General features: G+C 37.7%; 9 protein-coding genes across 11 annotated transcripts in view; 5 read left to right on the forward strand and 4 right to left on the reverse strand.

The window, feature by feature from the left end:
• The first annotated feature begins 215 nt into the window (after positions 1-215).
• Positions 216-2,000, forward strand: LOC149386788 (shikimate O-hydroxycinnamoyltransferase-like). 2 transcript variants are annotated; one of them, XM_089625953.1, is made up of 3 exons: positions 216-269; positions 371-809; positions 1,045-2,000. In XM_089625953.1, the coding sequence occupies exons 2-3, from the start codon at positions 399-401 to the stop codon at positions 1,927-1,929; spliced, it is 1,296 nt and encodes a 431-aa protein (XP_089482079.1). In that variant the 5' UTR covers positions 216-269; positions 371-398; the 3' UTR covers positions 1,930-2,000. The 2 variants fall into 2 exon arrangements, with proteins under 2 accessions (XP_089482079.1, XP_089482080.1); XM_089625954.1 differs by lacking the exon at positions 216-269 and having other exon boundaries at positions 286-809.
• Positions 2,001-6,418: 4,418 nt separating this feature from the next.
• Positions 6,419-8,223, forward strand: LOC149386789 (shikimate O-hydroxycinnamoyltransferase-like). The gene is made up of 2 exons (XM_089626780.1): positions 6,419-6,920; positions 7,229-8,223. Exons 1-2 carry the CDS (start codon positions 6,513-6,515, stop codon positions 8,114-8,116), a joined length of 1,296 nt encoding a protein of 431 aa, XP_089482906.1. The 5' UTR covers positions 6,419-6,512; the 3' UTR covers positions 8,117-8,223.
• A 3,147-nt stretch (positions 8,224-11,370) lies between these two features.
• LOC149386790 (shikimate O-hydroxycinnamoyltransferase-like) lies at positions 11,371-13,090 on the forward strand. The gene is made up of 2 exons (XM_089626908.1): positions 11,371-11,870; positions 12,161-13,090. The coding sequence occupies exons 1-2, from the start codon at positions 11,463-11,465 to the stop codon at positions 13,046-13,048; spliced, it is 1,296 nt and encodes a 431-aa protein (XP_089483034.1). The 5' UTR covers positions 11,371-11,462; the 3' UTR covers positions 13,049-13,090.
• A 295-nt stretch (positions 13,091-13,385) lies between these two features.
• Positions 13,386-14,427, reverse strand: LOC149386791 (uncharacterized). Its single transcript, XM_089627034.1, has 3 exons — positions 14,265-14,427; positions 13,984-14,168; positions 13,386-13,687 (listed from the first exon to the last, which is right to left on the reverse strand). Exons 1-3 carry the CDS (start codon positions 14,398-14,400, stop codon positions 13,682-13,684), a joined length of 327 nt encoding a protein of 108 aa, XP_089483160.1. The 5' UTR covers positions 14,401-14,427; the 3' UTR covers positions 13,386-13,681.
• A 5,632-nt stretch (positions 14,428-20,059) lies between these two features.
• On the reverse strand, positions 20,060-23,941 carry LOC149386792 (putative leucine-rich repeat receptor-like serine/threonine-protein kinase At2g24130). Its single transcript, XM_089625837.1, has 2 exons — positions 21,233-23,941; positions 20,060-20,573 (listed from the first exon to the last, which is right to left on the reverse strand). Exons 1-2 carry the CDS (start codon positions 23,790-23,792, stop codon positions 20,164-20,166), a joined length of 2,970 nt encoding a protein of 989 aa, XP_089481963.1. The 5' UTR covers positions 23,793-23,941; the 3' UTR covers positions 20,060-20,163.
• A 12,875-nt stretch (positions 23,942-36,816) lies between these two features.
• Positions 36,817-41,593, reverse strand: LOC149386793 (tRNA (guanine(26)-N(2))-dimethyltransferase 2-like). Its single transcript, XM_089626722.1, has 13 exons — positions 41,386-41,593; positions 41,022-41,125; positions 39,957-40,250; positions 39,764-39,851; positions 39,490-39,611; positions 39,251-39,390; positions 39,063-39,135; positions 38,819-38,907; positions 38,623-38,728; positions 38,312-38,524; positions 37,764-37,958; positions 37,308-37,385; positions 36,817-37,210 (listed from the first exon to the last, which is right to left on the reverse strand). The coding sequence occupies exons 2-13, from the start codon at positions 41,115-41,117 to the stop codon at positions 36,971-36,973; spliced, it is 1,734 nt and encodes a 577-aa protein (XP_089482848.1). The 5' UTR covers positions 41,118-41,125; positions 41,386-41,593; the 3' UTR covers positions 36,817-36,970.
• A 1,398-nt stretch (positions 41,594-42,991) lies between these two features.
• LOC149386794 (Snf1 kinase interactor-like protein) lies at positions 42,992-45,155 on the forward strand. 2 transcript variants are annotated; one of them, XM_089625278.1, is made up of 3 exons: positions 42,992-43,322; positions 44,407-44,731; positions 44,807-45,155. In XM_089625278.1, exons 2-3 carry the CDS (start codon positions 44,408-44,410, stop codon positions 45,005-45,007), a joined length of 525 nt encoding a protein of 174 aa, XP_089481404.1. In that variant the 5' UTR covers positions 42,992-43,322; position 44,407; the 3' UTR covers positions 45,008-45,155. The 2 variants fall into 2 exon arrangements, with proteins under 2 accessions (XP_089481404.1, XP_089481403.1); XM_089625277.1 differs by having other exon boundaries at positions 42,994-43,322; positions 44,430-44,731.
• Positions 45,156-45,257: 102 nt separating this feature from the next.
• On the reverse strand, positions 45,258-48,043 carry LOC149386795 (uncharacterized). Its single transcript, XM_089625276.1, has 6 exons — positions 47,789-48,043; positions 47,089-47,316; positions 46,824-46,997; positions 46,641-46,747; positions 46,095-46,408; positions 45,258-45,893 (listed from the first exon to the last, which is right to left on the reverse strand). The coding sequence occupies exons 1-6, from the start codon at positions 47,930-47,932 to the stop codon at positions 45,430-45,432; spliced, it is 1,431 nt and encodes a 476-aa protein (XP_089481402.1). The 5' UTR covers positions 47,933-48,043; the 3' UTR covers positions 45,258-45,429.
• Positions 48,044-57,451: 9,408 nt separating this feature from the next.
• The window catches only part of LOC149386796 (Eukaryotic aspartyl protease family protein), a 3,585-nt gene continuing 2,348 nt past the window's right edge, over positions 57,452-58,688 (forward strand). The window contains exons 1-2 of the mRNA XM_089624874.1: positions 57,452-57,757; positions 58,158-58,608. Coding sequence (XP_089481000.1) covers positions 57,544-57,757; positions 58,158-58,608 — 665 coding nt within the window. The 5' untranslated portion in view covers positions 57,452-57,543. The remainder of the gene's footprint in view (positions 57,758-58,157; positions 58,609-58,688) is intronic.

Consider the following 58,688-nt stretch of genomic DNA (forward strand, 5'->3'; position numbering starts at 1 on the left):
TGGACCACCCCTTCCAAGTTGATGAAAATGAAATGAATTATTTACTTACATTACATCTTTTTTTTTTTTTTTTTGTACCACCGACACGCACTTCTACGTAAATTCATACGTAGTTAATTAACCTTTACATTAAAAACAAAACAAAAAAAAAAAGACCGACGCCTGGCTACGATTGCTGTATCTATATAAATGGACAATTTTCCAACGTATCACATATCCTCCTCAGCGCCACGTTAATTTCCGTTTCGTATACTCATCATCCTCTGCCGGTAATATACATTTAACTTTTACTCAGAGATGTCTAGTACAGCGATCACACTATTAATTAAGTGTACACCGTCACTCTATTAATTACTAAATTATTGTCCAGGTGGGACCCATATATTATACAGCATAGGATGGTTGTTATCAGCGTGAAATCGTCGACGCTGGTTCGGCCCTCGGCGGAGACGCCAAATGAGCCGATTTGGAACTCGAACCTCGACCTTGTGGTCCCGAAGATGCACACTCCGTCGGTCTACTTTTACCGTCCCAACGGAGCCGAGAGATTCTTCGACGCTGACGTCATGAGGGCCGCGCTCGGGAAGGCTCTGGTGCCGTTTTATCCGATGGCGGGGCGGCTGCGCTGCGACTCCGACGGCAGAATCGAGATCGACTGCAACGCCGAGGGCGTCCTCTTCGTTGAAGCTCACACCGATTCCATAGTCGACGATTTCGGTGACTTCCGACCTACGCCGGAGCTCCGAAGCCTCATCCCCGCCGTTGACTACTCTGCCGGAATCTCTACTTATCCACTCTTGCTCTTGCAGGTGCTTTTATTCATTCACTTTCTGTTTATTTAAATATAATAATACATATTTAGCTTTGAGCAATATGATTGTCATGAAGACGTCGGTGATACTATATGTATGTAAGTATAGATCGTCTGGGTAATCCAAAAAAAAAAAAAAAAAAAACACCTACGTACAATGCATCTTCTGTTCACAAATATTTTTCTACGTCCAAACATTCCGATAATGATGATTTCTCAACAATGCATCGTAGGTGACCTATTTCAAATGCGGCGGAGTATCGCTGGGGGTGGGGATGGAACACCACGCCGCCGATGGCTTCTCCGGCCTCCACTTTATCAACACGTGGTCTGACATGGCACGTGGCCTCGACCTCTCTCTCCCTCCCTTCATAGACCGGACGCTGCTCAAGGCACGTGTCCCTCCCCGCCCGGAATTCGAGCACGTGGAGTACAACCCCGCGCCGCCGATGAAGAATCCGCCGGCAATAACCTCGGACGGCCACGCCGTGGGACTGTACAAGATGACGAAGGAGCAGATCGGAAAGCTGAAAGCCAAGTCCAGAGAGAACGGGAACACCGTTGCTTACAGCTCGTACGAGATGCTCTCCGGCCACGTGTGGCGGTGCGCGTGCATCGCGCGTGACCTCCCGGACGACCAGGACACGAAGCTCTACATCGCCACCGACGGGCGCGCGAGGCTGGAGCCGCGGCTCCCGGCGGGGTACTTCGGGAACGTGATATTCACGGCGACGCCGACGGCGGCGGCCGGAGACGTCCGGTCGCGGCCGACGTGGTACGCGGCGAGTCGGATCCACGAGGCGGTGGCGAGGATGGACAAGGACTACCTGAGGTCGGCGATCGACTACTTGGAGGTTCAGCCGGATGTGTCGGCGCTGGTGCGCGGGGCCCACACGTTCCGGTGCCCGAATTTGGGGATCACGAGCTGGGCGAGGCTGCCGATCTACGAGGCGGACTTCGGGTGGGGCCGGCCGGTGTTCATGGGGCCGGGAGGGATCATGTTCGAGGGGCTGGCCTTCACGCTGCCGAGCCCCACCGCAGACGGCAGCTTGTTCATCGCCATTGGGCTTCAGCCACACCACCTCCAAGCGTTTGAGAAGTTGTTGTACCACATATGATCTCATCTCTCTACAATGTATTTGTCATCAATTGCAAGGACTCTTCTCTTATGGGGTCAAATTAAGTCAAACTATGTGAATCCCTTGTTAAATTTTTTTTTTTTCTTCGAGGACATGTACACGCGATAAAAGAAAGAGCATTGGATGCACCGGCCGACGGGCAGCGGTGAGCCAGGGCCGGTTTAACACATTCCGAAGCCTAAAGCGAAAGTTTAAAATACAAAAAATTGGAAAAATAGTCAACTTAAATATTTGACATTGCGAAATATCCAACGTTTGATAAATTTTAGATAAATAACCGTAAATAATGTGGCCTGATATATGGAGGTGGTTAATTATCTAAGATTTACGTCTGTAAGTACATGAAAAATGACTATTTACTTAAGATTTACTAAACGTTGACTATTTAGTTATGTCAAGCGTTTATGTTGACTATTTTTATAATGAACTCTTTAAAATAAGGGTTTTTTTTTCTACACATGATAAATTTAAATATGATAATAATAAAAATAATGAAATAAGATACGAGTTTTTCTCTTTATCAATTATGTTTGCATCTTATTAATAAATTCAAACGTGATAATAAATAAAAATAATTGATCAAACAATCATTCAAAATTGTTTCTCTTTTTGCGATTATGTTTTGAGCATGTTTTGTCGGTTACTTTACTTTTGACCAACTTCAATTCCAAATTGAACGGATCTACATTAGTGATTCAGTAATCACTTGGTATTGAATAAATTTTTCTTCTTTTCTTTGTAATTTTATCATACCCCAGTTAGATATTTTTTTACTAGATACATGATTACTCTTTGTTTATATTTTAAAATTAAACTAAACCAAAAAAAAGTTGACAATACACATTAATCACAAACAATAAAAAAAACTCTCACACAATAATAATAAAAAAGAAGTAAAAAAAAAAAAGATAGAACCTTGAAATTATGAGGGAGGATGAGAAAATGAACATTTGATTTTTATTTTAATTGTAAAAAATTGAGCAGATGAATAGCTATGGGTAAGCAAAAATAAGGAGAAAAAAAACGTTTAAATGACTAAATATGGTAATCAAGAGTTCAAGACAACTTTTCTAGTTTCAAGAAAGAAAAAAAACAAAGAATAAACTAATAACTCATTCTTTAATGGGCCGTACAAGTTTGTGGGCTTTCTCAATGTATTGGACTAAAGTACAAGTTTGTGGGCTTTCTTTTGTGGTGAGGCCTAAAGCAAAAAGAAATTGCCATAACTAACTAAGAGTAAATTATGGTGTTTGGACACATTACTATCTTTTTTGAAAAATGGCACATCTAGGAGTAGTCATTTGAATATGAAGTGTATATTTACAAATATGCTATTGCCCCTAATTATTTCCCTCTTTTCATATAAACGTTCCTTATATAAAACCATTTTCTCCCGCGACAGTTCATTTCCTTCTCCACAGCTTCATTCTACCTCTTCAACGTAACCAACGTCTACTGAAATCGCCGCCGATTCCTTGACAGTCATCCTCTCTTTCCTTCACCTTTATCTTCACCTTTATCTCTGGTTTCCTGTTTCTCCCACGATCTCTTCTTTTGTGGGTGCGTTGATACCTAACCCTAAATAATTTACCCCCAAATCGCAAACCCCAAATCCCAAATCGCTAACCCTAAAGCAAATGATTTACTTGCATAGAGGCTGGACCAAGCCTGCAGTGAGGTACTTAAAAAGACGACAAAAATACTCGGCAAACTACCTATATGGGGATTGTCGATGACTGTTGCTCAATTTACTCGTATACTTTGAAAGAGAATTTGACCGAGTTTTTTTTTAGTCTAAAATATATTTAGATCGTCCTTGGGGTCAAATATTTATAGAAGAGATGGACGTGGAACTTACACATCCTAACATTCAGATACACGAGAATACGTAGGTCAATGGACCGAAGAACATGCAACTCAAGGGACCGAGGAAGTTCATAGACCAAGAGACCACATCGGTCAAGCATGGATCTAAAGCCGCATCTTGCGTGGATTGAAGCACCCATTGGACAATTGAGGCATGATCTTTTAGAGCAAAAACTGATGAGCTTTGAGATGCTCTTGTGTCGATGTGTAGAATCTTTGAAACAAAAATTTGAGGATCATATAGGTGATCGAGACACGAGGATTCGGTAGTCTTAGGTGCGAGATTTATAGGATCTTGGGTGCAAGGATCTTAGGTGCGATGATTCGAGGCACAATGAATTGATGATCTTATGTGCGAGAGTTCACGAATTTTAGGATATATTAGGTGCAACGAAGATCTTCGACGTAATGATTCTAGTAAAATAGTTTCGACGAATTTTATTCTACTTCATAAAAAGTAAACATTTTTTTTAGAATTTTATTAATTAAGTTTATACTACTTTTGCGACATACGGAGAATTCGCAACAATATGTATAATGTACAAATTTTGAAACCCGTAAAAATGTTGCTTGCTTCAATATGTGTTTTGATATTTTGTTCTAAAAAAATAGAATAAAGGTATTATTATTTAAAGAGGAAAATCTATTTGTTTACTCACCAGTGTCGCGTCCGATATCGTGTCGCTAAAAAAGATGTGAATTATTTAATTCATTATTTTTTGAGCGGTGTAAACGACACATTTTGTAGTAGTCACATTTTGGTTATTAGCTTCTTCAAAATGGTTGGTTGCGAAAAAAAACGCGTGATTATCTACTTAAATTCTAGAAGCTATTTAAGCTAGAATGAAGAAAGACAGCTTCAATGTGAGATCGATGCCCAATAATCGTGTCGTGTCTCTCGGATTTTGGAATGTAGATTTCCCAGAAACTCGAACATCCGAAGATCCGGACACTCGAACATCCGAAGAACATGAACACGAGCACATGAAAAACAAAGAGAACATGGAATATTCAAAGGGTTGAAGACTCAAGAACTCAACGAAGAACGCGATGAATACTAAAGATCACACGACCCGAATACTCAAAGACCCGGAGATCCGAAAATTTGAATAACACGAACACAATTAGAAGAGAAGGACTTCACCAAACCCAACTTACGTGAGGTCATAAGGTCCGGTCCTAGATCGAATCACAGACGATTCTTAGTGCTAATCCAAAAACGCGATTAACAGCGTGTATAAGTTTTTTGGAAGGAAATAATTTTTTTAATCCACTAAAGTACCGAATGCTTGCTGAGTTGGTATATATATTTACTTTCTTTCAGTGCTTCAAACACTGTGTTTGGTTAGCATTATTAAAAAGGGTTGGTGATGAAGAACAACACGTGATTATTTTGGAGGAGGACAAGAGTGTCAATCTAAATGTATTAATTACTTACTGCGTATATCTATGTACTAAAATATTTAGTGAAAAGTAATATTGTTTTTATTTATTTTTTATTTTTTATGTGGTACTAAAAACCTAGGAGACTTTTTTTTTTTCATTATAAAAGGGAACATAAAAAGGAGGACAAGACATCACATGTAATTTAGACTTAGACTTTAGAGTCTTCCATGTAATAATACAAAACCATAAAAATAACTGTATTTCCCTTCAAAATAATTTGTTTCCAAAAAGAAACATACGTATCTGGTTCAGGATGGATTAGAATATTATATTTGCGATCTCAACCCCAATTTATATAATTCAAATTAATACACTAAAGTTAATATGTAAAATAAAAATAATAAATAATTACAAAATTGTTTGCGATTTCAATTTTTGAAAAAAATCAGCCTAAATTAGATTAGGAAAACCCATTGATCCAGTCCTATATAGATATGATCTTTCCATTTTTTTCACCCTAACTGCTACTGTGTTCGGAAACTTGACGAAAGTTTGAGTGACAAAAATATAAATAGAGAGATTAATGCACTAGACATAATATTCACGAGCATGCTAAAACACAACTATTAATTGAATAACTATCGTATTATTCATGACAATTTTTTTAACTAATTTCTAGAGATAAGTGTAAAAGTAAGAATGTGGCTAGGAAAAATCAGTCCTTGGACGTAGACTACTCCATTGAATTATCAAACCTAAACCTGCTGTCTTAATCACATCTCTATCGATCCAACGTACTGTTAGCTTTAATCTAGATTATTATGATATTTTATTAAAAGAAAGAAAAAGAAAAAAAAAATAACCCGTTGCATCAGTTGAGAACGTGGAGTAGTTTTAGGAGCTTTTTAGTAGTTGATGTTTACGTTGTTTGTTTTCCTTTTTAATAGCTAATAGAACGTGGAGAAGTTATTATGAATTAATTAGTCTTCATATACCCTAAGTTAGTGGATGTAGTGGGGATGTGTTTAGGTTGTACGTGTCTAGTATTTTACTCTATAAATAGATTGCTTGTAATTCATTTAAGAGTAGCTTTTGTAATCAGTTTGCTTTCAATCAAAACACAGAACCACCGTGTGTATTGTTTCCCAACTTTATTTGCTTCCATGTTTTTAATATATAAGTATATTTTATGATCCTGGTTTAAAACCCAACACGTACGTCCCGGAATTTATTGCTCTCTAACTATATAAGTACTCGCTATAAGCCGATAAGTTGTGGTAGCATTTGATTTCACAGTAACAGCAATAATAATGAAAATAAGCGTGAGGGCGTGGGAGATGGTGAAGCCGGCGGGGGAGACGCCGCAGGAGGCGGTGTGGAACTCGAACGTGGACCTCGTGGTGTCGCGCATGCACACTCCCTCCGTCTACTTTTACCGCCGCACCGGAGCCGATGACTTCTTCGACGCTGACGTCATGAAGGCCGCCCTTCGGAAGGTTCTGGTGCCGTTCTACCCGGTGGCGGGCCGCCTGCGCTGTGGCGGCGCCGGACGCATCGAGATCGACTGCAACGCCGAGGGCGTCCTCTTCGTCGAAGCCCAATCCGATTCTCTCCTCGACGATTTCGGCGACTTCCGCCCCTCCCCGGAGCTCCGCCGCCTCATCCCCGCCGTCGACTACTCCGGAGGGCTCTCCACTTACCCACTCTTGGTCTTGCAGGTGTTTTTATATGTTATAACTAATCAGCTTTAGGCTCAATGATATTAAGCTATGGATTTCTATTTATTTTTAGTGGAAGAGAAAAATTAAATTAATAAAGCACTTTTTTTCCCCTAAATTTCTTGTACTAAAATTCAAATCTAACATTTTTATTGTTGAATTGATTTGATTGTAAGAATTAACAAATATAGATATAGAAAAGAGAAAAATGCTAGCTAGTTACCAACAACATATATAATTGTTTTGTAATTGATGAATAATAAAAAAATAGAGATATGGAATTGAAATTACAACGTTTGTGACGTTAGGTGACGTACTTCAAATGCGGCGGAGTATCGGTGGGAGTGGGAATGCAGCACCACGTGGCGGACGGCGTCTCCGGCCTCCACTTCGTCAACACGTGGGCCGACATGACACGTGGCCTCGGCCTCTCCCTTCCCCCCTTCATGGACAGGACGCTCCTCAAGGCGCGGGACCCGCCCCGCCCCCAATTCCGCCACGTGGAGTACGACCCGCCGCCTCCGCTGAGCCGCCCGAATCCGGCCGCCGCGGACGGCGGCCACGCGGCCGGGTTCTACAAGATCACGAGAGAGCAGATCGGAAAGCTGAAGGCCAAGTCCAGAGAGAACGGGAACACCGTGGCTTACAGCTCGTACGAGATGCTGTCGGGCCACGTGTGGCGGTGCGCGTGCATCGCGCGTGACCTCCCCGACGACCAGGCCACGAAGCTGTACGTGGCGGTGGACGGGCGGGCGAGGCTGAGGCCGCCGCTGCCGCCGGGGTTCTTCGGGAACGTGGTGTTCACGACGACGCCGGCGGGGACGGCGGGGGAGATCCGGGCGGGGCCCACGTGGCGGGCGGCGGGGAAGGTGCGCGAGACGGTGGCGAGGGCGGACGGGGAGTACCTGAGGTCGGCGCTGGACTACTTGGAGCTCCAGCCCGACCTCTCGGCGCTCGCGCGCGGGCCCCACACATTCGGGTGCCCCAACTTGGGGATCACCAGCTGGGCCCGCCTCCCCATCCACGAAGCGGACTTCGGGTGGGGCCGGCCAGTGTTCATGGGGCCCGGCGGGATCTTGTACGAGGGACTCGCCATCGTGCTGCCCAGCGCTACCGACGACGGAAGCTTGTTCGTCGCCATTGGCCTTTACGCCGAACATTTGGATAAGTTTGAGAAATTATTGTACGACATTTGAAGCACGTCCATGAATTCTCTTTTTTTTCACAATGATCATATGCTCTCTCTAAGATTTGTGTTTTGTGATTTGTATTTGATCATCGAAATTTTTGGAGTTTTTATTTATTTATTAAGAATTAGATTAATTATTTAATTTCTCCCTCAACTCTTACACCAATCACGGCCGTTTGGCACAGCTTTGTTTTTTTTTAAAGTGCTTTTAATTTCTGTTTTTTAAAAAAACTGTTTTTTTTTAAACTGACAGGTGTTTGGTAAACTGTTTATAAAACAGTTGTTGCTGGTAACAAAAGCTGATTTAGCATTTGGTAAAATAAATATATTATGGTCAAAAGACTAAAATAGACATGGTCTTATAAATTAAATAATAATTATTTATATACTTATTTATATGCTTATATATGAATTATAATTACAAACTCGAAAAATATGGACGAAACAAATTTATTTTATTTTTAATATAAAGTTTTTTAATTATTGACAAAAATGAATGACTTATATATGTGTTGAGAATATTTCAGACCTATAGTATAAATTAGTTACACTTACATTACATACTTCACCAATTAACGGCCCGGAGTGAATATTCAGACCTTTTTTTTTTTTTTTTATGGAGATATCTATTTTTCTGTAGAGGTGTGGATACGGTATTCCGACACAGTAATACCTTGGAGGGTAAAAAAAATTAATGTATATATACACTAAATCTTAGCTAGTTTACAAAAATTAATGTATATACACTAAATCTCTTAGCGACTTGAATGGAATATTTCTTATGATGTGGCCCATTATAAAAAGCGACGATCAAAGATATAAAACAATGCTTGTTTGCGAAAACTAATTTTACTACATCTTCTTGATATTGAAAGTTCAAAGTCCAGGTCCAGGCAAATAAAAGGGGTTTCACTTATAGAGTTCGACAATGAAATCTGTGTAATGTTCGTATACTTTATGAATTCCACAAGCACATTTTATCAAATATACCCTTGAATCAAAACCTAGCTAAAAAACTATGCATGATTTACTTTCAACTGCAAAACGAGTTTTCTACGTTTTCGCTCTCAGACCACCTCAACCCAATGATTTAAATGTCATTTTCGATAGTCTTAAAAAAATAAAAGCCTGTGAACGACGGAAAACCCAACGAGAAAAGTATGGAAATTAGGAAGAAAAAAATATTTCCGATGTAATAATTTTCTCAAGTAAAAAAATATTTTATATATGTATAATGTACAAAGTGTTAAAACTTTGTAAAAATGTTGCCTTTCTCCATGTTTTGTTCTAAAAAATAAAACATGTGCTATGCCCTTATTTTCACATGGTATAAACAACACATCGAGAGCAAAAATGACATATCAAGTCAATATACAAGACCCAAACCTACAAATAAACTCACGCGTCAAATTCCGGATCAACACTCATACGATGTCTCTCAAATAAGCTCTTACGATGTCTCTCAAATAAGCTCTAAAAAAAATTCAAACCATGTTTTCAAGCTAAGCTCTTTGACAAATCTTCAAGATAAAGCCATAAACATGACCACCCAGTATGCCAAAGAAAATGACCACCCGACCGACCAAAATAGAAGACCACCCGGATGGCCAAAGAAAATGACCACTCGACCGGCAAAAAAAAAAAGACCATCCGGCCATCTTCACTCGGCCAAAACTACCCGGTTGTCTTCACTCGGCCAAGGTCACCCGGCCGTCTTCACTCGGCTAAGACCACCCAACCATCTCCCATAAATACCCTACACGTTCACAACACAAGGTAAGTTTTTTCTCGACTTGTCAAAACTCTACAAAAATCACACTACAACTTTCACTCACTCTCTCTCTCTCTCTAGAAAACATAGAGATGAACACATATCATTCACCAAGAACACAATACAACACGATTAATGTTGGGAGTCGGAGCGCGTGCCGAAGTAAAACCCTCTGCGTCCCTCTAGATTCACATTTTCTTGTGGTTAAGTGAATGTGCGCAAGGATTCGAAGATCCGGCGAAGAACACGAAGAACGTGGAAGATCCAAAGACCCGGAGACTCGAACATCCGAAGAACACGATAAACGCGAAGAACACGAACACATGAAAAACACGGAGAGCATGAAAGGTTGAGAGGGTTGAAGACTCAAAAGAAGCAAAGACTCAATAACTCAACGAAGAACGCGAAGAACATGATGAAAGTGAAAGATCCCAAGACCCGGATATTCAAAGACCCGGAGACCCAAAGATCCGAATAACACAATCACGACGAGAGTAGAAGAACTTCACCGAACTCAATTTACGTGCGGTCATAGGATCCGACTCTAGATCGAATTACGGAAGATTTTTAGTGCTAATCAAAAAATGCGATTAACAGTATGTATAATTTTTTTTTAAGGAAATAATTTTTTTAATCCACTAAAGCACCAAATGCTTGCTAAGTTGGTATGTATATTTACTTTCTTTCAGTGTTTCAAACAACGTGTTTGGTTAGCATCATTTAAAAGGGTTGGTGATGAAGAACAACACGTGATTATTTTGGAGGAGGACAAGAGTGTCAATATTAATGTATTAATTATTTATCGCGTCATAATGTACTAAAATTCTGGAAGCTAAAAGTAATATTTAAAGAAAATGAAAATATAAGAAAAATATTATTTCGTTAAAAGTAATATTGTTTTTTTTTTTTTATGTGGTAAAAACCTAGAATGGAGGACAAGACACATGTGATTAATTAGACTTTAGAGTCTTCCATATAATAATGCAAAACCATAAAAGTAACTTTATTTCCCTTAAAAATAATTTGTTTCCAAAAAGAAACATATGTATCTGGTTCAGGATGGATTATAATACTATTTGCGATCTCAATCATAATTTATACAATTCAAATACACTAAAGTTAATTAATATGTAAAACAAAATAAATATATAATTACAAAACTGTTTGCGATTGCAATTTTCGAAAAAAAATCAGCCTAAATTAGATTAGGAAAACCCATTGATTTAGTCCTATATATTAATGCACTAGACATAATATTCACGAGCATGCTAAAAAACAACTATTAATTGAATAAATATCGTATTATTCATGACAATTTTTGTAACTAATTTCTAGAGATAAGTGTAAAAGTAAGAATGTGGCCAGGAAAAATCAGTCCTTGGACACGTAGACTCCATTGAATAATCAAACCTAAACCTGCTGTCTTAATCACAGCTCTATCGATCCAACGTACGTCCCGGAATTTATTGCTCTCTAACTATATATAAGTACTCGCTATAAGCCCCTATAAGTTGTAGTAGCATTCGATTTCACAATAACAGCAATAATAATAATAATAATAATAATAATAATAATAATAATAATGAAAATAAGCGTGAGGGCATGGGAGATGGTGAAGCCGGCGGGGGAGACGCCGCAGGAGGCGGTGTGGAACTCGAACGTGGATCTCGTGGTGTCGCGCATGCACACTCCCTCCGTCTACTTTTACCGCCGCACCGGAGCCGACCACTTCTTCGACGCTGACGTCATGAAGGCTGCCCTTCGGAAGGTTCTGGTGCCGTTCTACCCGGTGGCGGGCCGGCTGCGCTGTGGCGGCGCCGGACGCATCGAGATCGACTGCAACGCCGAGGGCGTCCTCTTCGTCGAAGCCCAATCCGATTCTCTCCTCGACGATTTCGGCGACTTCCGCCCCTCCCCGGAGCTCCGCCGCCTCATCCCCGCCGTCGACTACTCCGGGGGGCTCTCCACTTACCCACTCTTGGTCTTGCAGGTGTTTTTATATGTTATAACTAATCAGCTTTAGGCTCAATGATATTAAGCTATGGATTTCTATTAATTTTTAATGGAAGAGAAAAATTAAATTAATAAAGCATTTTTTTTTCTCAAATTTCTTGTACTAAAATTCAAATCTAACATTTTTATTGTTGAATTGATTTGATTGTAAGAATTAACAAATATAGATATAGAAAAGAGAAAAATGCTAGCTGGTTACCAGCAACATATATAATTGTTTTGTAATTGATGAATACAAAAAAAAAAACGTTTGTGACGTACACGTAGGTGACGTACTTCAAATGCGGCGGAGTATCGGTGGGCGTGGGAATGCAGCACCACGTGGCGGACGGCGTCTCCGGCCTCCACTTCGTCAACACGTGGGCCGACATGACACGTGGCCTCGGCCTCTCCCTTCCCCCCTTCATGGACAGGACGCTCCTCAAGGCGCGGGACCCGCCCCGCCCCCAATTCCGCCACGTGGAGTACGACCCGCCGCCTCCGCTGACCCGCCCGAATCCGGCCGCCGCGGACGGCGGCCACGCGGCCGGGTTCTTCAAGATCACGAGAGAGCAGATCGGAAAGCTGAAGGCCAAGTCCAGAGAGAACGGGAACACCGTGGCTTACAGCTCGTACGAGATGCTGTCGGGCCACGTGTGGCGGTGCACGTGCATCGCGCGTGACCTCCCCGACGACCAGGCCACGAAGCTGTACGTGGCGGTGGACGGGCGGGCGAGGCTGAGGCCGCCGCTGCCGCCGGGGTTCTTCGGGAACGTGGTGTTCACGACGACGCCGGCGGGGACGGCGGGGGAGATCCGGGCGGGGCCCACGTGGCGGGCGGCGGGGAAGGTGCGCGAGACGGTGGAGAGGGCGGACGGGGAGTACCTGAGGTCGGCGCTGGACTACTTGGAGCTCCAGCCCGACCTCTCGGCGCTCGCGCGCGGGCCCCACACATTCGGGTGCCCCAACTTGGGGATCACCAGCTGGGCCCGCCTCCCCATCCACGAAGCGGACTTCGGGTGGGGCCGGCCGGTGTTCATGGGGCCCGGCGGGATCTTGTACGAGGGACTCGCCATCGTGCTGCCCAGCGCTACCGACGACGGAAGCTTGTTCGTCGCCATTGGCCTTTACGCCGAACATTTGGATAAGTTTGAGAAATTATTGTACGACATTTGAAGCACGTCCATGAATTTTTTTTTTTTTTTTTCACAACGATCATATGCTCTCGCTAAGATTTATGTTTTGTGATTTGTATTTGATTATCGAAATTTTTGGAGTTTTTTTTATTATCATTATTAAGAATTAGATTAATTATTTAATTTCTCCCTCAACTCTTACACCAATCACGGTCCAGCTCATTAAGTAAAAAAAAATATAGCATTCTCGCTTTTGTAATTATGCATTGATGATATTGTGCTCATATTTTGTTCACTTTTGTCAAACCCTCAAATTAATCAAGGACTGAAATATAAGAAATTAACAATTTTTATGGGTCCGCACCTAAAATTTGATAATCTACTATTCAAACTTTCTTTATGAAGATTTTGATGTTTTTATTTAAAAGACCGAAAATCCTCAAAATAAAAATTTAAGGGTCTCCATTTTTTTTGAGATGCTAAGGTTCCACAGAGATGCTATAATTTCTGACAAACCAAAATTAAATACGCAACTCTATGACAACGTTAAAAAATGGTTACGCAGCTGTATGACGAAAGCGATTTGATGATTGAAATAGCATGCAAAACATGCACCGAAACAAAAATTAAAAATGGCCTCTTGTTTGTTTTGTCCCATCTTCAAGTTGAAAGTTCAAACCTACACGAATATGAAAGAAAAATTAAAAGACACCCAGCAAAAAGTCAAAGAAAACATTAATTGATAAAAGAAAAGAACTTAATGATACATATATACGTCAACCACTGGAAAAGGCTCTATCTTGAAAAAAAAAAAACATGAAATAGAAAATGCATTAAATCTCAACCCCCCATATGTTGTAGTCGTAATTGCAATGGTACATGGAGAAGCTAACCTCATATGATATGAAGAGCATCTATATTAATTCAAAAAAAAAAAAAAAAAAAAAAGCATTAATAAGTGTTGAGAGATCTTACTAGTAAGTGAAAGAAAACGACAAGGATGACGAGGGTTCGTAGTAAATTGTAAGAGAGCAACGAAGCTGAGTTTCTATCGTTGACACGTGCACGGTTAGCTGAATTTCCGCCACCGAAGACTCCTATCGCTTTCCCTCTCTGCCCTTTCATGCCATGTTTCTCCAAATACTGATACCCTCTTTCGCCTATATATTTATATCCGAAAATAATTATTTATCTATTTCAATGAAATTCATTATATGTTTTACTAATGGACTAGTATTAGTATTACTATTACCTACCGGCTTGAATGTGAATATGATCTTCCTTTTCATGCAAAACAGGCTTTGAACGGTAATTGCCAGCTTCCGTAAGAGCTGATTGAGTGAAACCCATCATCAAAACAGACCATCCGATTATGATAATAATTGATCTCATCTTTTTAGTTCTTGTATTTATAATATATATATATATATATATATATATATATATACACTCAAAAAGTATTTAAACCCTATAAGAGAAACAAGGCAGAGGGTAGCTTGTAGCTAGGTTTGATAGAGAGAGAGAGAGAGAGAGTCAGAGAGAGACTGTTACGTTCAGGCTTTATAAGAAATGGCAATCGAAATCTCAAGAGAATGTATGCATTATTTTATTTTTTTAGGTTCACTTTCTTCGTTTTCTGTTTTGTTTTTTCTTTTTGGAAAAACGAATTAATTCGTTTGATTTTGTGTGGAATAAAGTTTCTTGGTGAAGAGGGAATTTTTTTTTTTTTGAGATTTTGGGTCCATGTTCTCTGATAACGTTCCTGAACATGATAATCATATTTAAACTATAAAGTATAAAGCCAGGAAGAATAAAGGTATTATAAATTATAATAACAAACCAACGTCCAATGGTTTGCTGCCAAATATATAGCAGCGTTGTCCCTTTAATTAAGAGAAATCATGAACTCCACTTTAGTGGACTGTCAATGAAGAACAAACATTAGTGGATTATCATCTCTCAACAGATATGTATTTGTTTTATAGCCAATTTCTGTACTTATGATTATTTTTTTCTTTTTACCGAGTCGATTTCATTCCATCCCAACTATTTGAAATGGTAAATAATTTTATAGTGATTAAAAGTTGAATATCATCACGTGTCACAAAATCACTGTACGTGAGCGCTGGCCCTCACTATTATGATTTTGTAGGAGACGATAAAAAAAAATGAGGACAAAGAAGGACCACCTAGAGATCAATAATATTTTGTATACAGAAGAACCTATAGCATACCACAAGTTTTATTTATACAATTAGTGGTTGTCATTTTTTTTTTTTTTTTTTTTTTTTTTTTTTTTTTTTTTTTTTTGTCATAGTGAGTGAGCAATGTTTGACTTCTTCCCAATCCAAGATATGAAAACACTTTTCTTTACAAAAAGTCGAAGATATCATATATTGATTCAATTATTTTAGCTACTTTAATGAACCATGTTTATAGTGAGGATGGTATGGTTGGAACTTGGAATCAAATATAACTTTAAGAGTGATAAGCTCACTCACAATTAAGATAATGATAAAGAACAAAAAAATATAAGAAAAATCAAAAGCTTAACAAGAAAAAGGTTTTTATTTATAAAATATAGGAATTAATTTTTTTTTCTTCAGTTTTTTACGGGATTTTAAAATTATGTAAGTTAAATAGGCGGTTTAATATTTTAGTAATTTTTTATTTTTATTTTTATCTTTAAATGGTAGTTTATAAGGGTTTGTTTCGAATGTACCCGTTTATATACGCTAAAAGTGAGCTAGTATACAAAATTTAAGTTTTAAATTAACTAGTTAACTGTAGTTGTTTATTATTGAAAATTTTCATCTACTTCTAATATGATTATATGAAAATAATAGGAATAACTCAAAGTTTTTTTATTCAATAAAATTTCTGTTGCAAAGTGTTAACCGCGTTTTTGGGTTTACACTAAGAACCGTCCGTGGTTCGATCTAGGGCCGGACCCTATGACCGCACGTAGGTTGGGTTTGGTGAAGTTCTTCTCTTCTTGTCGTATTCATGCTATTCGGATCTTCGGGTCTTCGAGTGTCCGGGTCTTCGGATCTTCGAGTCTCCGGGTCTTTGGATCGTCTATGTTTTCCGTGTTCTTCGCCGGGTCTTTGAATCCTTGCACCTTCACCTAACCACAAATGAAACGTGAATCTAGAGGGACGCGGAGGGTTTTCCCTCGGCGCGCTCTCCGACGCTCAACATTAGTCGTGTTGTATTGCGTTTTTGGTAAACGATTTGTACTTGTCTCTATGTTTTCTAGAGAGAGAAAGTGGTGGTGTGATTTTTGTAGAGTTTTGACAAGTTGAGAGAAACTTACTTTGTGTTGTGAATGAGTGAGGTATTTATAGGAGCCAAGGGATTTGGTGAGAAGTACTTGGTTTGGGTGGTGGAGATGGCCGGGTGGTCTTGACCGAGCGAAGACGACCGGGTGATCTTGACCGAGTGAAGACGACCGGGTGATCTTGACCGAGTGAAGATGACCGGGTGATTTCGGCCGAGTGAAGATGACCGAGTGGTCTTGGCCGAGTGAAGATGACCGGGTGATCTTGGCCGAGTGAAGATGACCGGGTGGTCTTGGCCGAGTGAAAATGACCGGGTGGTCTTGGCCGAGTGAAGACGACCGGGTGGTCTTTGGTTGAGTGAAGATGACCGGGTGGTCTTTGGCCGAGTGAAGATGGCCGGATGGTCTTCTTTTTTGGCCGACCGGGTGGTCATTTTTGTGGCTTTGTCTTGAAGATTTGTCAAGAAGTCTCGCTTGAAAACATTCTTCGAGAGTATCTTTTGAAAGACATTTTATGAGTGTTGACTCGGAGCTTGGCGCGTGAATTTGCTTGTGGGCTTGGGCCTTGTGTATGAGCTTGATGTTTCGTTTTTTTGCTCTCGGGGCGTTATTTACACCATGTGAAAATAACGGCATAACACAAAGTATAATTTTTATAGTTACCAACAAACTCCCATTTCATTGTATAATACTATATGTTAGACTTTCCCATTGCAGTGCATATATGATTATCTATACTAATTATGTTCACTGGAAGACACCGTGTGTTATTATTAAGTACTTTTATTATTAATTTTGTTGAAAAAAAAATAGATAAAAAATTCAATGCCATGGTTGACAGTTGACACATATGAATGTCCTATAGTACACACGTTATACTAGAGTTGAAAATTCGGTTAACTTCGATTAACCTTTAACCGATTTTTGTTTCTCACGGTTAATTGTTAACCGAAATAGAAAAGTGGACAATTAATTGCAATTAATTGTTTTAACCGAAAAGTGAAAAGTGGGCAATTGTGTGTGTGGCAGCTGTGGCTGTGTGTGGCTGTGTGACGTGTGTGTGTGGCTGTGTGTGTCAGTGTGTGTGTGGTTGTGTGTGTCAGTGTGTATTTCAATTAACCTAGGTTAATTGATTTTTATTCGGTTAAAATTAATCGTACGGTTAATTTTAACCGAAAATTCAATTAAAATTAACCGTACGGTTAATTTTAACCGAACAATTTCGATTAAAATTTAAATCAAAATTCTTTTTTTAACCGAAATTTTTTCTTTAACTCAATTTTTAGAAAATTTTACAAATACCTCGTTCGAACAAAATTATAAACATTAAAAAAATCAAATAAAACGATAAACACAAACAACAAAAATTCCAATACATATATAAAAGCGAAGCACACATAATTTCCATTTTTTTTAAAGTTAGTTTAGAAAAAATATATACTCATTTTAAACTAATTGATTAACAAAATAATCAAAATTTTTGTATACAAAAGAACCTATACCATATCACAAGTTTTATTTATACACTTATGCAGAGGCAGCTCAATGAATTTGAGGACCTTGGACAATAGATAAAAATAGGCCTACTTTTTATAATTTTAATTCCTATTTTTATTTTATTTGAAATCTTTGTGATTTTCAAAGCTTTCTAACTATATTGTATTTTAAAATTTATATCCCAATATATATTTTTCCTATTCGAGATATTCAAGGCTAATTAGTTTATTATTGCTAAGAATTGAAAAAATGAACAACACTAATGATCAGTTATAAAATAAAATAACAAAACAAATTTTAAAAAAAATGAAGAAAAGTAACATATGAAAATAGTTTGTGCATGATGCATATGTACTAACTTTTTTTCTATGAATTATGTTGACGGTTTTTTTTTCTATGAATTATAATCACTTTTTTGTGGACCTTCTATAAATCAATTGAATTAAGTGAGTATAAGTTATAATCGTATAAATAAGGGACCAAAATACAGTTTCAGCTTGGTCTAGCGGTAATCTCACACTCACATCGACGGAGAGGTCATGGGTTCAAGCCCCCATGGGATGCAGAAATGCATGCCCCCTAGGATTTATTCTAATAAGTATGTAATCTTGGCCAATAGTGTCATCTACTATGTAATATTGGCCGATAGTGCCACCTGCGCTTTGCACTGCTAATATATCATGTTATCTTGGCCGATAGTGCCCCAACTCAAAAAAAAATGAAGTTATTTGTGTCTTGAAATTCGGGTTGGACTTTATTGGCCAAGAGGGCCAAGGTTACACAAACCAAACAAATTCTATGGGCTCTATTAGCGGGAGACATCATAAGCTATTTAATTTAACAACATAAAAAATAATAAATAAAAAAACCGAGATGAGACTTTTTTTGTAAAGGGGTCTTGAGCTTTTGCCCCACTCGCCATTTAATTTAACAATATAAAAAATAAATTAAAAATAACGTGTCGTGTCTATAAACTGCGTTTATTTTAACATCACGTTATTCGACAATACCTGATCAACTGAATTTATAATATTTAAAAGCATTTTTAAGGGCCGTTTATCGCTTTTTTTGTAGTAGTAGTGTGATTATCATTTTATGTTTATTTTTTTATGATCATAGTGAGTGAGCAATGTTTGACTTCTTCCCAATCCAAGATATGAAAAATACTTTTCCTTACAAAACGTTGAAGATATCATAATATTTAATGTTGTAAAAAAAAAAGTTACGCTCAAATTAAAATTTGTGATAATTATTATAAGTAATTTCTTACTTTAAAAAAAATGAAACTTGGTTATTATATATTTTTGACTATTTCACTAATTTTAGACAAACTTTAATTATTTTGCAAATTCATTACTTTATATTATCTATTTAACTAAATCACCCTTTTTTATATTAAAAAGAAAAGGTTCGTGTGTTAAACATTAGATTGTAGCGTTAAGAAAAAGCCATTGAATTATAGTAATAAGAAAAGAACAAAATGTGAAAGCAAAAAATATATATATATATATATATATATATAGAGTTCTCATATATATATATATAAATATTTATATATATATATATACATATATTTCTAATATACGACAGAAAACGAGGAACGACAAGCAAAATGCTTTTATTTTTTCACCACCGTTTGTTGTGTGATGATCTCAAAACGATTTTCCAACCGTGGGCATTTCAGAACCGGATTTGCCTCTAATTTATCAACGTTCCACTGGTTTTCGCTACATAAATTATCATCTGACACTGCTCAGTTTGGGAACATACCTTCGGAGACTTGAAACATTGCTGTTGCAGTGCGAGTATTTTCTTTATCACCGGTCTTTCAGTCAAGATTTGATTCTCTTTTCGTTCCTAACCATAACTTTATACGCTATCGTATTATTAATTTTCTCTTTTCATTTTATTTTTAATTAGCTACGATTGACATGCCTCCACCGAAGCAACGTGAATAGAATGCCATGATTTTCCCTTCCGATTATCAATTATTTCCTAAGCTCTGTTTCCTTTCCTAATTCTAATTCGATGATCAACTATATATTTTCAAATTTTTGTGGCAGGAATTGGAATTTGAGCCGGAGACCATGAATCTTCAGGTGGGACATGAGCAATCTTTCATTGATGTGAGCTTTCTTTTTTCCATTTTATACACACTACTCATGTCGCCAATATGAGTATAATAATAGTGAGAACAATCATGATTTGTTTCGATGATGACGATGATGATGATGATATCCACATCAACAACTATCCTCAAGTGGGAGCAAGTGATGATGGTCATGGAATGATGACTAGGTCCATCCAAGTTGGAGGAGAGATTGATAATGAAGACAAGTTTTTAGTTAGTTTAGTTAGTTAGTTAGTTAGATAGTTAGTTAGTCGTCGCCGTGAGTGGAGGAGGAGATTCCGAGGGAAGAGGCGAAGGTGGCGGTGGTGTCGCCGGAGAGGTATCTCTTGAGGCGGTGGAGGTCGTCGGCGGCGTCGAGCATGGTGGGGCGAGTGGAGGGGGAGTCTTGTGTGCAGAGAAGGCCGAGTTCGATGAGCTCTCCGATGGCGACTTCGGACATCTTCTTCACTTCGGGCTGCTCGTCCCGCAGCAGGGAGCAGTCCACCACCTTGTCCACCCGCCCGTCGTAGTGCCTCTTCACCCACCGCTGCAGGCTCAGCCCCCCGCCGCCGCCGAACATCTCGTCCGTCGGCCGCTTCCGAGTCACCATCTCCAGAACCACCACTCCGAAGCTGTACACGTCACCTTTCGTCGAAGTTGTCGACCCGTATCCGTATTCTACGCCACCCACAAACAAAAACCGTCATTTGTTACCTATCCAAAATACAAAAAAAGTGTCCACTTTGCCGATGCAGATTTCGCTGCGACGACAAAAAAAGAAGAAAGAAATCGATCCACAAACTCTCAACAATATCAATTAGCTTCCGTGATTGAGATGAGATAGAATAGATTATTGTTTTGCTAGGCTTTACAGCCCCCAATCCAACGGGACCAAAGACGATTGTTGAAGCAAAGAATAATACTAACACACGGATTTATAATGATTTTAGTCTCAATGCGAGAGTTATGTCCACTTTTGCTTATGCGGATTTCACTAACTAATAGTGGTTTTAGTCTCAATGTAAAAAAAAAATAGTAAAAAAAACTGTCATTTGTTACGTGACAAAATAAAAAAAATAAAAAAAGTCATTTTGCCGATGCAGATATCACTTGCAACGGAAAGAAAAATATAAAAAGTTTGAGTAGATTATTAGTCAGCTTAAGGTTGATCCCCGTAGATGGGGGCAGCAAATCGAGCTCGACAACTCTTACATTATCAATTAGCTTGTTTGATTAAGATGAGATCTAGGCTTTCGAGCCCTCAATGCGAAAGTTATGTCCACTTTTGCTTATGCAGATTTCGGTAGGGAAAAAAAAAAAGAGAGGGAAATATTTACCTGGGGCGATGTATCCGATCGTTCCAGGTAATGTGTTGGCGGTGGAATTTCCCATGTTCTCGAAAGCCGTTGCGGCCCCGGCGGAGGCGGTCTTGACGAGCCTGGCGATCCCGAAATCAGAGACGAGAGCGGTCATGTCGTCGTTGAGAAGGACGTTGCTGGGCTTGAGGTCGCAGTGGATGACTCTGACCGGAGAGTGGTGGTGAAGATAGGCCATCCCTTGTGCTATGTCGCTGCATATGTTCACTCTCTGCACCAGATTCAGCTCCGACTCCGGGTACAGACAGCTGTCCAAGCTCCCATTCGCCATGTAAGGAAGCACCAAGGCCTTGAAATCGGGGAGACTACACGCCGTCACGATCCGGATCAGGTTCCGGTGCCGAATCCTCTTCAAGACTTGGCACTCCCTCGCGAAGCTCTTCGTCGAGTTTCCCGACTGGACGTGAAGGACCTTGACCGCCACGGCCGTCCCGTCCGAGAGGACTCCCTTGTAGACCCGCCCGTAGCTCCCCGACCCGACCAGTCTCCGATCGTCGAAACCCTCCGTGGCTTCTCGTAACTCTCTGTACGTGATCCTCGGGAAGTTGAGGATCATCTCGGGGCCTGTCGTCTTCCTCCGCGCGGCCTCGAGCTTCCGCGACGAGATCATAGCCTTGGCTCGCCGGAGAGCCACCGCGCAGCATATGATCGAGAAGAAGACCGATATGAATATCGCCACGGAGAACACGGCGAGGAAGATCCGGGAGTGGAAGAGCCGCCGCCGGCTCTTTTTCCGGCCGCATCGGCGCAGACCCGGCACGGCTCCGCAGAGACGAGTGCTGTTCTGGAACGAGTCGGAGGTGATGTAGCGGAACACTCCTCCGCTCGGGACCTCCCCGCTGAAGTCGTTGAACGAGAGGTCTAGATACTTCAGCGCCAGGCTCTGGTTGAGGCTCGAGGGGATCGGCCCGGACAGGCTGTTTCGGGAGAGGTCTAGGAACTCGAGGTTCTTGAGGTCTCCGATGGTGTCTGGGAGCGGAGAACGCAGAGCGTTGTTGGAGAAGTTGAGGACCCTGACGGCGATGCAGCTCGATATGAGCGACGTGACGGTTCCGGTGATGCGATTCGACGAGAGGTCGATCTCCATCACGTCCTTGAGCTTGCTCAGCTCGTCCGGGAATGGCCCGTCGAGCCGATTGTGCGAGAAGTTCAAGAAGATTCTGATCTCGCTCAATCCCGATAGCACCCCCGGCGGGATTTTTCCGGTGAGGCCGTTGTGCGACAGGTCGATCTTGTGCAGCTCGCCGCAGCGCCCCAGGGAAGGAGGGATTTCACCGGAGAGTCCGTTGTTGTTGAGGAAGAGGTAGACCAGCGCCGACAAGTTCCCGAGACTCCGCGGAATGTCGCCGGAGAATCCGTTGTGGGAGAGATCGAGGAGACCTAGGTGCCGGAAGTTTCCGAGAGCCTCCGGGATCGGGCCGGAGAACTCGTTGTGCGAGAGAAAGAGCTGTTCCAGCATCGGCAGAGCCTGAATCTCCCTCGGGATCGTTCCGCTCACCCGGTTCGCCGTCAGATTCAGCGTCACGAGCGCGGAGAGGTTCGATATCGTGGCAGGGATCGAGCCCGTGATGCGATTCTCTTGGAGCAGAAGAGACGAAAGTTCGACGCCGAGCCGGCCGAGCGACTCGAGCGTCCCTCCGAGTCCCATCCCGGCGGCCTCGAGCTCCTCCAGATGGGTGCAGTTCTCGAGCGCGGCGAAGAACGGGGAAAGATCCGTGTTCCCTCGGTGGCTCCGCATCTCGTTGTACGAGAGGTGGAGGTACAGAAGCTCCGGCAAGTCGCGGAGGACTTCCGTCGGAAGCTCGCCGGAGACGGCGTTGTACTCGACGTCCAAGTTCCGGAGCGACGTGTTGGCGAGGGAGAGAGGAATTTCGCCGGTGAACTGGTTGTTGTACAGATTGAGGCTCCACAGGTTCGCGCAGTTTCCGATCTCCGTGGGGATCGGTCCTCGGTAGAAGTTTCCGGAAAAGTCGAGGATCTCGAGCTCGGAGGAGCAGTTGGAGAAGAGGTCCGGCGAGAGCGTCCCGTTCAATCCGTTCTCGAGGAGAAGGATGCTCTTGATCTTCGGAAGCTTCCGGAAGAGTGAGAGCGGGACTTGGGCGGCGCTGAAATCGTTGCCCTCGAGGCGGAGGGATCGGAGGTTTCGGAGGAGCGAGAGCTCCTCGGGGATGGTCCCGGACAGGTGGCAGTTGATGATCCAGAGGACGCGGAGGCCGGTGAGGTTGGAGAGGAACGGGGAGAGCGGGCCCGCCAGGTGGCTCTCGTTGAGGACGAGGCGCGAGACTCGGTGGTGCCTTGCGTCGCAAGTTACGCCGTTGAAGTCGCACACGTGGTTGGTCTTGTTCCAGTTGGAGAGGGCCGAGGAGGGGTCCGCGGTGATGCCGGACTTGAAGCGCAGGAGCGCCGTCTTGTCCTGGGCCAGCGAGCGCCGGACCAGCCCCGAGGTGGCCGCCACGTGTTGGAGAAAGAGGAGGAGGACAACGGCGTTGACCACAACCATGCCGAGGTTGACTCTCATCATGTACTCTTCATCGCCACTCTCACTCTGCTCTGCTCATCCTCTGCACATGCAGAGAGACACAAGAGTTGTTTTTGGAATACATAGGCACATATATTGGCACGCTTGGCTGGCACGTGAGCACAGCAAACACACAGTTGACATTGAGAATGGATGGAAAGTGGTGACCCAACTCTTGTTTTAGTGTGTAAATAATACAGTGCTTCTTGCTATCATTTTTGTTTTGAAATTACTTGTGTGTGTGTGTGGAACCAGATTGGGTATATTATTCTCAACATGAAACCATTCACATATCATGTGTATGTGTGTATGTGTGTGTGTATGTCAATCCACGCCAACTTGAACCTTTAATGAACACCTTCTAGAATAACTAGATTATCTTTCTGTCTCTCTAGCTGCGTAGCTAGTTGTGTGATTAGAAAGCATAACAATTTTTTTTTTTTGGGCTCAGATCATCTGAGATTGTAATATCTGAATCCGTACTGTAAAACATGAGTAATCCTCACACCTACTTATTATCTTTTCCGGACAAGCAATGAATTGGTTTCTTTTTTCAAAAGAGTCAAAAGTTGTATACAAAATATATAAATCAGACCAATTACATTTATATAATATGTGTAGTAAGCCAATATACAAAGAGTTAGTAGCATGCTGTGAGGCAAAGTGGTGTTAGGACTTAGGACTGTGATGATCACCAACACCACAAGTTATTAATTATTTGCAAAAGTAGTCCACTACTACTTACAATATAGGATAAATAACCCCGGAAAGTTACAAGGAGATAGTGGAAGACCTATGCTCATTATTATCTGTATATATATATATATGCCTACTTCTTATTATTTATATTCATTTATTATTTTCATCTCAATCATTCAGTACAATATGCGGTAAGCGGGCATTCCATTGCGTTGAGCCGGACGACATGTCGTTAAATTTGACTGATGTGTTGTGTTAGTGTACTTGAAACGACAATCAATGCAAACAGATGGGAGATGGAGTAGACATTTATATAAATGACATGTTTTCATTAATTTTGTTGAGTTTTGTTTTTCTTGATACATATATAATGAAACACTAATGCCCTTTAGCTATAGAAGATTAAGCTATTTTAAAAGGATCTATAGCTATATAACTTTTTTGAAAGCTTAAGTTTGCATAATATATAGTCGCTCATTTGTTGACCGCTTTTCTTAAAAAAAAAAAAAATTAATTAGCACGATTTAATGAAAACGTCACGAATCAAAGAATGAATCCTTTAAATAGGATCAAAACTTATCAACTCTCATTTTTTTAAGCAAAAAAAAAAAAAAAAAAAAAAAAAAAAAAAAAAAAAAAAAAACTCTCATTGATTCGACAATGAAAAAAAAAAGGAAAAACAAAATGCAGAGTAAGATCTGAGTTTTCAAGGTCATCTCAACTCAAACCCTATTCCCGTTGATTTGTGAGTAAGACATTCGTTGATTTGTGATTTCGGTTCTTATTTGGGACTAATATTTTTGGTTCGCTAAATTAAGATTTTTTTTATTTGTCTCGTCGCTTAATATAGGTAATCATGTACTATGCAGAAACGTTCGAAAACAAGGTTTGGTTGTGTTTGCACGTAATTTGTGTTTGTTAATAATTGGTAATAATATAAAGTTGTTAATTTATCGATTAAGACTAAAGAACTTGTGTAACGACTTACAATTATGTGTTAATAAATGTTAATAAGCTGAATAGGTAAATTGTTGTTGTTTGTTGATTTGAAATGATGTAAATGACGGTAATCTATTTCATTAATAGTTGTTAACAATTACGTATACTATCTGGGTTTGACTGTTTGTTGATTAACATGGAAAACCGGTGTAGCCAATATCTGATAAAAGCACCCAAAAGCCAAGAAAATATTTAAAATTGTATTGTTCATCAATTCTATGACGCTGTATGACCCTCGAAAACAAGTTAATATATGTTAATGACTGCTAATTAATCTTATCTGTAAATATTTGTTAAAATGTATTAACATTGATAATCAATCCAGAACAATGATGCAATCATATTATTAACGTTCTAAGAACTGCCATATTAAAAACATTTACGTTCAAACAACTTAACTACATAAATAAAATATGATAAACAAGTTAATGATAGCAAATAGTGGTTACTAATGTTCGCACCACATAAAAATATATCAACAGTTGTTGATAGAAAATCAAAATAATTTGAAATGAATAAAAAAATACCGCCAGATTCAACCAAGGAAAAAGATGAATCAACCATGATATTACATTGCAAATATTCGAAAATAACAACCAACCCCGTGAAAGTGAAAGTAAGAGTAATTTTGTTTTGGAATCTGGCAATGAAACAACCTTACAGATCAGTGGCGGAGCCAGCTTAGATCCAGGAGGTGAAAATGTGAGCTTTTAGAAATTGCAATTTTTACGCTAACATATTTAGTATTTTTATATTTTTTGCCAAAATTTATATGATTTTTTTTTCAAATTTGCCCTTTTGAATTTTATTTTCAAATTTGTCCCCCCGACTTGAATTTCATGCTCCGCCACTGCTTACGGCTGTCTAGCTTATTTGATATAATAATAATTGATTGATATAGTTCTGGAAATAAATCAACGTTAAAAACTGAAGGAATATTTATTGCTGTAATTCTGGAAACCAACCATTTAATATTAGTTGAATCAATTAAAAATTTGATTTAAAAATCAAAGAAAAAACAACGATTTAAACTTTAAACCTTATTCAGGAGGCAGCAATGTAAAATGAAAAACGCTTAACTCTGCCATCGTGTGGCTATTTTCTATTAAAAAAATTCAAACATTTGGCTTAATTTGCTTATAAATTTGATTTTAAAAATATAAATTAAATGGATGATTTTTTGAAAGTTGAATAATCTTTTCTTAACTAACCATATTTTTTTCTTTGTTTTTTTTTTTAACTATTACAAGGTTATTTTAAACAAAAACTCATATTAAGAGTAATTTGTCTTTTATTAAAATTTTAAATAAAAATAAAGAGAAAGAGAAATATTGATATAGGGGTTAATTGAGTAGAACATAAAAACGATGAGAAGGATTATATTATTATTATTAGAAGTAAACCAAGAATTGGGCAGGTAACTGAACGCAAAAAGACGTCTATTTCCACCCCGGTACGTCCACTAACAGATACGATCGACTAATTTAGTCGCAAAAATCAACGATTGACCGTAAATCGAACAGGGAGTGAGGAAATAAAATTAGATACTTGATAAATAAAATAAAATAAAATAAAAAATAAAAAAAGACATACTGAAGACTATATTCTTTTGCTGCTCTAACCAATCAATTATTCGTACAAAAGACAATTCAACTATCGTTAGCGACGCGTGGTTGTGAGTCATAGTTGAAATACATTTACAAAATTTCGACATGCATGGCCAAAAAAATGAGAATTTCCAAAACTAATTTAATTACACATCGTTTGTAAACGCGTATGAGTTTTTTCAATGAACACACTTTTATTCTTCTCATCACTAACACTCGCTACTAAATTCAAATATAAATAGTATAAAAAAAAATTCAATTATATATGACTTTTTTTCTTCGCTATTTTTTTTTTATTATTGCTAGCTATAATATTCCGCTTTAGGAAAACGCAAGATAAATATTACTAAATGGCCATATTCCATATAACCTGTAAATTCTGTTTGTCACATTTTTTGTTACTATGTGCCAAAAGTGGTTGAGGTTAGATAGAATTTGAGGATATTTATCAAGTTTGCTATATAACTAATTAATAGATGATAACTACTAATCCAATTTTTAAAATAAGATTGATTGAACCAAATAGCTGACAAACCGAATCAAAGTCAAAATGTTATCCTATAATCGGTTTTTCCTATTAACCTGAAAGCCCGCCACTTTAAGAATATGGCTATACTGGATAAAACCGGCTTTAACAGTTAACCACCATGTTGAACCATTATGGTGTTTGGCTTTTTAAATAACCATTTTTTTACAGGTCCTTTAACAAAAACAAAACAAAAACAAAAACAAAAAACATATCTTAGTTATGATATGACTGGGTTTTTAGGCGATCAATCTATTTGAATATTATATATATACACACTTTTTTTAATAAAGATTCAGTAGCTTTTATTCAACATATTGGCCAAACCAGGCATGTCTGAACATATACCACATATATAAGATCCAATCTTTGGTCGTGGTCAAATTGAAATAATTAAGTAACTATTCAAAAGTAGAACTGATATGTGCAATTTATGACACGTGAAGTACTATATCCCAACCCAACCATCGATGGAAAGGTAGGTCAATACCAACAACATTTCATTTCAATTAATTTCCAAAAAAAACCAACAACATTTCAATATATTTCTTCACCCTTTTGAATTTCAACAACATTTCAATATATTCCTTCAACCTTTTGAATTTAAATCCACCCACAGTGAATACTACTACTAAAAAAAATAAAATAAAATAAAAACGTGTCCGAATAATGTTTGAAATTGAAAGTCAACAAACGTTCATATTATATACGATGTAAATTATGAATATAATTGGTACTTCAAGTTGAACAACAAAAAAGACAAACGTCATTGATCCATCTGTATTTTTAAATTTATAACGATATTTAAAAGTTGTGATATTGCAATTAATATGAATTATTATTATGAACAGCTTAATAAACAACAAATTTGATTACATAGAAGATGGCCACTTGAACAGAAAATATGTATATATATATGGTTGACGAGCCAGGATATTTGTCGTTTCCGATAAATGAAGTAGCTAGTTTACACACTTGAAATTCAACGCACTAGCTAGCTGGTAGTGTTGTTTCTATTAGCATTGTTATTCATTATTACATATTATATATGCACTTTAAACTAATTTGATGGCATCTCTTAATCTATGTATACATGACAATTAGTTAGGACATGAACGCGTGCGCGCGTGTATTGTTTTCGAGAGCTTATAAATACAGTCAATACCTCAAACAGCACTATCATCAATACTCATCATCAAATTATACAAATTACTTCAATCAAACATGAAACCCACACTTATTGTGTTGGCTCTTCTTCTAGCTCTTTCCGTTCATGCTCATGCAAGAGATTTTCCATCAGGTATATATATATATATATATATATATATATATATATACATGCATATTATTACTCATCTTGCTCTTATATTATACCATTCAAGGATGTAAATAAATGACTTCATAACTTTTGCTTTTCGACGTGGAGATATTTTATTATTATATTAATTACGTTGTCATCATGATCAGGTGAGACGATCTACAGTGGGCCGAGGAGGACTCCACCGCCGGCGCCGATCAGACCGCCTCCGAGAGGCGTCGCCGGAGAAAGTGAGTTGGAGAGAAGCCGGAGACGGAGTCCACCGCCGCCGCCGAAAGTAGCGCCGTCGATAGGTCAACTTGTTCCGGTTGTTCTTTGCTTTCCCGGTCAACCATGTTCACGTTCACCACCTACTTACAATTTCCATATCTAATCTTTTCTTGTTATTATGTTATGTAATGTCTAATAATTGATCTGCGCTAAGCTAGAAAGCCTGAGAATTAGTTTAGTAGTCGTGTACGTGTGTGAGGGGTTTTCCTTTTTGGGGGTAATTGTAATTTTCAAAGTAGTTAATAGCATTTATTGGTTGATAAACAATTGTACGTCTATTAAGTTTTCAGTTTGATGCTTATTATCTATTGAAGAGACAATTACAAAAAAAAAAAAAAAAAAAAAAAAAAAAAAAAAAAAATGATGAATAATCATTTCCGACCACTACTCAATTCGACCACGGTGCCTTCAAAAGATTATGCGAAAAGTTCAACGTCAACGAACGGTTTTCGTCTTCAATCTGACTCCTTACAGTACCGATGGGAACAAAAAGTAAAACATGGGAAACATATTTGAAGTGATTAATATCCTAACTCATATACTAGAAATCGATATCTTAGAAAGAAAGAAAAAAAAAACGCTAGGTTAAGAAATTCAGCTAACGAAAGAAGAATTGCTCGATGTTTTAAGACTAAAGAAAGGCTAAAGGCAAAGAAAATAGAATCATCGGAATCCTAGGCATCTCAAGCTATAATCTTCCTATATTAGGTTAGTCTGTAATCGCGGAGAAACTTCAACCCTTGGCCGATGTCAAACATACAAGAGAACTAATTAAATAAAGAGGACTTCAATCGTGGAGGAACTTAAAGGAGAGTATGGAAAGCAAGATGAGATTATGAGAACTTGATTTTTCATGGAACCCACCAAAATCTAATTCTCCTTTTTTTTTTTTTTTTTTTTTTTTATGGATTGTCAAGGATGAAAACCTAACAATTGAATAAATTACAAATATAAACCTTATCAATATAGTTATTACGTATATACGAGGATAATATTATAGTAATTCTTGCCATCTTATTATATGTGATATGCGGGTAATGATTATGTCATTTCTTCTCATCTCTATTTTGTGTTTAATATGTTTCATCAATTTTCCGTACAACAAAATAAGGGAAGAATGTATGCCTATGTATTCTTATTATAATAATTAGGGTTTATTAGATATACAATCTTGTAAGCATAATAAATTTATTATATAGCTAATTTTTCTTTAATTGTAAGTAAATAATCATGCCTCTTTATTAACATGGTCAAATTTAAGTAAATACTTAAATTTACTTAATACACAAAACGGTATATGTGAAATATTTGAATTTAGCTGCACGATGACACATCATTCGAATGAATATTTACCTATAATTAGCGATAAGTTTGCTATATAACAATTAAAAAAAATTAATGACTTAATTACTTAGAAATTTGTAATAATTATTAGTCACTTGACAAAAAATTGAGGGCTCCGTCCCAATATACACACGTTTATTTTTATAAACATTCAGTAGCTTTTATTCAACATTGGCTAAACAAGCCATGTCTGAACATACCACATATATAAGATAAAAATTAATTTTTGGCCATGGTCAAATTGAAATAAGTAATACTATTCAAAGTAGAACAAGTTTATAAGAAGTGAAGTGTGTAATTTATGACGCGTAAAGTATATGATAATATCCCAATCATCCATATGGGGAAGTCTAGGTCAATTCCACCAACAATTCAATATATTCTTCCAACCTTTTGAATTTGTTACACTCCCCGCCGAACTAAAATAGATCACAAAATAGATGTGGCTCAACATTATTCGTCCTATGCTATCACGTGGGGCCCACAACTAAGTGTTCAAATAATTGAAAGTCAACAAACGTGCATGTGTTACGAACGATGTATTATTATTATTATTATGAACAATGAACTTGATAGGCAACAACTTTGATTCCAAAGAAGATGGCCACTTGAATAGGTGTTATATATATAATAGGGAAAATAACACATTTATACCCTGTGTTTTAGTGAAATGTCGAGTTTAACCTTCGGTTTTCAAAAATGTCGAGTTCATACCCTCTGTTTAACTAAAATGACGAAATTATACCTCATGTTTAAATAAAATGATGAAATTATACCCTGAAATAGACAACAGTGTCACGAATATTCTTTTTATTGACTTTTCATTGACATTGACTATAATATGTATATATAAACACCAATTATCTTTATTCATTCGCGTCATATATGTAATTTATTTAAAAACTAAAAAATAAACAACAGTCTTTTAATCGTGAAGAACACAGAAAGAGACAAATGGGTAAACATCGATAGTTGATAGTCATCAAAATCGCATATTCGAACAGAGAATCCATAATTTAGAGTTACAATTCGAACATGGAATGAAATCATTTCTTAGGAGGTATGAGTTTTATTATTTAATTTCACTTTAAGGCTATTTTTATTTCAAAATTGAGAATTTGGAAGTTAGGGCACTGATTTAGATTTGATTTGGTTTTTCTTATATAAGAGTTAATATCAATGAAAGGGAGATTTGTGACGCTGTTATTCATTTCAGGGTATAATTTCGTCATTTTAGTTAAACAGAGGGTATGAATTCGACATTTTTGAAAACCGAGGGTTAAACTCGACATTTCACTAAAACACAGGGTATAAATGTGATATTTTTTATATATGTGGTTGTTGACGAGCCAGGATATTTTTGTCGTTTACAATAAATGGTTTTGAATGCATGGAAACGGAGTAGCTAGCTAGTTTAGCCACTTGAAATTCAACGCACTAGCTACTAGTGTTATTATTATTATTAAAAACCCACATGCCCTTTTTAACTAATTTGATGGCTTCTCTTAATTTATTTATACTTCTGTTAGTTGCAAGTTACAACTTACAACAACAGCACTATCATCAATACTCATCATCAAATTACACAAATTTCAATCAAACATGAAACCCATACTTGTGCTGGCTCTTCTTCTAGCTCTTTCCGCTCATGCTCATGCAAGAGATTTTCCATCAGGTATATATATATATATATATATATATATATATATATATATATATATATATATATATATATATATATATATATATGCACACACACACACACAATATTACAAGAATTGCTCACCATTTTATAAACTTTTTCAGCGTGGGATACTTATTAATTACTGTTATTATATTTTCCCTCAGGTGAGATGATCTACAGTTGGCCGAGGAGGACTCCGCCGCCGGCACCGCTCAGACCGCCGGCGAGAGAAAGTGAGTTGGGGAGAAGCCAGAGTCCGAGTCCGCCGCCACCGCCGAAAGTAGCGCCGTCGATAGGTCAACTTGTTCCGGTTGTTCTTTGCCTTCCCGGTCAACCATGTTCACATTCACCACCCACTTATAATTTCAGTATCTAATCCTTTCTTGTAACTATGTTATGTTAGGTCTAATAATTGATCTACGCTAAGCTAGAAGCCTATAATTAATTAAGTAGTCGTGTACGTGTGTGTGATTTTCCATTTTTGGGGGTAATTGTAATTTTATCAAACTAGTTAATAATAGTATTAGCATTTGTTATTGTTTATAGACAATGGTACGCCTATGACGCTTTCGTTTCATTCTTATTATCTCTTGAAGAGACTATCACAAAACAAAAAATAACACAAAATTAAAGACCACTGTGCTCAATTCGATTGCGGTACCTTAAAAAGATTATATATGCGAGAAGTTCAACGTCAGCGAACCTTTTTCGTCTTCAATCTGACCTTAAGCCTATGAGAATAACAAAAAGTAAATCATGGGAAACATATTTGAAAAGATGACTAGAGCTCAATAGAAGGAAAGAAAAAACACTAGGTTAAGAAATTCAGCTAATAAAAAAAAAAGAATTGCTCGATGTTTTTAGACTAAATTAAGTACGCAAAAGGAAAATAAGAACAGAATTAATTATCGGAATCCCGGCATCTCAAGCTATTGAAATTAATTCACTTTTATCTCCGTCAAAGTCTATTGTTATACGGTGATTTTACAGATTTTGACATGCACCAACATCTATAATCGTCGAGGAAATTCAATCCTTATTAATTTTATTGTTTGGTAGAGAAGATTATTATAAAAAAAATAAATAAAAAAAAAAACAGGATGAAGAGATTACGAGAGTTTGATTTTTCATGCCGTCCACCAGAATTGAGTTCTTTTGATTTTTGATATAGTACAAATGATGAAAACCAAACAATTGAATAAAAATTACAAATATAACAATATAGTTATTACTATATACACGAATAATATAGAAATTCTTGCCATCTTATTATGTGGTATGAGGGTAATAATTATGTCATCTTATTCCGATTACTCTTCGGAACTTCATGTTCACCACCTGCCTATAATTTATTCTCATCTCTATCTAGTGTTTAAGGCTTCATCATTTTTTTTTTCGTACAACAAAATAAGGAAAGATTATATGCCTATGTATCATTATAAATGGGTTTGTTTCGCGAAAATAATAAAATGAAAATAATTGAGTCCAACGCGGTCATTATTAGTTTACCTTGTACCTCTACTTTTTAATTTAAGCCATAAATTTAAATTGATGGTGAGATTAATTGAAGTACATGCAATTAGAAGCAAAACTAAACAGCGTTTCAATGCAGATAGCAATGGCAAATGTAATTATTGAGATTTTGATAAGAGTTAAAGGTAGGACATGAACATATTTCGGGTCGTTAAGAAATAAATTATTTTGCTCGCCCGACTGCTCTGATTGGAGTCAATCTTTATAATTTACGAATACAGTAAATATTTTTTGACTTATCGTATTGACGACGTGGCAGTGATATTTAAGCTGAGCCCATTGGGAGTTTTCTCTAATAATGCCAAAGATACGAACTGTACACCTTATTTAAATTGCGTTTTTGTTTGGTGGAAAAGTTCTCGGTATTAAAACGCGCATATTTGACCGCAAAAGCCAATCATATATAATCTTCTTTTTTTTTTGTTTTGCATTAGGCCAATCATAATTAATAAATGATATTTTCTATTCAAACTGTCTCTAAGTACGCAAATGATAAAAATACGGTATAAAAAAAAAAAAAAAAAAAAAAAAAAAAAACACACACACACACACCTACCCCCCTTTCCACGCCCCTATAAATAATTGATGGACAGTAAAAAAGAAAATTGCAAACAATCAAAGCACTCATCACAACTCCGAGAATATGGGATCAGCAAAAGTCGCTTTATTAGCATATTTGCTTCTAGTGTTTTCAGTTTCAGCTCATTCAAGACTCCTACCACGTAAGTGACAATTATACTTACATTACATGCACTACTCTTTATATTAATACATCTGTCATTTTTTATGTATTATTCAATTACATTTTATTCAGATCACAAGATTGAGGGAATCAGAATGACGATGTTAAAAGCGCCGTCGCGACTAAATCCTCCTCCGGCTCCGCAGAAAGCTTCTCCGCCGGGCAATCGATTTCGTGTTCGTCAGAGACAAATCAATATGAGGAAATCACCTTCATCACCAATATTAGCATCGGAATAATTAGAGACTAGCTTGTCCTATTATCTTCAAATTTGATCTTCATGCATGCTCGTAATTGGCCGATCTACCAAGACTCCAATGCAATATATTATACTAGTCGTGATATACTAAAGAACTTATCATTATTATAATTATATGACAAATCGATGAGCAATATGCTAGTCCTATATATAAAGTTGTACACAATTAAGCACGATATATCGCTTCTTATAAACGTAAATTATAAGAGCTGCACGTGCATTTATAATTTTTTTTTTATAAGGTAGTTTAATTTCATTTCAAGATTTGTACTAGTACCGAATCAACAAATCAATAAACAAAGAAAAAATATTAATGAAAGAAAATGCGTGTCATATGTAGCTAGTCAAAAAAAGTATAAAAGCTTAGATGAATATAATTGATGATGTTGGACTTGATCACCAAAGCAGTCCCATCACAATCCCACAAGAAAAAGAGCTTTTGGTTCTTCAATCTTTCACATTTTGGTTTTGCTCTTCGCTTAGGCAACGCGAGATACAAGAAAGAGTGTAAATTATCCTATCTACGAGTATCACAATTCTCATTCTTATTCAGAGAAGATTTCTTTTTTTACAGGTTTAAAATTTCAGACGAAAAAATCATCTGAAAAAAAAAGCTAGATATTTATAAAAGATTTAAAATTTTATATATTCAGAGAAGCATGATCTTCAATGAAATCTTTGTGAAATTCGTTTTTACATAGCTCACACTCGCCCGAACAAAAAGTGATATCTCGATACGATCGACAGATTATCACTCTCGTATCATATAGACTTTTTTTTGCTCATCCTCTCCACCTACATGAAATTTATAGCCCTCGTTTTGTAGATGAAACGAAAGCTTGCAGGCCTGAAAAAAAAAAAAAAAAAAAAAACAGATCGAGAAAAGTATACTAAACGAACAAGTCCTAATTTATTAACAAATTACGGTAATTTGTTAATTATCAATTTATCATTCATCTCAACTCCAATTTTAATAAATAAATAATTAATTTTACACTTCTCACTATAACAAGCGAGTTCCACTCGTAATATTGTCATAAGTATGACATTAACTGAAATAAATAAAAAATGACTAGTGTACTGTATTTTTATTCGATTACTGACTAGAGAGTCTGGTGGGGTGCATGAATTCACAATGATAATGATTTATTTTCTTTTACTATTATTCGTTCAATTTCAAACGCCCTGACCACCTAACTACTATTGGCATATAGTTTATAATATGACAAATCGAATTGCAGAGGTATGAAAAAAAAAAAAAAAAAAAAAAAAAAAAAAAAAAAAACGTGAATATATATTAGTCTGGTGGGGTATGATGTGGTTTATTGTGTGTGAATATATAGATTAGTATTTATAGTCTCCGTGAAACTAATAATAAAGCATAAACGTGAAACTTATTTTACGTACGTACTATACGTACCAGCGGGTGCACGGATCCCTCTGGCTCGGGAATAAAAAAAAAATTAGTAGGTGTAAATATGTAATTATTAAAAAATTAAATATACTAAGTATTTATAAATACAAACTTACCTCATCTGATATTCTCCTCTTAAGTACATTGGTTGAATATGTTAGTCTCACATGTATTTTACTTTGATGACAGCAGAGACAATTCTTATAATCTGGACTGATCAAGGGGTTAGTTTAAGCACTAGTGTTGGGGCTACTTTAAGGTTTAGTCATTGGACTGATCAAGGGCTTCAATAGAGGTCCATCATTTGTGATTCTGTGAAACATTGCTTCCCCAACTTTTTATAGTCAAAATTATTAGTTTTATCCTTATCATTTGTGATTTGGGCCGAGAGATCTTAATTATTTTGTGTCAATTATTTCTATAACACCTACTATCCTACTTATTGCACCTTATGCAAATCTTTTTTTTTTTTTTTTTTTTAGTAAAACCTTATGCAAATCTTATTATGATTCCCTACTTATTGCGCCACGTCCTAGTGATTTCCTCTCATCCGTATGATAACAATAACATAGATTCCCTGCCAAAAAAAAAAAAAAGATGTATATGAAAGAAAATGTTGTGCCATATGAAGCTAAGTCAAAACATATATCGTAATAGCTTAAATGAATATAATTGATAATGTTACAATAGATCATCAAAATTTTCCTAAAGCAGTCCCCCCATGACAATCTCACTAAAAAAATTAACACAGCATATCATAATTGGTTTTGATTTTCATGAAGACGCCTAGATGGGCTCTTGTTCCTCCGTCTTTTGGCGTTTGGGTTCGGGTTCGGGTTCGGGTTGTTCTTCCGGGTTAAGCAGGCCATTGACAACCTCGGGGCCTAAGAGAGAGATGTGCTTGTTTGTGATGGTACGGCCCGCACGCAGCTTCGGGCCCCAATGCCTCTCAGGGTTCGGAAGGAATCTCGCCACCTTCTTCGCTTGGGCTTTACTCAGAGACGCTACAGCTCTCGCAAAGTTAGCCTGTGTCAAAGCAAAATATTAAATTAACGAGCCTTAAATAATGTAGCTTTGGAATGATCGAGGGCACGAAATAGAAACGGGGAACGAATAATAGTACTTGAAGAACTGGCTCCTTGGCAAGTATCGCGCTACCGGGCTGATCTGGTTGCTGAGCTTTCACTGGGTGGCTTTTGACCTGCGATCGCAAGAAACTCAGATTTTTTTAGACAAGTTTGAAAAAAAAGGACTCTTAAGCAATAGAAATTGGATTTTTGACCAAACTGCTCAAAATTCGGAAAATACGATTCTCTAGACCAAAATTCCAAAAAAAAATAAAAATAAAAATTGACACTGTATGCGGTTACAGGCCATAAAACCATAGTTTTCCCAATGAATTTGGTGTTCAGGAGTATTATTGTTCAAAGAGTCCTATATTCCAATTTTGGTCTAAAGTTCAATGACTTGCGGGTCATATCAAATTTCACATTATTCACTGTGATAGGAAATTTACTGCAACACCCCTTTTTTTTCCTTCTATTTCAGTGTATAAAAGTAAAAGGGACTTGGTTCATACCCAGCAGCGCATGATATCCCAAATGATGTCCATGGGTGCATCGGATTTCAATCCCAAAGGATTTACGTGAGTTCCAGAGATACGGTACCCGGCGTTGATCACTGCCGATCGGAAAATCACAGCCGACGGAGAAGTGCATTTCAGAGTGGCACACAGGTTGTGCAGACTCAAAAACAATGGAACATCAGGCAATTCCTGAAAGAAAGAAAGAAAAAAAAAATAAGAAGAAAATAAGTTACTGAAATCTATTGAACAAAGACAATTGGGAATCAACTCAAGTCAACAAAAATTCAATTCAAAATTGAAATCTATTGTGTTAGGATATTAGATGTAAGGGAATGTAATAAAAATGGATAATTAGGGGGTTTAATATAGTGTAATTTGAAGCTGTATTGGTCTTTAAAACAGGAGAGAATTGTGGCAGAAATGCATCAAATCATTTTGGGAGTCATTCTTTTAAAAGAATTTCGGGAGAGCCAAAGGTCTCTTAAATTACCCTGAGCCCAAGTTTTTAACAGTTTGTTAAGCATTGGACCACACAGACACACCTCTGAGATTGTTGTGAGTACAGCGGATATGCGATCAAAAGCAGGATATTTTTCTTTCATTGACTTGACATCGGTTAGTATTGAAGCAACCCAGTCTTGATCGTGGATCGGCGCTGACCATATAGGCCCACCCATATTGTATTTCTTCCCACAGTCGCTGCACTCTTGAGAGACAGCTGGACCGAAACCGGGTAAATGACGTACATTGTTGTTCTGAAACAAGTGAAGCAAAAGCACCTCATCGTTAAAAGCTTCTTTGTGATAACTCGCTCCTAAAGATTTGGAAGAAGAGTGCAATATTTTGAGGTTACCTTTGCGATTGTCCTTCCAATGGGTTGCAGATGAAATGAATCGCAACCAGTGCACTGATAAACATAGGAAAGCTTGAGTGGGGTGTTTTTCATTGCACTTGCAGACCTGAAGGGGAAAAAAATACAGGTAACTAAAGTATTATAAAAATAGAGGTTCTAATTTAGACGCGAATGACGGGAATTTTCGGCCACGTACGAGTATACACGGACAAAAACACGAACGTAGAAATCCATCTGAACCGATAGCACGGGAACAATATACCGTTTGTATCGATTTGCATGGCTCTGCAACAAAAAATTTAAGTACAAGAACATATATCAGAAACTATTCTCAGGCTATTCTAACAGTTAAAACATCTAAACATAACACGCGTCAATTCGTTTCTTGTTAGCACACTCAAGTTAAAAGGCAACGAAAGATAGGTATTAGTTAGGCATACTTCAATGCATGCCAGGACGATCCTCAAGGCCATCTCGTGACAATATTTTCCTCTCAGTGGATAGGAACCATATCTAACACACACAAATAGCAGAGAGTTGTTCAGACACACGTCTAAGAAAACAAAATCAAAACGGATAAGTAACATAAACTAACATTTTTTATTATAATTATTTAAAAAAATCATACTTTGAATAGCAAACCTCCCCGTTGCCACCGCAAAGAACAGCCATATCAGTTGCTGTACACATCAACAAACCTCCATCGCTAACCGACTGAATTGCCGAGTCCAAGAATACAGAAGGTGAACCATAAGGATCAAGATCTACCTGCAGCTCAAAATGAATTTCAGTTCAAATTAAAAGCCCTTCCGATATCAGTGTGAAAAAGAAACTCTAAAGGATAGAATTCGCAGAACAAATGCTCACCACGTCGAATTCTTTTGGGTGGGTGAGCATGAAAACACGAGCATCGGTGTGATGTGATTCCACTTTTGAAATTGCAACCGAACCGTTGAACTTGATGTTTCTCCTACAAGCTTCGACGGAGGCTATAGATGGGCACAAAAGTGACAGACAAGGAGGGTAAAATTGCGATATTTGGTATAATTTTGGTTGACTGGCAAACCCAAAGGGAAAATGAAGTGAGATTTGATAATATTAAACTATTCAGGAAAGAATACTTGAGGAATCAAGCAATTACCTATATCATTGTCGAGAGCCACAACTTTGCCAATCCCATCAATCTCACGGGCATATCTAAGAGCTCTTAGACCGGAAGCCGAGAGAGCCTGTGAGGCGGATATATTATAAGAAAAAGGATAATTAGAGACTGGTGAACCATTGAGCTGACATCAATCACATAGAATCTGAAAAGACCACATTATCATTATCACCTCGAGGACTCTCGGGGGCTTCAGCTCTGATGGTCCTTTTCCTTCGGTATTCTTGTTAACCTCTGATGGTCCTTCACGAGACGCCTTTTCTTCTCCTTCACAAACTCCATTAGATGCTCCGCCGTTTGTGGTACAACCATTCGGTGCTTCTTCCGTAACGCACTCTGCAGAATTTCCTTTTTCAGATTCTTTTGCCACTCCTCGAGTTCTTTTTGACAGCCTCTCTTCGTGCTCTTCTTTTCGTTTGGCTATAAAAGCCCTCAGAACAGCAATAGATATATCCCTATTGTTAACCTGGTCAATGAAGCTCGATTTATGACAGTAACATTAACATGTTACGGAACTTCAAATATAGAGTTTTATACCAGAAAACCGAATAGGTTCCAAAAATAATCATAACAAAATGAGACTAGAACGAAATTGTGCAATTAGAGTAATAACGAAAGCGCTGAAGATGCAAAATCAACAGTTTTGTAACTCCGATCCTTATAAAATATGCTGATGATAACAAATCTGATTTTATCTGCATACAATTGAGCTAACGTAAGGGTGCAATATGTCATACTCTTTTTTTAGGGGGGGGAAAAGATACACAAAATAATAGAATTTATATTTTCAAATCAAAGCATGTTTTTTTAAACAGGCCTGCACTAATTGCCAGTGGTGTATGATACACCACCCCATTTATTGGGTGTCTAAGCATATTATGCCCATCACGGAAAAAAAGCATCTTGACCCTATGTGTTCTCTGTTTCATTACACCATTTTCCACCAGAGGTCAACGAAAACAAAAAGATGACTCCAAACGACTGTAAAAAACAAATCGATATCACGTTGAATACTCGAAAAACAATATGAAAATATATCAAACGTACCCTATAAGAATGACCAAATTATAATAAAAAGTTACACAGCTCTTCAACTTATAGACAAAGTCCGATTCCAATTCAAAATTTAATATTTCCTATATCCACTCAACCAATCCATTAGAAATCAACTGCAAATAAAAAAAAATTAAAAAAAAAAAAAAAGCAGGGCTAAAAATACTATAATGAAGAAAAGGACCTGAGTTTTATTGTAAAAGACTTCATTTTTAGCGTGCATCAAAATCTCCGCCTCTCCCTCCTTGATGATGGAATAATCGCTGAGATCGGTTGACATCGTTTCCACTATCACATTCAAAAGAAATACAAGCACCAATAAATCAAATACAACACACCAGAGAAAGAATCAAATTTCAATTGTATATGATTAAAAACACAACAAGCCTCAAATGCACAAAATGATTCTTAAGCAACTTCACATTCACGTCGCTAATGAACAGAGAATCAAGTACCTCAGAACAAGCGAAAAAAGATAAATCAAACAGTTCTAACCTATCTATGATAGCTTAAAAAAATTAAAATAATCATTTCAGGTTACTACTCACCAGATTTCTATCGAATCTTCTAAAGTGTGTAGTAAGCACAGAACCAACTCGGGATAGCAACGAAGAGGTATCGAAGCCGAGTAATTCCGGTACCGGAGAGGTGTCGGAGGAGTCGATTGATGCTCTTAATCGTGTTCCGTGCTTTAGAGAGAGGTACAGATTTAGGGTTTTAGGATAGAGAGTGAGGCAAACTGAAAAGAAAGAAACCCGGTTCAGTAAACTCGACCCGCCAAGAAGAACTAACGTCGTTTCCTTGACCCGACCCGAGTTCGCGGGAATTTTTTTGTTGCTATTTTTTTAGTTTTTGAAAAAAGTTGGGCAATTAGAGTAAGATTTTTATAAAGTAGCTATTGTTTTAAGTTTTATTTAAAAGTAGTATGTTTTCAAATGGTAAATTTTTTTTATACATTAAACACGATAAACAATAAACAAAATTAAATATAGTCTAAAACAATATTCTTTGAAAAATTATGTCAAGAAAAATGATTGGAATTACTATTTTTCAATTATAAAAATTTTGGACACGCTATTCATGTGATAAATTTCCAAAAACACTATCATACGCAACTCACAACGTTCACGATTTTTCAGCAAAATGCGGTGCCAAAAAAGATAAAAAAAATAATATTAAAATATTAGTGGTGTTCACAATCCACAGTTGGACTCAAAAAATTATCTCTCTTCGAACGCAATGAATATCAGGACGATTACATCATCATCGCCGTTGAGCATGCCATCGCACTTCTCACATCGATCGATAAGGTGATGAAGATTCGTTTGAAGACTTTCGGGTTGCAAATATTGTGGAGGGGAGACGAGACGGGCTTGACGGTAAAGAGGGATGAGATGACGAAGACAACGTCCGATGCGAGGAGAGAGAGAGAGAGAGAGAGAGAGAGAGAGAGATTTATTTTCTTTCATTTGTGTAAGAGACAATTTTGTCATAAAAAGACAAAAATGTCAATAAATCTTCAAACGATTTTTCAAGCGAAATTTTTTTTTCAAATTTCCCAAAAAAAAATTCGTTTTTTTTTAACTTCACATACTAAGCGAAAAATAAGTCATGAGGGAATATAGCAAATGATAAGTAAATACAAAAGAAAAAAAATATTGTATTTAGGATATTTTTATATCAATATAAAAAAAGCATATTTTTATATTAATTTTGTTTTATTGAATTTTGGTTTTAAATTATCTAATACGTTGTTACTTTTGGAATAATACCTTGGAGAATGTTTGTGAAAACCAAAGGGTACTAAATCGTTTTTAAAAGAACAATTCGATATGGGCCAGTTACTGATTGGGCCTCTCCAAGTAGTCTCGAAAGAAGAGCACGGAAAACGTAAATTACGAGCTACGTCACGTGACAAAGCTTAAGAAATACCTTTTTCTGTTTTTTATTATAAAATCCTTTGTTCTGTCAACTTGCAACTTTTCCTACAATTATACTTTCTTTTTACTTTTTTTTTTTTTATTATTTGAACTTAAATAAAGCAACGTTTTTCTTCTTTGCAAAAACGCAAAAATAGCGGTGGACCTTTCTCAAACTAGACAAGGGTAGTATTGACATTTACTATAACAAGGAAGAATAAATATAGCATCTTTTTTTTCTATTATCCTATTGTGTTGTTGCTTTTGTTTCTTTGGATGCGTCAACGCTCTAAATCAACACAACAAGAAGAAGAAATCCTCATAACGACACAAATCTCTCTCTCTCTGTCCTTTCTTTCTTTTTAGTTGAGACTTGTCTTTCACAACTCTCCTTGAGAATTTGAAGAAGAAAAATAAAACTCAGTCCTTTATTCTAATCTGTATTTCCATGGAAGAAGAGATAACAAAGAAGCAAAGAAAGAAGGTTGAGAGGAGTTTCTTAGATGGCTTCTCTCCAGTCTCTTCCACGAGGATTGATTGGAAATCTCGCAAGAGATCGTCTTCAGGTTACTTTCTCTTTTCAGATTCGCTTCAAGACTTTTCAAGTTTTAGATTCGATTTCCGATTGTCATTAGGATAATAATTGATGTGTTAATATCTACTCTTCTTCGCTTGTTTTTTTTTTCCAGAAATTCACATTTTTTAAAAATTGAATTATTACTTCTGGAATCAAATTATGTAAATAATCTCATCTTTATTTAGGATTTACTTTCAACTCGGATTGCTTTGCTCTTACGTTATGGTCTCTTTTGTCTTTTTAATTATTTATTTATTTATTTTATATCTGGGTACATGTGCCACATCTTAATGATAAAATAGCCAACTATGTGGAAATTGGATTCAAAAAAATGAATTAATTGAATAAATCGCGACATTTAATTTTTAAAAGAACGCTACATTTAATTTTCATTTGGATGTTACTCAACTTATTCTCTTCAAGAGAAGAAACGACAGAAATCAATGGCTATCTGTCCTATCTCTCTGGTTATAAAAAAAAACATGCAATTAAATCGCCACGTTTTAATTTCAATTGAATGTTATTTTCTCCACGAGACAACATGAATAAATAAGATCTATATAATATAATAGCTTTGGATGTGAGCGCAAGTAAGTGCATTTTTTTCAACGACTATTCAATGCAAAACATATATTTATTTCGGGTGATAATTAAGTAGCGTAGAGAAACAGTCCCACACTGGTTTAACTTGGTTTAAAAGGTTCATCAAATTTTACGACATCCTTTAACAATTCAAAGATATATAGAAATATAGCTTGTTTACTTACTTTTATGGTTATTCACGATGACACGGTATCACACCAAACCAAACCATACCTAACCTGCAATATCTACCACCAAGTAATTGGTTCATCTCTACACTATTATGTTTTTTTTTCTTTTGTATACTAAGTTTGTTGCAAGTTGCAACAACATTTATAAATTTATTTCGTATAAAAAAAATTGAAAAATAAATAGATAAACGTACTAGGCAGGCAGAGAAGATAATGATAATGATTTGATTTGGGTTATTATGTTACTTGTTTGTTGTGCGTGTGCGTGCGTGTGTATGTGAACTGGTTTGTTGGCAATAGAATGGTAACACGTTTACCAACAGCTAGCCAGAAGAGGAACAGTGACAATGGTGATGATAAGGTAAGCATAGAAGAAGAGACGACTCCGGTTCCGGCTCCGGTGGGTCCCACGGAAGAGCTGTCGGAGCGCCGGAAAGCGCTTTTCGAGCCTCTGACGAAGCTGGACGATCAGCACCGGATCTCGGCGGAGTCTCTGATTCCTCCGCCGGACTTTGACGCGGCGAGTTATCCGCGGGGCTGGCTCATCGGAAAGAAGCGCAAGCTCGTCAACATCGATGTTGTCGAGAGCATGCGCAGAATCGCCGTCCAAGAAATGAATAGAAAGGTTTCGGTTCAGTTCTGTCCATGGTTTTTCTTTTTTCGGGGTTGTTAATTTTTTTTTATTTTATTTTTGGTGCAGGACCGGGAAATCGGGGAGCTGAACGACATATTGGACGAGGACTCGAAGGCGTTGCAGCACGTTCAGACGCAGCTTCTCGAGGAGCGAGCCAAGACGGGTAATCTCGAGAGGGAGAACCAGATGCTTCGCGAACAAGTTAAGATGCTCATGGGCTTTCTTGACGAACAAGAAGCCGAGGAAGATGATTCTCAACTACCATAGCACCTTTCTTTCTTTCTCGTCAAAACTTAATATTGATAGATTATATATACATATTTAGTGTGTGTGTTTATTCATTCTTTGTTACGCATTGATAAATTATAGTTTGCCTGTTTGTTTATTGATGCAACTGCAATAAGGGTTTCTGTGACAGATTGTGTAATCTCGCTCTCACATTAATGCTGTGAAGTACGCTTTGCTGTTTGTGTCACATGGCTTATCATTAGTCTGAAAGGGACTTGGACAGAGACAAACTAACAGAAAACTTGTTCCAATATTTAATCATTTACACACTATGGTACTTTCTGAGGCTTAACAGTGACCAACTACAACTTTTAACTAAAAACTATATATATATATATATATATAGAACAGTACTGTACAAGCCACTCTACAGCTGTGTGTGTGTGTATGTATCTTGAGGTTTATCTAGAGTCCTGAGACAAGTTGAAGAGAAACTGAGGAAGAGAAGCTATCCTGGGAAGGCTGAGAAGGAGGTCTCCGAAGGAGTCCTTCCTCGACACGGCCTGAGCTTGCTTGCAATCGTCGCCGGAGTTGGGAGGAGCGGCGTGGTGGTCGGTTTTGGGGCTGAAGAGCTGCGTGGTGGACGGGGCTCTCTGGAGGAGGCAACACAGAGAGTTGACCCTCGACATGAGTGAGAGCTCGTTGTCCTTGTCCGACCCCGAATACAGCTGAGAGTCGCTGAGCAGGTATTGGTTGATCTCCTCCAAAACCCCTCTGTCGTTTTGCTGATCCGTCCCTGATATGCAGTTCTCGATTTGGCTCATCAGATCGCTCACCGACATCGATGGATGAATCCCCGGAACTTTGATCCCACCCCAATTGCCTCCGCCCAGCCTCGAGCTCCCCGCTCCACCGCTCTTCAGCTCTTCAATTCAAAACAAGCCAGCAATTCAAAAACACACAAAAATATCAAATTTATGTCGTATTTGGAAGCCAATGAAATTTTCATTTTAACGCATTTCCTCAACCCAAACTAACGCAAGAGAAATATAACAACATCTCTTTTTTTTTTTTGCTGTTAAACCAAAGACGCGATTAGAGTTGAGCGGTTCAAAAGAGCTCATACCTGAAGTAGGTGAGGTGATTTCGGAGGAATAGGTTTCGGGAGGAGCTGAGCTCAAGAAGTCGTGTTCGGTTTTGGAGGACGAGGACGATGTTGTGGTATCTTGCAGACCGAATATGGGAGGGCGTGCCATGTTGTTGGCATCGAATTCGTGGCTCGGGTCTCTATCTTCGGTGGCTGTGGCTCTGGGCTCGAAGTAGGGAGAGTCGAGCACGATCTCAGGCTGTCGGCTCAAGAACTGAAGACGAGGGTCGCACTGCATCAGCTTCTCGAAGTGTTTCCCCAACATTCCCGGCGGGCACTGAAGAAAATGCTGTCTGTGACAGACAGACGGGTCAACATCACAAACAATCGTTAAAAACAGGCAAACGTGTAAAAGAGTTTCCATTCCAACAAAGTCTCTAGCTTTAGTGCTTTGTGGTAAAGTTTCCCAGAATAAAAATTTCCCACCACCTTATGCAAAGCCATATAACTTTTTAAGTCACACATGTCCATACGTGTCACTTTCACATGTGGTAAAGTCTCTATAGCTGAAAATGAAGGGAATACCTGTGTGTGCTAGCTTGTCCTCCGGTGAAATCTGAGGTGGTCTGCCACAAAGTGTGCTTTCTGGGTTGTGGGTTGGTCTCCCTGAAGAACAGTGGTGGTCTAGCCAGCTACACCGAACAATCATATTTTAATACCGTGGATAAATACATTAAAAAAAAAAGTAAAAGGCTAATCTTGGCTTACCACAACATGTAAAGTCCCGGGAGTGTCGTCCGAATAGCTTGCCTTGAGAGCAACAATATCAGACCACTGAATCTCTATCTTGTTCTTGAGACTTCCGTCGAGCACTTCCCACACAAGCTTGTGCTTCGCAAAATAACATTTCGCCACCAAATCGCCTTCGTACCGAGACTTATACTGCGCAATCAGTAGCAGGCGATTTTCAAGCTTCGAAAAATCGAAACACCCAAAAAGGAAATCACAACACAGAAGAGACTTCACTACGAACCTGCCAAGTCCCGATCTTGAGAACCGAAGCTGGGAAATTAGCCGCTTTGAGCTTATCGGGGACGGCGCTTCCCTTGTGATTCTTCTTTGCCAGTTTGGCCGCGCTGTCCTGAGAGAGCTTCATTTGGATCAAATCCAGAAGCGATGGGCTCTTTCGCAGACGCAACCCCAGCGGGCTCGGCTCGTCAAGAGGATTGTACATTGAAGATGTCTCACCTCCTATATTCCCCTGTGTAACAATATATACAAGGATTAAGGCTTAAGCAAACCTGATTAACTTAACCAGCAAGAACAATCATTCAACATCTTCGAAGGAAATGAAACAGTATTCTATATATGTATACCAAAATTTGAAAAAAGCCAGATTACAAATAGTTTTGTGTGGCAGAGCTGTATTTTGTATGTTAATATCCCCAGTTAGTTTATGCGTTAATCATATTAATTTAAATGAAAATAACTAAACAAATTAATCGCTTGAAAAAAAATTTGTTTTGCTCCAATTATTTAGTCACGTACTAGTTGTGTGATCAAGTGGTAGTGGAATCTCTGCAGATTGATTGAAAATCAATATAATAAATAAAACCTAAACATTTTGTTCTTAAAATCCTTTACAAAGCCTCTGAATGTTGTCGTTGAATTACGAGAATTCAAAGACGGCTCGTATTAAACGAAAATCACGATCGACGGGATAGGATCAAAACCTGAAGAGACGAAGAGAGAAATTTGGGACGCTTGTGAAGCGGCTCCAGAGACTCCGACGAGTCGTCGAGCTCGAATTTCACGGTCGCTCTCTTCGAAGACCTCGACTTGGACTCGGCCATCGCCGAACTCATCAGCTGAACCATGGAGGCTCCGATTCGGATCGCTGTGTCACAGAAAGAACTCGTTCGCTGACTCGGTCTATAAACTCGCTTCTTTCTTCGCCTACAAGAACTGTCAACTTGGAAAAATTGATCTCTCTCTTCGCAATCTATAAAAACAAGGAAAGAGGACCAGCGAAGAAGGTCCGAAATGCACGCCTCTCACACGTGCACACCTGCGATTTGCCACGTGTTCGGCTACGATCGGCTCGGGAGAGGGATGGAGATGATAATACCACTTTACCCTCGACTTTGAGATACGATGAGACGACGGCTTCAATCCACGAGGGTAGTTTGGGTATGGAGAGGACGTCAGCTAATTTGGCGCTTTCTGTTCGGTGGGAAGTCACGTGGTTTGCTCGTGGGGAAGGGGTTTGGATAAGATGGGTGGGACCCACTCAGGTTCATGAAGGTTCTTCTAACGTATTTATATTTATATATGAAAACGAAAACTAAAAATACAGCTCCTGTGTGATTGGCTGCGTGTTGGTGTATTTAAACACGTAAGCTAGAAGAAGTTCAATGGATTTGCTGACGTGGCGTTTTGGATAGACTTCAAGAAAATGCATTTGTCTTTTTTGTCGTCCATCTTTTTTTTTTCCTTTCTTTTTTTTATGGGTTACTAATAATAATTTGGATTTTATATTATTAAAGATATTTTTCTATTCTCTTTTTAATGTTAAAGTTATTGCCATTACTAGTTAAATACTTGAGATTTATGTCCCACGGGATTTATATATCAATAAATATATTAGGTATGTGAGATTAGCAGAGTGAGTGAGACTTTATTTTTAAAGGGGGAAAGAAAGGAGATAAGAATAATATCATAGACCATTTTAAACATCTATCACGCAAGCAAATAACAGAATATACATGAATTAAATTAACAAATCGGCATAAAATACTGTGATTTGATTGTGTATTTATTATGTGTTTAAACTTTTAAAATAATGGATACGTTCTTTCAAACACAAGTTAATAAATAAATGATCCGCGCTTAGTGATTTGCTTCCATATAAAGTGATGAGCTCTTGGGATCAAATTACGCTTCATTTAATATTTATTTATATTTCCTATTATTCGTGAGAGTGAAACGCGCTTGAGAGAGATTTAAACTTTTTCGCAACGCAATATCTAATTTCCATGTTTGGCATACAAATATTCATGTCTTATTTTTGTACGTATCTGAAAATTAGTTTAGAGTTTTAGGTGAATAAAGTAAGATGGCTTAAAGTCCAAAAAAAACAAATTACTAAAGTATTAGTCCATCCCATAGAATTTCCGTACCTAACTAGAGTGACTGCGTAATCAATTTGCAACTAACGACGATGACATAATTTAATGTTGGCACGATATTCTCACTCAATTGTCTAATTACAACTATTTCAATTATTGATGCTGTCATTACTTGGGCTCTCCGAGATATCAGGGACTATAATACGGGACATGATCCGCAAAATTCTCGATATAGTACGTGGACTCGTTGAGTAAATAATTTCATGTTTTTTTTTTATTATTATTATTTTGTAAAACGTAATATGAATATAGTTTTTGTATATTCCTATACAGTTATACTTACCTATCGCGTGGCCACACAAGAAATTATTATTATTATTATTATTTCGACCATACAACGATGGTTGATAAATGGTAATGATTGACATGTATGTAAATATGATTGTACTTCCGTACTGTATGTGATTATTTTTTTACTGACTTGTCAAAATGGAAATATTGGTGTTTTTCTCGGGCTCGGGCTCGGGCATTAGTGGATTATATAGGATGAGCCCAATAAAATGTTATGTTGAGGTCGTATCAGAACACCTCTTTTGATGTACCTCTCAAATTTTGTAAGAAAAATTACACTAGATTTTAAAGAATTTTCAAATAGCAATGTTTTAAAAATAGTGGTTATTTTAAATTTTATTAAGAATAGTATTGCTTGAGTAGACTAGCTAATAAGAAATATAAATTTATCAAAATAGGTCATAAGAAAACACGAACGAACGATAATATAAAACTAACACAAAACCTCAAGAAACACAGAGAGAAAGCAAAACGAAATAAAAACTCAATCAAATACTTCAGATAATCGAAACAACTTCCTATAAATCGCCATTCAATTTAACTAAACCAATCACTAATAGAACTCTCTCTACGGAAACCTACAATTGTATTTTTGGATATAGAGTCTTTATAAGCTTCCATGGGTTGTACGGAACGTTTAGGGCTTTTTAGTCTTTTCCATCTTTTTATTTTCCTGTCGTTTTGTTTTAATAGAACGACACAATTCTTGTTGTCAGTTCTCTTTTACCTTGTATATCTTTGAGAATTCAAATCTCGGTTAATCAATCAAATCATATTTTCCTTTTTCCAATCTCTCTCTAAAATCCGTTTATCCATCTTCTCCGATTGTTCTTCAATCATCGGGAGCTGAAACTCAATATGGTATCAGAGCAATTTCGCTTTCTCTGAGTATCTTCTTCTTCCTCGTTTCAATTTCTCGATTTCGATATCCACTTCTCTCTGCTTCAATGGCGGACACGGAAAACTCATCGACAAAGACGCCTATCACCGGAATCATCGAAAACGCTCGACCTAGGTCAACAATTGAAGATCAATTATCGCCTTACTATCTCCATCATTCATATTCGACTGGAGGGAGTCTGGTTTCAAACGTCTTGACCGGGAACAACTACATGCCATGGAGTCGATCAATGTTGATCGTGCTAGAGGCGAAGAACAAGCTAGGGTTTATTGACAGAACGATCGTCAAACCGACAGCGGAGGAGCCAGATCTTCTTCGTCTCTGGAGCCGCAACAACAGTACAATAATTGCGTGGATTGTGAATTCCGTGAGCAAAGAAATTGCATCCAGTCTTCTTCTTGGAGGAACCGCGAAAGACATTTGGAATGACTTGAAAGATCGATTTTAGCAAAGCAACGGTCCAAGAATCTTCCAATTGAGGCGAGAATTTGTCAACCTCGATCGGGATCAGAACTCTATCGGAGTCTTCTTCACCAGGTTGAAATCAGTGTATCAAGATTTGTGCGAATTCAAACCAGAATGCACATGTGTCTGCAACTGTGGAGGAAAGGCTAAACTGAGTGAATTTATCGAGGCTGAATATGTGATGCAATTCCTTATGGGACTCAACGAGACTTATACTCACGCTCGAGGACAAGTCCTTTTGATGGAGCCTATTCGACCAATCAGCAAGGTTTACGCGATGCTTTCTCAAGAAGAGACTCAAAGATCCATTGGCATGGACTCTCGCAACTCAAAAGATCAGTCCGATTCCCTCGCCATGGCGGTGCGTGGAGACCAGAAGAAGTTCAAATCCAAGGATCGTCCACTCTGCACTCACTGCAAGATGATCGGACATACCGTCGACAAATGCTACAAGATCCATGGTTATCCACCAGGATATAAATTCAAGTCCAAGAATCAGACAAATGCGGTCGAGGCATCAGGATCTGGAGGAACTATTGAAGGATCTTCCTCGATTTTCAAATCTTCTACTCTGTCCTCAGAACAAATCCACCAAACTCATCAATCATCTCTCAAACCAGCTCACGGCCTCAACTCCGGTGTCCAGTGAAGTCAACATGACTTCATTCCAAACAGGTTTGAATGGTTTGGTAAACTCTACTCCTTATTCAAATTATTCAGCCTTAGAGTCTTGGATTATGGATTCTGGAGCCACTAGGCATATATGTGCTGTGAAATCCTCCTTTGTCAAACTCCGTACTTTGCACAATTCCAATGTCACTCTTCCAAATCGTGTTGTTATACCGGTTTACTATATAGGTGATATAATTCTGAATTCTAATTTGACTCTTTACAATGTCTTGTATGTCCCAAGTTTCAAGTTCAACTTGATCTCGGTAAGTGCATTGACAAAAGAATCTAATGTAACTATTTGTTTATTTCCGGATTATTTTCTCGTACAGGATATCAGTCGTTCGAGGATGATTGGCAAGGGTAGGATGTCCAATGGACTCTATGTTCTTGATAGGCGAAGCATCTCCAACTCTACTATTCATGTGAACACGGTTTCTGCACAGCCTTGGCATCAAAGGCTAGGTCATTTATCTTTTTAGCGTTTAAATTCCTTGAAAGATCGTTTAGCATATTCTGATTCTTTACAAGATAATCCCTAACCTTGTTGCATATGTCCTTTAGCTAAGCAACATAGGCTTCCTTTTACTTCTGCAAACAATTTTTCTGATTGTATTTTTGATATCGTGCACTGTGACATATGGGGTCCTTATCGGACTCCATCACGTCTTGGTCATAGATTTTTCCTTACTCTTGTTGAGGATAAGAGTAGATTTTGTTGGGTTTTCTTGATGAAACACAAATCAGAAGTACATTTTATCATTCCCAAGTTTTGTGCATATGTTGCTAATCATTTTTCTACCTCTATCAAAACTTTTCGTTCTGATAATGCTAAGGAACTTGCTTTTACTGAATATTTTTATGCGCATGACATTTTACATCAATACTATTGTGTCGAGACACCGCAGCAAAACTCTGTTGCTGAAAGGAAACACCAACACTTATTAAATGTTGCACGTGCCCTTTTATTTCAATCACAAATTCCTATTCGTTTTTGGACTGACTGTGTGCTTGTAGCTACATAACTCATTAATAGAGAACCTACACCTGTCTTATCTCACAAGACACTTATGAGATTTTGTTTCAGAAAGCTGTTGCTATGAACATTTGCGTGTTTTTGGCTCTTTGTGCTTTGCATCAACGTTAAAGGCACATAGAACAAAGTTTGAACCGAGGGCTCGCAAATGTATCATGATTGGATATCCACCGGGTGTTAAGGGCTATAAGCTCTTAGACTTAGACTCAATGGAGGTTTTTATTTCTCGTGATGTTGTTTTTCATGAAAAGGTTTTTCCTTTTCATGATCTAAACAAGTCCGGGAACAAAACTGAACCTTTTGAGAATTTTTGCTTACCTACTTTGCTTCACAATGCTATTCCATCAGCACCGGATTCTGTTGTTCATGATATCACCAATGCCCATGATCACGATGATAATTCATATATTCCTGAGACTATTAGTTCTCAGCCAATGGATATCGATCAACCAACACCTATTCATGATAATGTTGTTACTCGAAAGTCTACGAGAACACGCATTCCTCCGGCATATCTCATGGAATATCATTGCAATTTGCTTGAAGCAGGTTTAAGCTATAACTCTAAGCACACTATTAATACAGTCCTTGATTATGAGAATTTGTCTTTGCCTTTTAAGAGTTTTGTTTTGTCTCTTACAGCTCATTCAGCGCCTTCGTTTTATCACACGGCTGTCAAATCTGAGGAATGGAGAAAAGCGATGACCGAGGAAATTGATGCCATGCATGCAAACAATACTTGGTCTATTGTTCCATTACCTGCAGGCAAAACATCCATTGGCTGCAGATGGGTTTATACAAACAAGTTGAACACAGATGGTACATTGGCAAGACGAAAGGCTCGCTTAGTGGCCAAGGGTTACACTCAACAACAGGGAGTTGATTTCATTGAAACTTTTTCTCCTATAGCAAAGTTGATTTATGTAAAAATTTTACTCAGTCTTGCTTCCTCACAAAAATGGTTTCTTTCACAGCTTGATATTAGCAATGCTTTCTTAAATGGATACTTATTTGAGGAGGTCTACATGGACATGCCAATGGGATATTCTCTACAGGGGGAGCCTCAAAATCACTCTGGGAAATTGGTCTGTAAGTTACATAAGTCTATTTATGGCCTTAAACAAGCCTCTAGACAGTGGAACTTGAAATTTACTGAAGCTGTTTTGAAAATTGGTTTTGTTCAATCTAAGTCAGATTATTCGATGTACACTCGTGGGAATGGTGATTCTTTTGTTGTCATACTTTTGTATGTTGATGATATTATTTTATCTAGTCCTAATAAACAGTTTATTACTGATGTCAAAAGTTTTATCAATACTGTTTTTAGGCTTAAAGACATAGGTGATCTCAAGTATTTTCTTGGCCTAGAGATTGCACGTTCTTCTGCAGGGATTATGCTGTGTCAGAGGCATTATGCTCTGCAAATTCTTGAAGATGCCGACTTTCTTGACTCCAAGCCAATCAAAACTCCAATGAATCCGAAGATCAATTTAGCTGTCGATGATGGAGATTTGGTAGAGGATTCTACAGGTTTCTGGCAGTTGATTGGACGACTGCTATATTTGACAATTACACGCCCAGATATCACATATGCAGTGAACTGTCTGAGCCAATTCATCCAATCTCCGAGAGCTCAACATTTACAAGCAGTTCATCATTTATTGCGCTACATAAAGTCTTCTCCATGACTTGGACTTTTCTATCATTCCTCATCTACTACACAACTCCGTGCCTTTTCTGATGCTGACTGGGCAACTTGTGGAGATACGCGGCGTTCTATAACCGGTTACTGTGTGTTTGTAGGTGATTCACTGGTGGCCTGGAAGTCCAAGAAGCAATCCACGGTTTCACGCAGCTCGGCCGAGGTAGAGCATCGATCGTTGGCAGCAGTGATGAGTGAAGTCATGTGGATGCAGCAACTTGCGAAGGATTTTCAGATCAGTTCAGTCTCTTCCTCGGTGATTTATTGTGACAATCAGGCAGCCATTCATATTGCCTCGAATCCAACATTTCACGAGAGGACCAAGCACATCAAGATTGATCTACATTTCGTTCGAGATCATCTTCGAAGTGGCTTGGTGAAGTTACTTCCTATCCCTACCCATTTACAGATTGCTGATATACTGACGAAGCCATTGCATTCTCCAGCTTTACAAAAGTTCATGTCCAAGATGAACTTGATCAACATTTTTCGACCAAGCTCATCTTGAGGGGGATTTTTGGATATAGAGTCTTTATAAGCTTCCTTGGGTTGTACGGAACGTTTAGGGCTTTTTAGTCTTTTCCATCTTTTTATTTTCTTGTCGTTTTGTTTTAATAGAACGACACAATTCTTGTTGTCAGTTCTCTTTTACCTTGTATATCTTTGAGAATTCAAATCTCGGTTAATCAATCAAATCATATTTTCCTTTTTCCAATCTCTCTCTAAAATCCGTTTATCAATCTTCTCCGATTGTTCTTCAATCATCGGGAGCTGAAACTCAATAGTATTTAATTAACAAAAAGAACGAAAATTATTTGTATAGAAAAACAAGAAGAAACACCAAAGTGGAAAAATAAATCAGATTAAATAAAGTGGAAAGAAAATTAAAGAGCAAAACAAACAAAGATTTGATTTACACCGAGCCGAGTTTTATCGATCTTCTACGAAACAAGTAAAGTTAAACTTCCAAAAAGTTGTAAACATTGAGAGAGAGAGAGAGAGAGAGAGAGAGAGAGAGAGAGAGAGCCAATTGTACTGGGGCTGGTGTTTGTAAACGTGCTTGATCAAAGTAGAAGTACATTGATTGTCTATGAGCTGGTGTTTGTGGTACCTCCGAATGTACTGAACCTCCAATTTGAAGTTTGAATATCACGATATCTTTTTAATTCGAGAACATACATGTTGGTATTAATCTCGTAAATTAAGCAATTATGTGAAAGATCATTAGTTGACTTCTTCAGTTTTATTCTTTCTTAAAATAAAACGCAGCTCAACCCAAATATTTTCGACATATAAATGGTTGAAACGCACGTCAGTGAATTTGGCTATTTCTCAAAATATTTTTAGACGTTGGCTAATACGCAATTTCAACGTTTGAGTTTGGCTAGTCCGTCTAATTTTTTATTTTTAATTGTTAACGATTATTTTCCCTACGAATTTTTTTTGGGTTATTAAGTTATATAGCCACACGGTTATAGTGAATTGTGATATAACCCACATTTGGTTAATTTATTGTAAATAGCCAAGTTAACTTATTAACAGATTAATAAAAGACTTATTTAACTCAGTCAAACATGTAAAAAAAAAAAGTAGTTAATAGGCTGCCACGTATGCAAGTTGGCTATTTACAAAGTATTTAACAAAGGTTGGCTAATTTACAATTCCTATAGTTTAGGTGGCTTACGTAACCAATTTTTTAATTTTTTTTAATAAAAAAAAAAACATAAAAACTTTTAAAAAGATTATATAAGCATCAAGAAAAAAGATTATTTACAACTTAAAAAAAATATTTTCGCAACTAAATTAGTAGATACATTATTCTTGCGATTAATTTCAAAAGGCACTATCATAAGCAACTTTCACAATTATTTGTATGGATGATCATAGTTACAGTGGCGGACCCACAGCCAAGCCTCAAGAGGCCTGGATCCCCCCAAGCCCTAATTTTCGGGCTAATTTTTTTTTTTTTTTCCTAGCCTAAATTGATTTTTGGCCCTCTTCCTTCTCAAATCTGGATCCACCACTGATAGTTACTATAGTTACTAGGGGCATGGAAGCAAAAACCTATGAAAAAAATGTATCTTTCCTCGTGGAACTATAACTTGCATCATTGCGATCTACTGATTTTTTTTTTTTTTTTTGGTATTTTCGATCTATTCATCATCAATTATATTAGACATTTAAGTATACAATGAACGATATGTTTCGTTAAATGCGTAGCTTTGGAGATTCAGAAACATTTTTTGAAACACGTGCATTACTTAACTTCAGTATTATTTATTTTGACAGGTTAAAAGACAACGTAATATATGACACGTTAAACGAAACGGTATGACAGTCGAAACACATTTAACACCTATATTGCAGCAACAAATTTTCATTTAGTGATCAAACAGACTTATATATACCGTTTTTAACTTGTTATATTTGGCTATTGCTAAAGAGCAAATACGAGTCATTCGAATGATTCGATAAATTGACAAGTCCGAAATATCCAGTGTACTCAAACAATCAGGAAGAAAAAAAAAATGCACAGAAAAAGATTCCCTTTTCTGTACTGGATGTTACTTTTTTGTGCTGATTGAACAGAAAAAAGCAACACGATCATCAAATTTAATTCAACCACACAAATAATAACAACAAAATAAAAAATAAATATCTTTCAAACAAACACCCTCTTGCGCTCCCGCCATCATTCTATGTATATATGTGTGTAATATTATTAGAAATAAAAGTATATACATGGCCATCTAAATAGGAAAAGAGAGAAAGAAAAATGTATCGACTGTGAAGCAATGTGAGTCGTTCCTTATCTTCGTAAGTCAAGCGAACCAATGAAATGATATATTTTCTTTTTTTCTTGTTTACATATCTTCCAAGTTCAAGCCACTCATGTAACTCAACCCAACTTGTCCACCCACAATTAGACATTCCCTATATATTATTATAATTATTCTTTATTCGTTCTTGTTCTTCATCTATATTTATATATGTATATGTATGTGTATATATATACATGCACGTGAATCAGCAATAATTTCTCATGCACCAATTTGGTGGGGTCACTAAAGCCAGCCCTTCCTCTTTTGTTCTCAACCCAAACTCCAATTGCCACCAATCTCTCTCTCTCTCTCTCTCTCCCCCCACAAAACTATCTTTCTCTCTCTCACAGACTCACAATACACTACATATTCACATCGTTTCACTATATTCTTCATCTTCAGGAAAAAAAGGACATGAATATGAGGATTAATACAAGGCTGTTCAATCTCTTCCTTTCGCTTTACCTTCTTTGCCTCGCTACCAACTTTTCACCGCATACTATCGGATTCGGGGTTCATTGCTATTCCCACGAGAAGAAGCTCATTAAGAAAGTCCTCAATCTCAATGATATCCGATACTGGAAAAACCAACCTGTTTCTTCTCCTACTCGTATCCCCAAGAAATCAGGTGAGAGTGTTTTTGTTCACTGGATATTAATGTATATTTGTTATTCTTTTTTTTTTTAAATTAAGAAAGAAAAAAAAAAGATGGGTTGGTATATGGTATCATTAAGCTTAACTACCAAATGTCTTTAATTAGTTGACCATTCATTTCTCTTTTTTGCTTTGCATAATTTATTCTTAACTGCTAGAATCTACAAAAGTAATTTGCTTTATCTTTTCAATATTTTGACCAATTTTTACTACGTACGCTGTTGGATTATATTGTAATGAGCACTTTACTAATATTACTATGATTACATAATAATTACATCATCATCACTGCAAAATTAATATGAAGCACTTCTTGCTGCTTAATTATTGAAAACGTGGTTTCTGTGGTGTAATTTATCCATTTATTTATGTAGGAATATTAAATAATGGCGTAGCAATATTGGAAATGCAACACCGTGGGTCAGAAAACATAAAAAGCGTAGAGCATTGGAACGAACACCTCAAATTTCAGCTAATCCGAGACGACATTCGAGTGAAGTCTATTCACCAATTGTCAAAGTCAAACGGGCAATACTCGGACTCAAAGGGACCATCAAATAACAATACTCGAATCCCGCTAATCTCGGGCATCAAGCTCCAGATCTTGAATTACATCGTGACCGTCCAATTGGGCGGCCGAGATGTCACGGTCATTGTTGACACCGGGAGCGACCTCACGTGGGTCCAGTGCCAGCCGTGCCGCTCGTGTTATGACCAAAACGACCCTCTTTTTGACCCGACCCACTCCAAAACCTACCGGCCCATGTCCTGCGAGGCTCGGGCCTGCCAAGAGGCCCGAGGGTTCTGCGCAAGCCGAACCTGCAGGTACTATTAGCATGTGTTTTATTATTGTGGTGTGTCTTAAGGGTATAATAGTCATTTACTATCCAATTCGCCTTTTATCT

This window comes from Urtica dioica, chromosome 9, assembly GCF_054948205.1.
Source record: "Urtica dioica subsp. dioica isolate 48M chromosome 9, U.dioica_male_clone48M_v1_H2, whole genome shotgun sequence".
Classification (NCBI taxonomy): Eukaryota; Viridiplantae; Streptophyta; class Magnoliopsida; order Rosales; family Urticaceae; genus Urtica; species Urtica dioica.

What these genes read in the sequence shown, in the direction of transcription:
- LOC149386788 (XM_089625953.1), top strand. Translation starts at nt 399, where the DNA reads ATGGTTGTTATCAGCGTGAAATCGTCGACGCTGGTTCGGCCCTCGGCG. An exon ending in ATCCACTCTTGCTCTTGCAG is followed by an intron (nt 810 to 1,044) that starts GTGCTTTTATTC and finishes AATGCATCGTAG; the next exon opens with GTGACCTATTTCAAATGCGG.
- LOC149386789 (XM_089626780.1), top strand. Translation starts at nt 6,513, where the DNA reads ATGAAAATAAGCGTGAGGGCGTGGGAGATGGTGAAGCCGGCGGGGGAG. An exon ending in ACCCACTCTTGGTCTTGCAG is followed by an intron (nt 6,921 to 7,228) that starts GTGTTTTTATAT and finishes TTGTGACGTTAG; the next exon opens with GTGACGTACTTCAAATGCGG.
- LOC149386790 (XM_089626908.1), top strand. Translation starts at nt 11,463, where the DNA reads ATGAAAATAAGCGTGAGGGCATGGGAGATGGTGAAGCCGGCGGGGGAG. An exon ending in ACCCACTCTTGGTCTTGCAG is followed by an intron (nt 11,871 to 12,160) that starts GTGTTTTTATAT and finishes ACGTACACGTAG; the next exon opens with GTGACGTACTTCAAATGCGG.
- LOC149386791 (XM_089627034.1), bottom strand. Translation starts at nt 14,400, where the DNA reads ATGAGATCAATTATTATCATAATCGGATGGTCTGTTTTGATGATGGGT. An exon ending in TCATATTCACATTCAAGCCG is followed by an intron (nt 14,169 to 14,264) that starts GTAGGTAATAGT and finishes ATAAATATATAG; the next exon opens with GCGAAAGAGGGTATCAGTAT.
- LOC149386792 (XM_089625837.1), bottom strand. Translation starts at nt 23,792, where the DNA reads ATGATGAGAGTCAACCTCGGCATGGTTGTGGTCAACGCCGTTGTCCTC. An exon ending in GATCGGATACATCGCCCCAG is followed by an intron (nt 20,574 to 21,232) that starts GTAAATATTTCC and finishes TGGGTGGCGTAG; the next exon opens with AATACGGATACGGGTCGACA.
- LOC149386793 (XM_089626722.1), bottom strand. Translation starts at nt 41,117, where the DNA reads ATGTCAACCGATCTCAGCGATTATTCCATCATCAAGGAGGGAGAGGCG. An exon ending in GGCTCTCGACAATGATATAG is followed by an intron (nt 39,612 to 39,763) that starts GTAATTGCTTGA and finishes GCCCATCTATAG; the next exon opens with CCTCCGTCGAAGCTTGTAGG. An exon ending in ACCCAAAAGAATTCGACGTG is followed by an intron (nt 39,391 to 39,489) that starts GTGAGCATTTGT and finishes TTTGAGCTGCAG; the next exon opens with GTAGATCTTGATCCTTATGG.
- LOC149386794 (XM_089625277.1), top strand. Translation starts at nt 43,205, where the DNA reads ATGGAAGAAGAGATAACAAAGAAGCAAAGAAAGAAGGTTGAGAGGAGT. An exon ending in TCGCAAGAGATCGTCTTCAG is followed by an intron (nt 43,323 to 44,429) that starts GTTACTTTCTCT and finishes GTTTACCAACAG; the next exon opens with CTAGCCAGAAGAGGAACAGT. An exon ending in TCCAAGAAATGAATAGAAAG is followed by an intron (nt 44,732 to 44,806) that starts GTTTCGGTTCAG and finishes TTTTTGGTGCAG; the next exon opens with GACCGGGAAATCGGGGAGCT.
- LOC149386795 (XM_089625276.1), bottom strand. Translation starts at nt 47,932, where the DNA reads ATGGTTCAGCTGATGAGTTCGGCGATGGCCGAGTCCAAGTCGAGGTCT. An exon ending in TTCTCTCTTCGTCTCTTCAG is followed by an intron (nt 47,317 to 47,788) that starts GTTTTGATCCTA and finishes ATTGTTACACAG; the next exon opens with GGGAATATAGGAGGTGAGAC. An exon ending in AATCACCTCACCTACTTCAG is followed by an intron (nt 45,894 to 46,094) that starts GTATGAGCTCTT and finishes TTTGAATTGAAG; the next exon opens with AGCTGAAGAGCGGTGGAGCG.